Below are 72089 nucleotides of genomic sequence, written 5' to 3'. Positions count from 1 at the left end.
ACCAGACATTGTGTTTATTGTCTGTCTCTGTGCTCGGTTTCAATCGGATCCAAAGGAGTCTCATCTATCTGCAGTCAAGAAGATCTTCAAGTACTTGAGAGGAACCAAAAGTCTGGGACTATGGTATGAAAGATTTAGTGACTTCACTCTCACTGGATATTCAAATGCAGACTTTGCCGGATGTAGAGTTGATAGGAAAAGCACTAGTGGGACTTGTCAATTCTTGGGCAAATCACTTCTCTCATGGTTTAGTAAGAAACAAAATTCAGTAGCTCTATCCACAACAGAAGCAGAATATTTGGCAACTGAGGCTTGCTGTGCACAAGTCCTATGGACGAAAAGCACATTGATGGACTATGGAATTAAATTGGAAAATATTCCTATCCAATGTGACAACACTAGTGCTATAAATTTGACAAAGAACCCCATACAATACTCTAGAAGCAAACATATTGAGATTATGCACCACTTCATTAGAGATCACTCACAAAAAGGGGACATTTGCTTAAAGTACATCAACACTGAGGAACAATTGGCTGACATCTTTACAAAACCCCTTAGTGATGATAGAATATGTTATATCAGAAGTGCCTTGAACATTTGGAGTGCAGATCAAGTCAAAGAAATTGCCAGATAAATATTTTGAGCCTTTCACCTACTTATCTATATAGTATATATATATATATATATATATATATATATATATCATCCTTGGTTGGTAGTATCTGCATGAATTAGATGTCGAACCTTAATCTTAAAAAATCACTCAATTGGTACTCTTAGCCTTCTTAGTTCTATAAGATGGAGAGGTACTTTCACCTTAATTAAAATACCTAACAATTTGACATTGTGCCAGCATTTCGATCATGAACAGGTATATGTGCATTACTTGGCTATATATTTTATACCATAAATATTGATTTAGGGGAAGTGCCTAACTCAATCATCATTTACTCTTGCTTATCATTTTAGTTTCACACTCATACCCTATCTCATTCTATGTTTTTTTTTTTTTTAAAAGAGGATTTTTGAGGCTAAATTCACTACCATTTGCTACACATCTTATTTGCCTCATTCAACAGCTTAAGGAGGAGTTTTATAGCTAATCAACATGAATCACTTCTCGGATATATCCTTGTTCATGTATGCGCTTAAAACTTGATTAATTCGCCTTTTTGTCGATGACAAAAGGAGGAGAATTTTAAAAATTGATTATCTATTTAAGTTCCATATGCACTATATGCTTTTAGTTGTTATCTTTTATCGTTGTGCATATATGTTGAGGGGGAGTTCATGCATTCACTTGCCTATTATGTCACTCCACACACACGTCATAATCAATTTGTTTGTCATCATAAAAAAGGGGGAGATTGTAAGCCCAAGGGTCTACTCTCCTATCTTGTTTTGATGATTCTAAACTAAATTGATTATGTTTTTTGAATACTAATCAACTTGCCTTTAAGTGTAGTGATAATGAAATCCAAGTAGAGACTTGGTTTGGCAACCTAGAGGGGGGGTGAATAGGATATTTATAAAGCTTTTGTCTTTTGAAAACTTTTACTAATTTCACCCTAGTTTTATCCCTTGGTTAATTAAGTTGAATCAATTAAACTTAACCAATTTTCACAAATGTATATAAGCTTAAAAACCCTTGTTTAAACAACCAACTTAATTAGGAGATTTAGTAGGCTAATTAGTAATGTAAAGATATTCACGTTGGATGGCAATGCTAACTCACTCAATTCTAAATAATAAGACAAGCACAAATAAGAGTGAGAGAGAGAGAGTGAGAAATCGAGAAATACCAAAGCAAGCGACATAAGGATTTATAGTGGTTCTGCCAACAGCCTACTCCACTCTACTCAAGGTCGCACTTGAGGATTTCCACTATTAAGACCTCCACGACGCCCGGCTCCAAGGCTTTTACACTCCAAGGGAATTAAATGAGGATGCCCTTCCACCTTTACAATGACTCTCTTTCTCCACCGAGTTCTAAGCGCTTCACCCAAGAGAATTAAAAACAACGAATGCCCTTGCCACCGATTGAATAAAGAAGAAGAAGGATTAGCCTCTTACTAGGCTTGATTACAAGTTGTCACTCCAAGGATGCTCTCAAAGATAAACAAGTTTAAACCTAACCAATCTCAAGTGGATTTTTCCAAAGTCAAGGCACAATGAAGGATTGGTGAGAGATTAACCCAAAAATGATTCACAAATGGATTTCTAGGGTTTATTAGAGTTGGACAATGTTCCTCTAGTGTTTTGGACCATTTGAATGGGTATATATGAAGTCCCAACTCCATGTTACCATTTGGGGGGAAAAACAGAACTGGGTCAAATAGTCAACTAGCCGTTGGACCACAACGGCTATATTTTTTTGAACAAAAACATTTATCGGAGTTCCGAGAATTCAAACAGAGCTTTTAATTTTAGAACCTGGATCATTTCTCGGAGCTCCGAGAATGTTCTCAGAGTTCCGAGCTCGGATCTCCGAGAATAATTCTCAGAGTTCCGAGCTCGGAGCTCCGAGAATAATTCTCGGAGTTCTGAGATTGGATTTCCAGCAAACAATGTACCATTTGAAAAATTCATATCTCCTTCGTTTCTCATCGGATTTCGATGTTCTTATACTCTACGGATATGAGAAAAATGAGAGCTATCTGTTAAAATATTTTCAAAAATTATTGAAAATGTTTTAAATAAATTTTGATAGGATTTAGTTGCTGGTCCAGGTTCTTGCTTCGGAACTCTGTTTTGTTCATTCTTGTGCTGAATGCCATATGGGTCCCAACATGTTGGTACACCACCATGGCTATTCAGTTATCCATTTAAGTCCTTAACGGGTGTGTTAGTCTCTTTGAAAAGAATATTTTTAGGGATTTTAAGATGTGCCTTGATAAGAGAAAACACAAGAGAGATAGGTGATACAATCTACCCTTTTTACCACTCTCTTGAATGAACTCTTGAAGTAGCGATTGCTTGATATTCTCTTTGAGTGCATGGCTTGCTTTGGGATCTTCAAGGTTGTGCTTCTTTGCTTGACACCTTCCAAGGATGATGCCACCATTTGGTTCAAGCTCATTTGCAAGTTGTTGATCCACAAACTTTGGCCTTCATTGATCTTCCTTTGTTTGTTCAATGCTTTGAGATGGTTAATGATGAGCTTCTCCTTGGTACCTCCAAGGTGTGATTGGTCCAAGTATGTTCCAAGCTCCTTTTCCATTGTGTTTGGTTCATCTTCAAGCATAGGCCAACAAGGTGTATGCTGGTATGATTTGACTTGTGTAGGACCTGTCTAAAGCACAACACTCAAGCCAAATGATCAGTCCATAAATGACTAATCAATTTATGTTTTTTAATCATCAAAACAAGGTGATTGAATGAGCCCATGGGGAACCCTTGGGCTTACAATCTCCCCATTTTTTATGATGACAAACTAAATTGATTAGAAAGGTGGGAGGAGCCTTTTATGAGGATTAGATAGACAAGTTAACCATTACTATTCCCCCTCAACATATGCATGAGTTATATAACAAGTTATAAAATAAGAATGCATATGATAATGGATCTAATCAATTATACAAATTCTCCCCCTTTTGGCATTAGCAAAAAAAGAAGGATTAAGCATTTAAGCACAATTACATAAAGCATCAAGATATACAATGAGAATATGATGCTCCCCCTAACAACTTATCATGAGTTACTAATTAAAATCAAAGTATAATCCAAAGTATATTGGCATGATAAGAGCATATCAACATATGAAACGAATCGACTAAGATAAATCAAGCCTATGTTAGAAAAACAAAGAGACATTCTAATTTTAGTACAAATTCTTAGGGTATATTTTAGTTTATATATAAATCCAATATAATTCTACCTTATGACCCGTAATATAATAATAGATTAGCAAGTTAAATCTTATATTTTACTTATCATGAAAGAAAACAAGCAAGTTTAAAGTTTAGCATGATAAGCCCCCCCCGCCCCCCCTTTTTTTTTAAATCTAATGATATGCAATTTTTAGCATAATTAGTGAGGAAATGTTTGAATGGATAGTGTTAGCATCTTACAATGATCCATATAAACATAAAGATAGCAACAATTAGCTCTCCCCCTTAGTATTTGTCATTGGCCTTAGATAAACCTAAGATTTAAGGCATGACATGACATAATAGGCCAAAGATATGACAATGGAATACTTGGCCACCAAAATTTATTCTTAGAATAGATGATATCATATTTGATCATCCAAGATAAGTCACAAGCCTAGAAGGATATGACTCTAAGACCTAGGTTATGGGCTTCTTGTCTTCAACTCTAAAACACATAAAAGCACAAGACAAGCCCGAACAACCCATGTGGAGCAATCATACTCCAAATGAGTGTACTTATCATATGTGAGGTGATAACCACATTAGAAATCATATGATAAATAACTAAGGACAAATTTACCTTTAAGCTCCCCCTTTGAAAATGAATCATGCAATGCATGAATCCAAAGGGATGTCCTTGCATAGACTCCAAAGGTTTTTGGATATATTTTCCAAAAGATACCAAGTTAAACTCAACCCTTGGGCTACAATGACACTTACTTTCTAAGTATTGGTTTATCATGATAAAATGATAGCCATAGTCTAGCTCATCATGATAAAGAAGCATAGCACAAAAGATTTTCAATTTTTGGCTCATGCTCCCCCTAAATATGATATAATAATTTTTTAAATTCACGCTTTACTTCCCTAAGTATGTAACATACATAACTGCTAGGGAGATCACATATAAATGTATACCTATTCATGTTTGAGATGTTGGCACAAGGCCAATTTGTTAGATATTTTAATTAAGGTGAATGTACCATCTCCCTCTTAGAATCTAAGAAGGCTAAGGGCACCAATTGAGTGACTTTTAAGATTAAGGTTTAACATCTCATATGTGTAAATATAATCAAACAAGGGGTGATAACTATAGAATATGTATATACCAATTTGAGTTCAATTCTATAGGACTAAGACATAGTGAGAATGGTCAATAAAATACCATGTCTTAGAGAGACATCCATGATTCATGAGGTGAGAGTGTATACCTTATGAGAAAGATATGATCATCAAGGTTTCCATTGATAATCTACCATGTTTGGACACAAAGGGCATGACACATAATGTGCATAGTCCAAACATTACATATACATCCACAACCACATGTAAAATGACAATGCATTAGGCACAAAGTGCATAAGCCCATTGTGTGGGAGGCACATGTTCCCATCATAATCTAATGTATACAAGCACCTTAGTGAATTTTAATTTTACTCAAGTGAGTAAATGCCCAAATATGATTCTAGATTTCTATGATATTTTTATTTCAAGTCATACATTGAATCTAGATTCATGATTTAACTTTCCTATATAATATATATCTTATATGAACTTAAGGAAAGATCCAAGGATTTTATAATATATATGTATCAAATGATGCAAACTACATTGGACACATGTATTCCATTTATGAACTTTCATGACTACTTGAACAAAATACATATAACATATCTATACATATTAAGGTTCATCTTAGTCATGAGATTATCCAATTAAAGCTCTTTGGAAATACACTAATTTTTAACCCATCTATGATTCTTATTAGATTTGATGAAAATCATTAAGCATGTAATAGAATGGGTTTTGATAGGACAACTAGGTGCAAAGTAATAAACATATTTGTTCACCTAAGGCACAAAAAGATGTCTAAGAAGGGATTTGAGTTGTCTTCTTAGACATGACATTTAATACCTTAGTTTTGCTAGAAATGATATATTAGAACAATTCAAGTACAGAATTATCTAGCAAGTGCCGTATTTGTCCAAAATAGAGTTTAAAGAATGATACTTTGGCATTTTCTCAAATTTTTGTAAGTATTATTTGATTGCCAAAAATTTTCATTTAAGTTCAAGTCTTTAAACTTATGGGTTTCTTCTCTTTTTGGTTTTGCTAGAGAGATGTGATAGATCGTTCAACTTAGCTTCTACCAACTACCAAAATAATATTCAAATATGATGATATACTTGTGAGTACAATTTGAACACAAGGGCACAAAGGTGTGGTTGAATATCCTGTAAGCACAATTTATGGTTTTCACATTAATGTTCTCTAGAGTGGCTTTCTTTTGTGGATGATCATTAAGTGCAAGAAGATCTAAATCATAATGTATGCACTTAGAGAGATGTTTCTAATTATGATATTCAATTAAGCTCAATATATCAAAGTCTCATATTAACTACATTTAAGCATCTAGACTTTGAATTACAAGAAGATATATAGATACATGTTATTCAAACAGAGATAGGCATATAGTATCTATACACTCATTTTTTTTTTTTTTTTGAAAAGATTTTCAAATTAAGCACATTGGATATTGGTACAAAAAGGTTAACCAACTATAAGCATATTGTATCAAAAATTCATTTTCAAATAATATTTCATTTTAAGCTCATTACCCCTAAATTTACTAATCATATGATGTGATTCAAGTAGGGGATTTTGGAACCCAAACCATGTTGGTTCCAAGCAAGTTTGTTCTAGTTGATGTATCTTTTCTAACCCAAACAAACATACTACTTTTTACAAATCTAAACATACATTTAGATTTGTAATGTCCAAATCTACCACAAAAATCACAAGGAGTTGATTTTCCTCTCTTAGTGAAGCAATGATATCACTTAGATCAATAAAATCTTTTTTAAAAATTTGATTTTCTTCACTAAGATGTGCATGATCTATTTCTAGTGACCTAAACTCCTTGTGAATACTAGCTAAATTGCTTTTCAAGTTTGAATTCTTAGCTAGTTGATCCTCAAGTTTCTTATGAAATTCTTGGACATTTTCAACAAGTTCTTCAAATGTGAATTTGGCATTATCCAGTGGGTCTTCATTAGATAATCTCATTAAGCACATGTTTTGATTTTGAAGATTTTCAATAGAGTCCAAAACATTTTTAACATTTTTACAAGAGGATACCTTCTCATAAATGTGTGGTGGTAATGCACAACATGTTGCAATTAGGGCTTTTGTGTTTAGTAAAGATAATTTTTTATAATATTCATTTAATCTTTTAGATTTAGCATTTAAAATAAATTCATTTTCAATTATCTTTACCATATCTTTATCTAGACCTTTTAAGTATGTCTTCATACGGATCAACCACGATCCATAATCCGAACCATCCAAAATAGGTAGTCTAGATCCCATCTTTTAAGTTGCCAAAAAAGTTGATCTTTTAACTTTTAACCGGTTAGGGTCTTAATCAAGAGCCCAAGCTCTGATACCAATTGAAATCTAAGTAGAGACTTAGTTTGGCAAACCTAGAGGGGGGTGAATAGGATATTTATAAAGCTTTTGCCTTTTGAAAACTTTTACTTATTTCACCCTACTTTTATCCATTGGTTAATTAAGTTGAATCAGTTAAACTTAACCAATTTTCACTAATGTATATAAGCTTAAAAATCCTTATTTAAACAACCAACTTAATTAGGAGATTTAGTAAGCTAATAAGTAATGTAAAGATATTCACGTTGGATGGCAATGCTAACTCACTCCATTCTAAATAATAAGACAAGCACAAATAAGAGAGTGGGAGAGAGAGAGTGAGAAATTGAAAAATACCAAAGCAAGCGACATAAGGATTTATACTGGTTCGGCCAACGGCCTACTCCACTCTACTCAAGGTCGCACTTGAGAATTTCCACTATTGAGACCTCCACGACGCCCGGCTCCAAGGCTTTTACACTTCAAGGGAATTAAATGAGGATGCCCTTCCACCTTTACAATGACTTTCCTTCTCCGCCGAGTTCTAAGCGCTTCACCCAAGGGAATTAAAAATAACGAATGCCCTTGCCACCGATTGAATAAAGAAGAAGAAGTATTAGCCTCTTACTAGGCTTGATTATAAGTTTTCGCTCCAAGGATGCTCTCAAAGATAAACAAGTTTAAACCTAACCAATCTCAAGTGGATTTTTCCAAAGTCAAGGCACAATGAAGGATTGGTGAGAGATTAACCCAAAAATGATTCACAAATGGATTTCTAGGGTTTATTAGAGTTGGACAATGTTCCTCTAGTGTTTTGGACCCTTTAAATGGGTATATATGAAGTCCCAACTCCATGTGACCGTTTGGGGGGCAAAACAGTCAAAACTGGGTCAAATAGTCAACTAGCCGTTGGACCACAACGGCTATATTTTTTTGAACAAAAATATTTTTCGAAGTTCCGAGAAATTTCTCGGAGTTCCTAGAATTCAAACAGAGCTTTTAATTTTTGAACCTGGATCATTTCTCGGAGCTCCGAGAATAATTCTCTGAGTTCCGAGACTGAATTTCCAGCAAACAATGTCCCATTTGAAAAATTCATATCTCCTTCGTTTTTCATCGGATTTCGATGTTCTTATACTCTACGTATATGAGAAAAATGAGAGCTATCTGTTTTAAAAATATTTGAAAATGTTTTAAACAAGTTTTGATAGGATGTAGTTGCTGGTCTAGGTTGTTGCTTCGGAACTCTGTTTTGTTCATTCTTATGCTGAATGCCATATGGGTCCCAACATGTTGGTACACCACCATGGCCATTCACTTATCCATTTAAGTCCTTAACGGGTGTGTTAGTCTCTTTGAAAAGAATATTTTTAAGAATTTTAAGATGTGCCTTGATAAGAGAAAACACAAGAGAAATAGGTGATATAATCTACCCTTTTTACCACTCTATTGAATGAACTCTTAACGTAGCGATTACTTGATCTTCTCTTTGAGTGCATGGCTTGCTTTGGGATCTTCAAGGTTGAGCTTCTTTGCTTGACACCTTCCAAGGATGATGCCACCGTTCGGTTCAAGCTCCTTTGCAAGTTGTTGATCCACAAGCTTTGGCCTTCATTGATCTTCCTTTGTTTGTTCAATGCTTTAAGATGGTTAATGATGAGCTTCTCCTTGGTACCTCCAAGGTGTTATTGGTCCAAGTATGTTCCAAGCTCCTTTTCCGTTGTGTTTAGTTCATCTTCAAGCATAGGCCAACAAGGTGTGTGCTGGTATGATTTGACTTGTGTAGGACCTGTCTAAAGCACAACACTCAAGGCAAATGATCAGTCCATAAATGACTAATCAATTTGCGTTTGTTAATCATCAAAACAAGGTGATTGAATGAACCCATGGGGAACCCTTGGGCTTACAGATAAGATAGGTTGATCACAGAAGGAACCATCACATTACTTGGTCGTACTTGAAGATGTACCACACAAGAGTCAAAGGAGCTAGAGACCACATGGGACAACTTACCTTGGAAGAACAATCAATGTGGAGCTCACCTCAACAGACTCAAGCAAAGCAAGCACAGAATAGAAGATCTATGAAGACCAAGACTAAAGAGGAGCATAATTATACTTAGACTTGTTGTACATCCTCTCTCTTTGGATTTCTAAGTCAAGGCAAACTTTTCAAAATCTATTTTTTCAAAAAGACTAACACTCCTCGTATTACACTTAAATGGTTAAGTGAATGTTTGTGAAGTTGACCAACTTTTTTGGACCTTCATAAAATTCCATTTATCTTATTAAAATTGAGTTCCAAAAGCTCAAAATTAATCAGCAACAAAAACAGGAAAAGGCTGTTGTTTTAGGCTTCTCGGAACTCTGAGAAATCTTCCGGAGCTCCGAGAAACATTTTAGGAAGTTTTTTAAAAGTTCTGTTTGATTTCTCGGAACTCCGAGAAAATGTTTCGGAACTCCGAGAAACAATCCAGAAAGCCTTCTGGTAGTTTTCTTGGAACTCCGAGAGTTTTTCTTGGAACTCTGAGAATTTCTCAGAGCTCTGAGAACGTCGCGACATAAAAAAATAGTCGTTTTATTTCAAACGGCTAGTTACTTTTTGGGGTCTTTTTGATACATCCACCCCCAAATACACATTCAAGAGGTTCACCTACCTTTGTTGAATGATTGAAAAACAACCTTAAGCATTCAAAGCATTTGAAAACCCTTTTGGCTTAAGCTTTTATTTTCTTCTCCACCAACTTGCCTTGCACTTGCAAATCATTAGAGTTTGGATTTAGGGCTTTTATTTGCAATCCTCTTGTGGAGAATATTCAAGGAGCAATCATTGTGCATCAAGCCTTCAAGAGAGGCCAAGCAATCTTCTTTCCATTCATTGTAAAGGTGGCTAGGGCATCCTATTCTTAATACCCTATGGAGTAGTGCTTAGAACTCGGCGAAGAAGGAGAGTCGGTGTAAAGGTGGCAAGGGCATCCTTATTTAATACCCTTGAGAGTGTAATCGCTTCAGAGCCAAACATCGTGGAGGTCTCAAATAGTGGAAATCCTTGAGGACGATCTCAAGAAGAGTAGAGTAGGGCTTTGCCCGAACCACTATACATAGGTGTGTTTCTTCTCTAATTCTTGCACTCTTATTTTTGTTTTTGGTTTAGTATTTCCTTTTACTTTGATATTATTTGAATTAACCAAAACACTAAGCAAGAGAAGAAAAAATGAATTAGGTTAAAACTTTGATTTTAAAATGGGATAAATTTTTTATAAAACCAATTCACCCCCCTCTTGGTTCCATAGACCTTAATTTCATTATCGTATTCAGACGGGTTTACCCTGGAGAGCAAATGCGTCGGCACAGGTTAGCCCAAATTAGATGGGTTGATTGTAATTTGGAAGGGGCTACCGTGTTCAGACGGGTTCACCCTGCGGAGCTAACGCGTCGGAATGGGTTAGCACAGATTATATACCGTGTTCGAACAGGTTGACTCTGATTTGGTAGGCCTATCGTGTTCAGACGGGTTCACCATGTGGAGCTAACGCGTCAGAATGTGTTAGCTCAAATTAGATTCCGTGTTCGGACATGTTGACTCTAATTTAGAAAGGGCTATCGTATTCAGACGGGTTTACCTTGGAGAGGTATGTCCTCGGAACGGGTTAGCTTAGATTAGATACCGTGTTCGGACGGGTTGACCCTGATTTAGAAAGGGCTATTGTGTTCAGATGGGTTTGCCTAGCTAACGCGTCAAAACAGCTTAGATCAGCTTAGATATCATGTTCGGATGGGTTGATTCTGATTTGGAAGGGGCTACCGTGTTCAGACAGGTTCACCCTGGGGAGCTAGCGCGTCGGAAAGAGTTAGCACAGATTAGATACCGTGTTCGGACGTGTTGACTCTGATTTGGGAGGGCTACCCTGTTCAGACGGGTTCACCCTGTGGGCTAACGTGTCAAAACGGGTTAGCTCATATAAGATATCGTGTTCAGACAGGTTGACTCTGATTTGGAAGGGCTATCGTGTTCAGACGGGTTTAACCTGGAGAGCTAACGCGTCAGAATGGGTTTGCTCGGATTTGATACCAAGTTCGGATGGGTTGACTCTGATTTGGAAGGGCAACCATGTTCAGACGGGTTCACCCTGGAGAGCTAACTCGTCGGAATGGGTTAGCTCTGATTTGATATCATGTTTGGACGGGTTCACTCTGATTTGGAAGGGCTACCGTGTTCAGATGGGTTGACCCTGGGGTCGCGTCGGAACTGGTTATCTCAGATTAGATACCGTGTTCGAACGGGTTGACTCTAATTTGGGAGGGCTACTGTGTTCAGACGGGTTCACCCTGGGAAGCTAACGTGTCAGAACGGGTTAGCTTAGATTAGATACCGTGTTCGGACAGGTTGACTCTAATTTGGAAGGGCTACCGTGTTCCGACGGGTTCACCCTGGAGAGCTAACACGTCGGAACCGGTTAGCTCAGATTAGATACCGTGTTTGGATGGGTTGACAATAATTTGGAAGGGCCACTGTGTTCAAACGGGTACACTCTGGAGAGCTAACGCGTCAGAACAGGTTAGCTCAGATTAGATACCGTGTTCGGACGGGTTCACCCTGGAGGGCTAATGCGTCGGAATGGGTTAGCTCGAATTTGATACAGTGTTCGGACGGGTTCACTCTGATTTGGGAGGGCTACTGTGTTCAGATGGGTTCACCCTAGAGAGCTAACGCCTCAGAACAGGTTTGTTCGGATTTGAATCTGTGTTCGGACGGGTTCACTCTGATTTTGGAATGTTACCGTGTTCAGACGGGTTCACCCTGGGGAGCTAACGCGTCGAAACGGGTTAGAACAGATTAGATACCGTGTTCGGACGGGTTGACTTTGATTTGGAAGGGCTACCGTGTTCGGACGGGTTGACTCCTGGGGAGCTAACATGTCGGAATGGGTTAGCTCAGATTAGATACCTTGTTCAGACGGGTTGACTCTGATTTGGAAGGGTTACCGTCTTCAGACGGGTTAACCGTGGAGAGATAATGCGTCGGAACGGATTAGGTCATATTAGATACCATGTTCGGACCGGTTCACTCTGATTTAGAATGATTACCGTGTTCAGATGGGTTCACCCTGCGGAGCTAACGCGCCGGAACTGGTTGGCCCAGATTATATACCGTGTTCAGACGGGTTCACTCTGATTTGGAGGGGCTACCATGTTCAAACGGGTTCACCCTGGGGAGCTAACCCGTAGGAACGGGTAAGCTCAAATTAGATACCATGTTCGGACGGGTTGACTCTGATTTGGAAGGGCTATCGTGTTCAGACGGGTTCACCCTAGAGAGCTAACGCGTCGGAATGGGTTAGCTCATATTAGTTACCGTGTTGGGACGGGTTTGAGTGTGATTTTGAAGGGCTACCATGTTCAGACGGGTTCACCCTAGGTAGCTATCACGTCGGAATGGGTTAGCTCAGGTTAGATACCGTGTTCGGACGGGTTCACTCTAATTTGGAACGTCTACCGTGTTTAGATGGGTTCACTCTAATTTGGAAGGTCTACTGTGTTCAGACGGGTTCACCCTGGAGAGCTAACGCGTCAGAACAAGTTAGCTTAGATTAGATACCGTGTTTCGGACAGGATGACTGTAAGCCCAATGGTTTCCATCTTGGCATTCCTATCTTATTTTGATGATTCCAATACACAAGTGATTTATGATCTCTAATGTGTTTGATTGGCTAAGTTGTAGATCACATTGGTGCTAAGACAAGATTGCTTGGATTGAGGCCAAAGAAGCTCGCATTGAACCGCTTATGAAGGCCAAAGACATCGGAGATCCAAGACAAATGAAGACTTGAAGAATCCATTGAAGATCAAAGTCATATTAGAATGTATAAGATTCAATCTTAGTTTTAGATCTTAAGAGGCATAAATTAGTTAATCTCACACACCCCTAAAATGTATAAGTGATTGTCCTTGTGGTCTTCCAACACTTTGGAACCCTCATAACAATCTCAAGTTGGTGAAATGGAAGCCCAGAAACAAGAGTTGAAAATCTGCTGCTGATAGGCTTCTCGGAACTCCGAGAGAATTCTCAGAGCTCCGAGCTCGGAACTCCGAGAGATTCCTCGGAGCTCCGAGAAATGGTCCAGTAGAAATTTTATAACTTCTGTTTGTATTCCCGGAACTCCGAGAACACTATAACGGTCTAATTTATAGCCGTTGGGAATTTTTGCAGGAATTACCACTATGCCCTTGAACGGTCATATTTTTGTTTTCCTATATATATGGGCATTCTAAACTTCAAGACGATCAATCCTAACACTCTAAAAACTTACTTGAAGATTCTAAGAGTGATTCAAACTTGTTTATGCCTCTCATCCTCTAAGATTCGGATTTGGATCAATAGGCTCAATTTGTACATCTTCCACAAAGTTGTAAACCCTTGTGAGGGATTTTTTGTTTCCTTCTTTCTTATTCAAGAACTTGTATTGGGCGAGTGTTCGGAGAAGCGTAGCCCACTCTCCGTGGTGAAGATCGCCACCAAGGTTAAAGGCGGTTGGAATTGTAATCGGCATTGATCTTCACCGAAGTTAAGAAGATCACACAGTGAAGCCATCAACGGGTTTTTGTTGGTGGAGTGGAGTAGGCCTCGCGTTTTGAGGACCGAACCACTTTAAATCTCGGGTGCACTCTCTCTTGAACTCTAGCTCTTTATTTGCATTGCACCTCTTGATTTAACTTGTGTGCTTGAATTTCATTGTTGATCTCTTAATTTCCAAATTAGGTTTGAGTTTTTCAAAAGGTTAAAACTTGCTAGCAACCTAATAATTTTCACTCCTCATTGTTGCCATTTCGGGACCACCCTTGTAATTTCACTTGGTATCAAAGCCTTAGCTCTTAAAAGATTTTCTTTTCTTAAAATCTTTAGTAATTTTTTTTTTAAATTATAACAAGGGAAAGATCATAAGATCTTTGGCAACTTTCTATTTGTGAAATGACAAACATAAATGGAACCGGACTTCCGGAGGGCCATTCCACAACCAGACCTCCTTTCTTTGATGGGTCCAACTATGGACATTGGAAGACAAGGATGCGCATCTATCTTCTTTCGATAGATGTGGAGCTTTGGCACATTGTTGAAAATGGATACATGTTGCCTTCCAAACCATTTGAAGAATGGAATGTTGTAGAGAAAAGGCATGTAAATCTAAATTACAAAGCAATAAACTCTTTGTTTTGCGCCTTATCTACGGAGGAGTTTAATAGAGTAGCTCTTTTTTATTCCGCCAAGGTTATTTGGGATACACTTGCCGTTACCCATGAGGGAACATCACAAGTTAAGGATTCCAAAATAAACTTGTTAAAGAGCAAATATGAAATGTTTAGAATGGGTCAAAATGAAAGTATTTCCGAAATGTATACCCGATTTTCTAAAATTTCTAATGAATTAGCAAATCTTGGTAAATCTTATCCTACTAATGAGCTTCTGAGTAAATTGCTTAGGTCACTTCCTCCTTATTGGAACCCAAAAGTCACTACCATCCAAGAATCAAAAGATCTCAAGACTCTAACTATGGAGGAGCTTGTAGGATCTCTCATCACCCATGAGATGCTCCTCACTAGCCGACAAGAGGAGAAGAAGCCGAAAGAGAAAGAAAGAGAAAGTCGTTCTCTAGCTCTAAAGGCCTCCAAGACGGACTCATCATCAAGTGATGCGGATAGCGATGAGGAAAAAGCTTTAAGGAAATTTAAAAGCTTATGGAGAAAGAAGCATAAAAAGGATTAAAAGAAGAAGAAAGAAGAAAGTGAAGTTGAGGGAGCTATAAGATGTTACAATTGCAAGAAAACCGGACACAAAAGACCGGAATGCCCTCTTCTCAACTCATCCTCATCAAAATACAAGGGTAAGAAGAAGGATTGGAAGAAGCATAAGGCTCTTGCCGCCGGATGGGATGCTACTAGCACCTCAGGAAAGAGCTCAAGTGAAGGGGAAGAAAATAAAAATGACCTTTGCCTCATGGCACTCTCCCATGAAGTTGAGGTAAATTCTAACCCCTCTTGTTATTCATCAAATAGTGATAGTGAAAAAATATCTTATGATGAATTGTGCTCAACCTTGTATTCTCAAATTTCAAAAAATAAAGTTCTTAAAAAATCTATTTCTAAATTAGAAAATGAACTTAATGTTTTGAAAAATGAATCATCTTCTTCCATATCAAAATCTCAAGCTCAAATTGAAAATTTTAAACTTGAGATTAAAACCCTTAAGGGTTGTTTGGATGAGAAATCTTGCCAACTTCAATATGTGGCAAGCTCTTCCAGAACTTATGAAGATGAAACTAATGATTTTTTAAATCAATTAACCCATCTTCATAATGAAAATGAAAGGTTGAGATTATGTCTCCATGGATTCCTAAATGGTGACAAAATTATTGACATAATCTTAAAGAAGGCTAGTCATAGACCTAATCATGCATTTTATGATAGGACTAGCTTATCCAACCCTCATGTTAGATGCCATTATTGTGGAATAAATGGTCATTACCAATTCCAATGTGCATCTAAGATTAAGGATTGTGGTGGAACCAAGAAATCTTGGATTCCCAAAGCCCCCATATGATCATCTTCATATGTGCTTAGATTAGGGGCTTTTGCTTAATTTTGAATATCTTTTTATGGTTAATTTAATACCCCCTCTTGTAATGAATTTGTTTTCCAAATAGGGGGAGTTCTAGGTTTGTCTTTTTCCTTGAAAAATGGGGAGTTTTAAATTGCATATTTCATCCCTTTGTTTCTCTTTTACCCCAATCTTTTTGATTGATGCCAAAGCGGGAGAGAATTCTAGTGTAAGGAAATAAATGTGCTTTTTATTGAAAAATCCCTTCTGCTTGTCATCATAAAAAAGGGGGCCCACTGGTTTCCATCTTGGCATTCCCATCTTATTTTGATGATTCCAATACACAAGTGATTTATGATCTCTAATGTGTTTGATTGTCTAAGTTGTAGATCACATTGGTGCTAAGACAAGATTGCTTGGATTGAGGCCAAAGAAGCCCGCATTGAACCGCTTATGAAGGCCAAAGACATCGGACATCCAAGACAAATGAAGACTTGAAGAATCCATTGAAGATCAAAGTCATATTAGAATGTATAAGATCTAATCTTAGTTTTAGATCTTAAGAGGCATAAATTAGTTAATCTCACACACCCCTAAAATGTATAAGTGATTGTCCTTGTGGTGTTCCACCACTTTGGAACCCTCATAACAATCCCAAGTTGATGAAATATTGGAAGCCCAGAAACAAGAGTTGAAAATCTGCTGCTGATAGGCTTCTCGGAACTCCGAGAGAATTCTCGAAAGTCCGAGAGAATTCTCGGAGGTCCAGCTCGGAACTCCGAGAGATTCCTCGGAGCTCCGAGAAATGGTCCAGTAGAAATTTTATAACTTCTGTTTGTATTCCCGGAACTCCGAGATTTTTTCTCGGAACTCCGAGAACACTATAACGGTCTGATTTATAGCCGTTGGGAATTTTCCCAGGAATTACCATTATGCCCTTGAACGGTCATATTTTGGTTTTCCTATATATATGGGCATTCTAAACTTCAAGACGATCAATCCTAACACTCTAAAAACTTACTTGAAGATTCTAAGAGTGATTCAAACTTGTTTATGCCTCTCATCCTCTAAGATTAGGATTTGGATCAATAGGCTCAATTTGTACCTCTTCCACAAAGTTGTAAACCCTTGTGAGGGATTTTTTGTTTCCTTCTTTCTTATTCAAGAACTTGTATTGGGCGAGTGTTCGGAGAAGCGTAGCCCACTCTCCGTGGTGAAGATCGCCACCAAGTTTAAAGGCGGTTGGAATTGTAATCGGCATTGATCTTCGCCGAAGTTAAGAAGATCACATAGTGAAGCCATCAACGGGTTTTTGTTGGTGGAGTGGAGTAGGCCTCGCATTTTGATGACCGAACCACTTTAAATCTCGGGTGCACTCTCTCTTGAACTCTAGCTCTTTATTTGCATTGCACCTCTTGATTTAACTTGTGTGCTTGAATTTCATTGTTGATCTCTTAATTTCCAAATTAGGTTTGAGTTTTTCAAAAGGTTAAACTTACTAGCAACCTAATAATTTTCACTCCTCATTGTTCCCATTTCGGGACCACCCTTGTAATTTCAATGACTTTGATTTTCTAGGGAGTCATGCTGGAGATGATGGGTCGGGGGACTTTATACTGGTTTTGAATGCTTGATTTGGTCACAAACTCTATTGTGGATGTGGGTGCAAATTCTGCTAAGGATTTCGGTTCAGATTCCGCTGGGGATTTGGGTTCGAATTCCGCTGGGGATTTTCTCGTAGACCCTTCTGAAGATTTTTTGTGTTTCGTAGTTCCGAGATCATATGTCCTCTGTTGAGGGCCGGGTACGAAAAATTCTCTGGAGTCAAGAGGCACATAATTCGCTAGGAAAATGAAATGCGCAACTCTTTGGGGATCCGAATATTTCTTGGAGGGAAAGTCGATATTTTATCGATGAATTGGAGAATCGACTCTGAAGGGGATGTAAACATCCACCGATAGTGTCAAAATTGGTCGTGTTTGACCGAGTTTTGATGAATCCGTTGACAGACGGATTGTACTAGCATGAATTTGGGTCTACGGGAGATTGAAAGGTCTCCGTTCACCTTGGCCCTGCTAGGGATTACTCGTCTGGTTGGGGAAGAGGACCAAAGGCACACGTTCTCTATGGGGAGTTTAAACGTATGCGAATTGCTGGTGAGGAGGACATGAGGATGATATGAACAAAACTAGCATTTGCCGGGGAAAAGGGATTCTCCAATTGCTTAGAATGGCGTTTGGATTGATGATCGAGTGAGTCCAACTATGCTGGTGAATCGATGTTCTGTCTAACAGATGTAGGGTTTTGATTCTACTGGGGAGAGAGATTGCTCTAATGGAGAGTTTTTGGTTGGCAAAGGATTGCCTTGCAAATTTTCCAATAGTGAGTAAGCATTGGTATGCTCAGCTGGGGAGATAACTGGGCAAAGGATTTGACGCAACGGGAGACTCTTGTTGGAGTGATTGGACTCTGCAGGGATGATATAAGATATATTGGATTGTTTCCAAGGATCTCGTAATCATGCTTCTAGGAGATTTTGATAGGGGTTTGATGCCTCAAGAATGTCCTATACGGACTCTGCAAAGAAGGATGTGCAAATCCTTGATTTTTCAAGAGAAGGGAAAACCTGATTCTGCTGGGGATACTCCGAATAAATGCATTTGAAAATCCTGGGGACTGCCCAGAGAGTTGATTTGATTCACTGTTGGAAGATTAGCAAAATTCGCGAGAGAATTGCTTTCAAAACGGGCGAGAAATGGTGAAAATGGGCAAAATGGGGGAATATTCCCCAAAATTGGGAAAATATTCCCCCAATTCGCCCTTAGCAAAATTCGGGAGGGTCATACAGGTATATATATCCGTATGACCTTTATTTCATTCATTTCTTCTTCGCTTGAGTTGTTTTCTCTGAGGTTTTTGAGTTTTCTTCGCGTTCTTCGCGCGCTTCCTGAGTTTTCTTCAGTTTTTCACATATATGGTGCGTCGGCCTCATATTCGAGGGAGAGATATAGGGCAGGAGTCCTCTGGGGATGAGGAGCAGGCTCACGTTCCATGGTACCGAGGTACACTTTTGAGAGGCACAACTACTCATATCTCGCGATTATATCGCAGCGGAGAGGTATGTCCTTTGAATTATGCTTTTTCATGATTCCTAGATCTTAAGAATGTATTTAGCTTTGATGTTTGCTCTCCTTTCAGTAGTATAACTCTTTCAGTTGTCTCTCGTGATTTTTTTACAGGCCCTTCCTATTATGGTTACGAGAGTATCAGGTAGATATACTAGGACTAGATGGGATGACCTGCATCCTCGGGCTCGAGCGTATATCGTGGGGATAGGTCTGGATAGATTCGTCCATACTGATTCAGAGGGGGTGGGTGCAGGCTTTGTACTGGTGCTCCCTGAGCGGGGGTGGGACACGACCCACACTTTTCACTTTCTGATCGGGGAAGTTATGATGACTCTTGTGGCCTTTTCCACACTGACAAGACTTAGGATGGGAGGGATTCCCATTCTGCCAACTGATGTTACAGAGGCAGAGGTTAGAGAGCTCCTGGGAGTGCCAGAGCAGGATCTGCAGGATGAGCCCGGTAAGCCTCCACATGCTTCCTTGTCGAGGTTACAGATGAGCCGATTAGATCACTGGCAGGCGAGGCCAGAGGTGCAGGAGGACGACTACTACCACCAGCTGGCAAGGAGCTTTGTTATGCCCCTTCTGGGGTGCACCTTGTTCAGCAACACAGGGAACACGGTCCGGAGAGAGTTTCTGAGCATTGTCCGCAACATTGACAGGCTTCCGGACTATGACTGGGGAGGAGCGGCTTACGCTTATCTGATCAAAGAGATGGACACTATCTCGAGACGGGTCGCACTCGTTGTGTGGCCTCTGGTACATATGGGCGGTACGCTTCTTTCCCTTCTCTCTTTAATTTTGAAGTTGTTCCGGTTGCTCCTTTTAATTCATAGTTTGTGATATGAATTGTTTAAGCAACTACATTTGACTTTTGACTTTGATGACTCTGAATAGGCATGGGCCTACGAGTGCTTTGACCTTCTTGCCCCTTTACCAAGGGAGCCGGCGAGAGTTTTCTTTCTAGTGTAGATGTGTTTGATGGTTGGACAGACGGGATCTCATCCCCTATACTCGGTGGAGCAGGTTCGTCGAGTGATAGACCGGATTCAGCTAGATGTCGTGAGTACTTCAAATTGCTTTCATTTTCAGCACTGCACCTTCTTTTTGTTTTGAATTGTATCCATGCATGTGACACATGGTCTGTGCCTCGACAGGTCCGATGGAGACCTTTGGATGATCATGAGGAGATCACGAGAGACGAGTACGCGCATGCCAGGAGCGTTGCTCGGACGACAGTGGCTTTCCTCTGCCACTTGGGGCCAGCTGTCTACTTGCCAGGAAGGATAGCCAGACAGTCGCTTGGGCATGAGAGTTAGGGGATTCCCCCTGATCTGCTTGGGAGCTTGAGGGTTCTAGATTGGTTACCTGCAGCCCAGCTAGAGATCCAGCGGAAACAGGGATTCGACGTCCCAGAATACCGCTTCCGATCCAGAGATTACAGAGCATGGGCCTTTGTAGAGCTGATGGGTCCTCTGACCTTAGGAGAGGTATTCTTCTATACCTTCCTTTTTGTTTTTGCTTTCGATACTTGCCTTTTGAAATTTGATTGAATCATCCTATTTTCTAAAGGAGGGTGAGGAAGATGCCGCCCCTGAGGCTCCTATATTTGTAGGGGAGCCTTATGATGAGGGCAGGGCTACTCAGGAGGATATCAGAGCCACGGGCGTCAAGGTCAGAGGTGGTCCGGTGATTAGAGAGCCTGCACCTGCTGCGCCAGTGTCAGCGAGCAGGGCGGAGAGAGAGGGGCCTGTTACCCGCAGCAGGGGAAAGGAGCCAGTGGAGGCGTCTTCTTCGAGGTCTACTTCTCCAGAGAGGCCAGCTCCTCCTCCACCGATTGTGCCAAGAGTACCTGCTCGAGGTTTTAGCAGACGAGTTCGTCATCCGACCTTGTTAGGAGCTGGTCCTTCTTCACTTCCTGAGTACTATCCGATGCCAAGGTTGGTCGATACCGTCCTGTGATAGGAGAAGAGAGTTTGAGTTGGTTTGGCCACCAGGGGCTATAGGATATCCCATTCCAAAGACCTTCGCCAGGGTAAGTGAATTGGATTATGCATTTATTTCAGAGTTTGAAATTTGCTTGCATATTTGATTGGATTTTTCCTTGAGATTGCAGATTCCTCATCATCAGGCGAAAGACCTGCATTTAGTGGGTGCTTGAGGAGTCTAGCTGGTGAGCAGATTGGCGTCAGCGAGCAGATAGAGGCGGCTCGATGTGAGGACAGACGGCTCATCCTTGCGCTCCTGCAAGAGAATGAGACCTTGAGACAGAGGCTGGAGGCATACGAGGGTCAGCCAGCCAGACAAGTATAAGAGTTTGTCTTTGTCTCTGATTTTTGAAATTATGCACATATGTCTTGATATATTTTTGAGATCCTGACGTACTTGTGGGTTCAGGAGGAGGATGTGTACAGGCCGACGATGCCTATACTAGATGGTCATGATAGCACTGATGAAAGAGACGATGAGTCTGACGAGGACTACGTCGCAGAGGCGGAGGACCCAGAGGCTGATGATACTTCCCTACCTGACAGAAGATGGGGAAAGAGACCTGAGACAGAGCACCCCTTCGGCAAATAGGGTGAGGATCAGAGTAGGTCCTGGAGGCATGTTTGCTCATCATCCTACCAACCAAAGGCTGGTCCTAGTGATAGAGCAGCCGCAGCTACTGCAGCAGAGTCAGGTTCGACCCGAGATTTGCTCGATATTGGGATGGGGTATAGCTCACTAGACCACTTGTTGGGTGATATCTCTATTCTCCTCCCAGGGGAGTCTTCAGTTTCTCAGCCGAGGGCAGATGCTTCGTCCACCCCAGGGATAGTTCTGGATCTTCCAGATCAGGGTCCTAGAGATCCTCCACCATCCAAGCAATGATTTTATGTTTCTCTCTTTTAGGTTCCCTCAGTTGGGGATGACATGTATTTCTTTTTTGTATTGATCAGACATATATATGGATCCGTTTTGTTTTGTTTTCTTTAATCTACAATTGTTTGTGTTGTTGTATTGAAAATAAAGAGTATTTTTGTATAAATAGACATCTGTTCCAGATGGGTATTTATACAAAAATGCCCCTAGTATAGTTCTTTAAACAACTTGGATTTTGAGAATTTGCATTAGTTGCGAAGGCTAACTTGATTTTGAGCATTTTGCATTATTAGCGAAGGCTAGTAATGCAAAATGCCCCTTGCATGGTTTATTAATGATTTGATCATGCATTTTGTATTATTAATCATATTTCTATGATTAATAATACAAAATGCCCCTAGTGTATTCATTCCAAGGAACAAATGTAGCAATTTCATTGCAAATAAAAATAGAAATACATTCTGAGTGTCCCTGACTGTGAAGTTATATTTTTCTGTGCATAGAGCACCTGGCTGGATCTTGAGATCTGTACATGAAGCACTGAGCTGGATCTTAACCTTCTGAGACTGTGTACACGGAGTACTGAGTTGGATCTTGACCTTCTGAGATAATAGAATTCACTGTGTCTTCCTTCCCTGCATGATTACCTTTGCTGGTTTAATGACTTAGATGAGGAATATGAGCTTTTCTTTTCTGAATTCCCAGGTTGGGAGGAAAGGAGGGAGACTCGATTTTATTGAAACAAATGCTTTTGATTTATTTAGGTAAGTCGAAACCCTAGATAGATGATTTTGAATGTTCTTACGCATAGGCAGTGTTCCCTGCTTCTGGGTTTTAATCATGGTCCAAAGACCCTTTAGATTGTTTGAAGTATTAACTCATCTTGTTTTGGACCAAAGAATCCCTTGTTTGGTCTTTCCAAAGGCATGCCCTGTCGACAATTAAATTGTCCTTTGCAAATTTTAAACTTAACGGACCGTTTATACCTTAACTTTTGCTAGAAACATGGTTCCTGTTGTGTTTCTACAGGCATGATTACCCTAATTTTTGCCTAAGCCGCCCTTTCGGGTTTTCGAATTAGCGGATCTTCAGATCTTCTTATTCTGGACATTGAGAAGACTTGTGGGGATCCTGAAAAGATTTGTTGGTTTCACCAACGGCGACCAAGCCTGAAAGGATCAGATTGCCTACGTACCCCAAGGAAAGGTTGGGATCACGTATGCATAGTTAATGGCTTTTCTGTGGGAAAAAGGGATCAAAGGGGTAATATGAAGGGTTTTGTTGGCTTCGCCAAAGTGGGTGACCGAACCTGGGTTTGTCAGGCTGCCTATGTACCCCAAGAAAAGGTTGGGATCAGGTCTGCGTAGTTCGTGCTTTTCTGTTGAGGAGCAAGGGTGAAAGGGTGAGTCATTTGGGCTTTGGTTGGCAGAAAAAGGCCTTTTGTATTTCAAGAGTAATATCTTTTTAATTGATCGAGGTTGGTGGGTTCAAGAATTCTATTCGCATTTTGGTCAAGAGATCTGACGGCTTTTCCAGAAAAGATTTCATCAACGATGTAGGGGCCAGACCAGTTTGGTCTAAACTTTCCCCGTGGATCGAAGACAGAAGCTCGACATTCTCTAAGCACCATATCCCCTTCTCTAAGTTCTTGAATACGAATTTTCTTGTTTAAATCTCTTTCTATTCTGTGCTGATAGCCTTGTACATGGTACACTGCTTTCAACCTTTTCTCATCCATCATACACAACTCTTGATGACGAATGCAGGCCCATTCAGATTCTGATGAACTACTTTCCATCAGGATTCTGAGTGACGGGATTTTTAACTCGATAGGTAGGACAGCATCCATGTCATACGTGAGTGAGTAAGGAGTGGCTCCTGTGGATGTACGGACAGACGTTCTGTATGCCCAAAGTGCTAACGGGACTTTGCTTGACCAGTCTTTATAAGATCGAGTCATTTTCCAAAGAATAGTCTTGATATTCTTGTTGGCTGCTCCGACAACACCATTAGTTTGAGGCCAGTAAGGAAATGACTTATGGTGCTTGATTCTAAATTCTTCGCACACTGATGTTACTTCTTTCTTGAAATGCGATCCATTGTCCGATATCAGCTGGTGAGGGACTCCATACCTACAGATGATGTTGGCCCTGATGAACTTAGAGACTGATGGTGATGATATTGAAGCGTACGATTGTGCTTCTATCCACTTAGTGAAGTAATCGATCGTGACAAGTATGTATTCGTGCCCATTGGATGACTTAGGAGAGATCTTGCTAATGATGTCAATAACCCAAACAGAGAAAGGCTACGGAGATGTAAGCGAGTTAAGCTCTAATGGTGGTACATGTATCAGGTTAGCATGGATCTGACATAAGTGACATGTTTTGACAAACGACAAGCAATCTGCTTCAAGGATAGTCTAGAAGTAACCAAGGCAAAGATCTTCCGTGGTAACATCTTGTTGTTCATATGAGGACCACAGACACCGAAGTGAACATCTTCTAAGATTTCTGCGGCTCTATCTTCATTAATACAAAGGAGTTGGACTCCGTCAAATGATCTGCGGTAGAGATCTCCTCCACAAATGACATATCAGGATGCCAGTTTCTGTAATGCTCTTTTCTCCTTTAAAGAGGCCTCTGGGGTGTGTCCCCTGCCGGAGATAAGATTTCTGATATCGAAATATAATGGTTTCCCATCTGGACATCTGGCCTCTATCTGAACCACGTGTACTTGGGCTGGGACAACATGTCGCTTTATTGCCAAAGAACAGACCTTAACCCTGACTGGAATGTCAACCATGGATGCGAGAGTGGCCAAAGCATCTGCGAATCTATTTCTCAATCTAAAGATGTAGGTGAAACTGATGTTGTGGAAACTCTTCATTAGACTAGTAAGATAAGTGTGGTACAGAATCAACCTATCTTCTTTTGTGAGCCATTTTCCGTTTGTTTGACAAATGATTAACAGAGAATCTCCGTACACATCGAGGTCTTGTACTTCCAATGACAAGGCTGCTTCTAGACCGGCTATGCAAGCTTCATACTCAGCCACATTGTTTGTATAGTCGAACTCTAATTTGATAAAGATTAGTATATGATCGTGCTGAAGTGAGACAAGGACGATACCAATCCCTTTGCCTTCTGAATTTGATGCTCCATCAAAGTACATGGTCCATGTAGTGAGGCTGGGTACATCTCTGATTGACATGATTTCTTCATCTGGAAACTCACGGTTCAGTTCTGTATCTTCAGTGGGTGCATCAGCTAACTGTTCTACAATGATTCTGCCTTTGACAGACTTTTGGGTGACATATGTGATGTCGAACTCTGACAACAACAACAACCAATGAGCGGTTCTGCCAACCAGGGCTGGTTTCTTGAAGAGATATGAGGAAGATCCTCTGTGGTAGCAGATAGTGTCTAAGCCTTTGGGTGGCCCATACTAATGCTAGACAGGTTTTCTCCAATTGAGTGTAATTCAGTTCATATTCCAACATCTTCTTGCTGAGATAATAAACTGGCGTTTCCTTTCTTATTTCTAGATCTTCTTGAGCCAACATACATCTGAGGGACGTGTCCGTGGTTGAAAGATACAGAAGGAATGGTCATCCGGTGACTGCTGGTCATAGAACCGGTGGTTATGACAGACATTCTTTGATTTTCTCAAAGGCTTGCTGACATTCGGGATTTCACTGCTTGGATGCATTTTTCTTCAGAAGCTTGAAGATCGGTTGACATGTACTGGTGAGTTGAGTGATGAAACGACTCAAGTACTGAAATTTTCCTAAGAATCCTCTAACTTCTTTTTCTGTCTGCGGAGATGGCATCTCCTAAATGGCTTTGACTTTAGAGGGGTCCACCTCGATTCCTCTGTGGCTGACAAGGAAACCCAGTAGTTTTCCAGAAGTAACTCCAAAAACACACTTGTTTGGGTTAAGCCGGAGCTTGTATTTTGCAATTCTCTTGAAGAATTTTCTCAGGGCGCGGACATGATCTACTCAATCCTTGGCTTGGACAATCATGTCGTCAACGTTTACCTCTACTCCTTGTGGATCAGGTCATGTAAGAGGGTAGTTGCAGCCCTGTGATAAGTTGCACCAGCATTCTTGAGACCGAAAGTCATCACTCTGTAGCAGTAGGGTCCCCATTGTGTAGTAAATGTTGTCTTGGTCTTGTCTTCTGGAGCCATCTTTATCTGGTTGTATCCTGAGAAACCATCCATGAAGGAGAGCAAGGCATGACCTGTCGTGTTATCAATAAGGATGTCGATGTGAGGCAAAGGAAAGTCATCCTTTGGACTGGCCTTGTTTAGATCTCTGAAATCGATACAGCAGCACAGTCATCCATCCTTCTTAGCTACAGGAATGATGTTCGCTAACCACTCAGGATATGTGACAACCTTTAGAAATCCTTCTTTCGATTGGTTTGTCACGTCGTCCTTGATTTTGAGAAGCCATTCCGGCCTCATCTTTCTGAGCTTCTCCTTCTTCAGCTTAGGTTATGGATAGATAGGGATATGATGCTGGACAATGTCCTCACTTAATCATCGCATGTCATTGTATGACCAGGCAAAGACTTCTTTGAATTCATTTAACAATTTGATTAATTCTGCTAATTCTTCAGGGGATAAGGTTTTGCCAATCTTAATCTCCTGAAGCAGGGATCCAGTGCCTATGTTAATAGTTTCAAACTCATCTTCTAATGGTTTTGCTCGACGTTGCTTCCTTCGTTTGATTAAGTTTTTAATCTCGAGGGGAGTTTCATCTGTATCCTCATCTGAGGAGGTTTGTTCGATGTTATTTAAAGCATTAGTTTCAATATCATCAAGAGACAAAGGCGAGTAAAGAGAAAGTTGTTTGATTGATTCATAAGATGTATTCGAAGAACTGACTGACGCGCCTTCTGTTGGCTTGCCGTGGGGATCTGACAGGATGGCATGAACTTCTAAGTCTTCGTCACCTCGAACTGTGATAACTCTGCTACCTTTCATGAACTTGAGCTTTTGATAAAAGACGAGGGTACAGCTCCCACTTTGTGAAGTCAGGGTCGTGCTAACAACAAATTGAAGGAGGACTTGATGTCGAGTACTTGGAATTTGACATCAAAGGTTTCACCATCCATGAATATGATAGTGGATAGGGTTTCGACTACATCTTGTTGGGAGTTGTCGAAGGCCATGATGCCCTGATCAGACGGAGTGAAGTCGCTGGGACTGAAACCAATAGTTGTGGACGTGCTCAGCGAACAGATGTTCATGGCTGAACCATTGTCCACGAGTACGGCAAGTATCTTCTTATGATTACATAATATAGTAACAAGGAGAGGCTTGGAGTGATTCTTTCCATCAAGGGTTAGATCTGACTGCTGCAACCAAATTTGTAAGTTGCTCGGGTGTAGTGTCTCTCGAAACATGGGAAGTCTACAAACTTTTGAGAACTTCTCTATGTTTAAGGGAAACCATCAGTAGTTCCCAAAGCGAGGTATCTGCCTGAGTCTTGCTGATTTGCCTGATGATGTTCAGATCTTCCTGATTGACTTTCGTGTATCGACCTTTTGTTTGACAGCGTCGATCTGCTAGTCTGACCTGAGTTCCAGAGGTTTGTAGTTTCTACCGCCCCTCGTGAGATGTCCAACCTCTAAGGTTTTAGGCCCATTGATTCCGAGATCTGCTAATGACAGGATGTGGGACCCGATCCCGCGAGAGGGGTGGGGCGCGAGCCGCCACGCTCTCTCTTGGTCTCTCGTACCCACGCGATTGGTGTGTGCTCTTTTATTATTGATTTTAATTCGTCTTTTATGTGAACTTAGGATCACTACGGTAATCTGAATTCCACACAAAAGAGAGTGACAGAGTCGCCACCTAGATGTGGGATCTAGGACCCATAATTAACCAGAAATCTAGACTCGCTACCTGGTTACAAGAATGGAAGGTATGAGGAGTTATCCACCACATGCACCATTCCTGCCCGATAATCGGTCTTCAATTCCAAAAGTTAACTCTTTTGAATTTCTTTTAACTGGCTCATTTAACTCTATGTTAGTGTGCTAACTATGTGACATGCATCCTATGATCTAATTTCAATGTAGATCCTAAATGTGTATCTTGATTTCTTAATTTGTTTGAATTCAATCTAAGTGGATGTTCTCCTAAAATTCTAATTTCATGGAAAGTCCTAAGTGATTTAATTAAGAATTTACAAGAAAATTAATATACAAAACCCCACAATTTGTTGTGGAGCCGACTCGTGGTTGGTATGCCATCAAGCATCCAAGCTGCCTACGTACCCAAGCCACACTGGGATCAGAGTCGACGTAGTTCGGTGCACCTGAACTAAGCTACTTATGCCTAACTCATCTAGGACACCGATCTAGACTGGATTGACTGTTTCAACAGTTTTAAGAGAAATTATTTAATTCAAGTTGAAGATTTTATTATCGTAGGACTTCATCTAAGATGCTATATGGTCCTATCTAAGTGCAAGACATCCCTTTGACTAATGCAGGTGAACCTACATCCTAGGTAACTAGGCTTGTCCTATGAGAAAAGTGAGGTGACTAGTGTAACTAGATCTATGGCACGGTTGCTATCTATAGCAAACGCCCGTGATGAGGCTGGACTCCTAACTTTAGGACTCCCTAAAACCTAGGACACGACATGACGCAAATGTTCGTAAATAGGGCTCTAATGGTTCTTACGATGGAAACCGCAATCCAACGGTTCTGAAAGACATGATGTAAATTGATTCAATTTACTGAAGTTAATGATTTTCAGATTTCAAGGATTTTCGGTTCCTAAACATCTAAGGAATACCAAAGTCTCTATGGTTCGCAAGTTTCGAACTCGAATCACAACCATGTAAGGGAATCATGTTCTCAACCCTTGTATAATTTAGCACGTAAATTATAGTATCTTATTGCCTGGCATATTTCTCAGGATTTTCGTGGACAGTGGATCTCGGAGCCAATATCATACTATAATTTACGCACTCCAATTATGCTGGATCGATTGCAATTAGTATACGATTATGGTTACAATCTCGGCAGTTAAATTGTCACAGCATAGCCAATTTACAAAGGCAATCTATGAACCCTAAGGTTTCTGTTTCAAAAAGTTAGGGATTGAATTTATGATGAAAATTTAAGGTTTTTTGGAGATTTTTACTGACTTTTGTATTGGTTTGCTATTAAATTGTGATTTAATATCAATAAGACCAGATTGTTAGGAATACACAGTAACCCTAAGCAATCGAAATCCAAATCAGTTAAAACTTTTCCAGTAACAAGATATGGATAATTCTAACTTATTGGAAAAATTTCTTGAACTATCATTAAGATTTGATATGAATTTCGGATTTTCCAAAATTTAAATCAGATTATAGATTAACACATCAACTTGTAGCATCTCAATTGCAAATTAATCCAAAATTTCACAGAATAAAGATAATCATTAGATTAGACTACTCTATGACTTTCACGAATGTTTATTACGATTTGATTCCAATTGAAATTCACACAAAAATCGGATGAAACCAAAGAATTACTTAAAAAGCAAACCTAATAGTATCCTAAAATCAAATAAAAATATCCAGTAGATATATAATAGATTAAAAAAATTTCTATCAAAATTTCAAAACTTAAAAATTAAATCTCCTCCATAAAATTGATTTTTAAATAGAAAAGGGGAATTTGTTTCCTAGAAATTGAAACCCATTTATAAAAAAAAATTACAAAACCATATTAAAACCTTGCAAAACCAATTTAAAATTTTTATCTAACATTCCAGTAACCTAAGTTACTGGTTTCTAAAGAAAATTTTCAAAAATTTACTAATTTAATACGAAAAAGAATTACAGCACGTAAAACGAAAAAGCATTTAGAAAACCAATAAAAAAACCTTTTTTCGAAAAAAAAATCTCATGAAAATTCAATTTATTATTGAAAATTAATTCTGGAGATTTTCATTAATTTTTAAAATATTTTGATATTTATTAAAAATTGCCGAAATTTAAAATAATTTAAAACCTGATAAAAAACTTCAAAAAAATCCGAAATTTTTTGGGTATTCTGGAAATCAAAACATTAGTTTGGAAATAAGATTTTATAAATTTTGGACATGGTTTGATATACTTTTCGATTCGTTCATCAAGAAATAACCCCTTTCGGGGTTATTGTTTGAAAATTATAATGAAAATTAAAACGGCCAAAAAAAGTTATTTTGTAGAAATCCCAAAAAAAAATCAGTTTTTAAAGAAACCCACGTTTTCTAACACTTGCTTTGATAATCCGATTTAAATCCATATTGAATAAAAAAACGAAAGAAAACCATTATTAAATGGAGGAAATTTAATTTTTGGGTAAAATTTTGGATTTTGAAAACTCATAATCTATATTATAACATACTGGAATTTCAAGAAAAAATTCATTGATTTTATCTATCAAAAGTAAAACCCTAGCATGCTTTTCTACTTTTGATATTACAAAGATAAAGATCCTACCGTTGATCGCGCTCCTTGTCTCTAGGGTGCGTAGATCTGAGCTATACGCTTTGTCGCACCCTTTTATATGATGAAGAAAACCCAAAGAACACTCCAATAATTCTTGATTGCGTGATGCTTTGGAGAAGAAGAAGGAATTCAAGAATTACTTTTGTGAAGAACACTTGAGAGAGAGATCACACTTCAAGAGAAAATAGATTTTTTTCTTTTTTCTTCTTGGGAGGAGAGAGAAAAAATGAATTTTGATCTTTTTCCAATCCTTTTTAGGATTGTTTGCTTTGATTTTTATACAAAAAAGCTAGGGTTAAGAGAGAAATAGTAGTTCCCAATGTGAGAGCTCTCATTTTTGGCTTCTTTCCAATTTTCCTCTCTTGCTTGCTTTCTTTCTTTTTTCCAAATTGGATTTGATTACAATCTTAATTTATTGTCAATCAAGACATGCTATTCTTTATTCCACATTGCTTCTTTAGAAGAAAACCTTTTTTAAGCAATCATTCATCTTTTCCTTCTTTCCTTCTTTTCTTTATTTTATTCTTTTTATTTTTCTTTTAACAAATATGATGTCACCATTGTGACATCATCAAGGTTGGATGCTCAATTCATGTGGGTCAGCCATGTGGGGCGCCCACCATGGTGGTCGACCCATATGGGTGAACCCACATGAGCTCCATCTTTACGGGCTTTAGCCCAATGGGCCATTTCACACGGGTTTCGGGTTTTTCCGTAAAAATTCAATAAAATCTTTCTAAATTCAACATTCTATATATGGACCCAACCCATTTGACATTTATGGTGCATCCCTCACACATGATAGAACCATCTTTTTTGGGAAAATAATTTTTAGGACCAAAATGCCTCTATTTGACAATTACACATCCAAATGCGACCAAAATACCCTCAGATTGGTTCACCCCTAAAGGGAAAAATTAAAAAAGGAAAGTCTTTGTGGTCAAACTTCAAAAATAGAAACTTTTAAAATTGAGTCCTTTCGATGAGCAATATTAAACAGAATCATTTGGTATCCCCTGAAAATACCCAAAATGCCCTCAACACTTAGAATTTCCAAATTAAGCGAAACTCCTGAGAAATTCTAAATTTAGCAGGTTTTCCAAAATTCAGGAAATCATTCATAATCTCTCAGACATATTTCGGGGATCAAAAGAAATACACAGGAAAAGACCAAATTACCTCGAGGTGCTAGAATTTGGCGAGACTAGGGAAAATCCTGAGAAATTCTAAAAATAGCAGATTTTCGAGAATTTATGAACGGACTCAAGATTTCTTAGACACAACTTAGGGACCAAATATGATATGTTTGGAAATGTCTAAAATACCCCCGAAGTGCAAGACTAAGAGAAAATCTTGAGAGATCTACATTTAGCAGGTTTTCCAAAACTTAAGCTCTTGCAATTGTTGGAGGATAAGAGCCAAGGTATCAGCAGTGGTATTGGACCGGGTATTTCTCGAGCTTTCAGCCACAGGAGCTGATGGAGGAAGTGGTGCAGAATCTGGATCAACAACAGAAGGTTGTGGAGAGCCAGGCCTCATTTGTAATAATGAATTGATCAGGACCTGAAAATATTAGACATGGCTATGACAGTTCCTGGAATGGAAACAAGGAATATAAAGTATACGCTTGACATTTAAGGCGCGCTCTCTTCTTGACGATTGAAAGATGGTTATGGGTTAAACAAGCAATTGAAATGACATAATGAATCCCATAATGACTGAGACACGATGATGGCGACACGAATGCACTAGGGGATGCCCCTAGTTTAAGGGTCATGGGAATAGACTCTGAGAGGCTTATCGAAATAATCTTGTAAAAGGTTACCCCTAGAGTGAGAAGAGACCAATGATATAAACAAGATTTGATCATCTGGACCAGGTATGATCAGATCATGAGATTGCATAATCGAAAGATTGTGAGATTTTGTTCCTGCCAGTTAGGGGATGGTATGACGATACGATCGAATCGTATGACAGAAGAATGAAAGACACACGATCAAAAGATTAGATGAGATTGCATAGGATTGCTTTCAATGGGTAGATCAGGAATGACTAATCCTATGAGATCTTTGGAAATGATGGGATTTATATCCTAACCCCAAAGGGAAAGTTTTTAATCTTCGTACATTTTAACAGTGTTACCTGAATGCATCAAAGCCTAATCCTAATCTAGCGGAGTGGAGAGAGGATCTCGACTCATGACTTTGTTTGTGTACTTAAGGACCGATCGTAGCCATTGGAAGATGGACTACGGCCTAATCTAGACACAAAAGGGTAGGATATCCTAAGCTAGGCTCACACACGTGATGCACGTGTGTTCGTATACTACATGCATGTGTTGGTTAATCTAGGGGTAAGGCCAAGAGTTCCCTTAGCGCGAATCCGTGCTCAATATACTGTACCAGTGTCCGTCGTATTAGTACGTGAACAAGAGATCCGTTTACGCACCATAAAGGTGCTAGGCTAAGGGTGGAATGCTTCTCTAGCACAGAGGCACCAGGTGATGAAATCCCAGTCAACTATGCTAGATAACACTCCGGGTTCCTAAAATAGGATGTGTGTGCATGTGAGATGCAAGGGTTTAGATGCAAGTGATGTAAGTGTGTGCAATAAGTTTGTGCAATCTATGATGCCTTCAGGTTTTGTTAGATTAAGTTTGAGAATGATGTGATGAGAAGATAAAACATACAAACTAATCTAACAAGTATATAAGATATAGAGTTTTCATGAGCCAGTTAAATTAAATTCAAATGAGTTATCCTTTGAAGTTTTAATGAAGTTAGGTGGTCCCCAGCAGAGTCGCCAAACTGTGGGACCCGATCCCGCGAGAGGGGTGGGGCGCGAGCCGCCACGCTCTCTCTCGGTCTCTCGTACCCACGCGATTGGCGTGTGCTCTTTTATTATTGATTTTAATTCGTCTTTTATGTGAACTTGGGATCACTAAGGTAATCTGAATTCCACACAAAAGAGAGTGACAGATTCGCCACCTAGATGTGGGATCTAGGACCCATAATTAACCAGAAATCTAGACTCGGTACCTGGTTACAAGAATGGAAGGTATGAGGAGTTATCCACCACATGCACCATTTCTGCCCAATAATCGGTCTTTAATTCCAAAAGTTAACTCTTTTGAATTTCTTTTAACTGGCTCATTTAACTCTATGTTAGTGTGCTAACTATGTGACATGCATCCTATGATCTAATTTCAATGTAGATCCTAAATGTGTATCTTGATTTCTTAATTTGTTTGAATTCAATCTAAGTGAATGTTCTCCTAAAATTCTAATTTCATGGAAAGTCCTAAGTGATTTAATTAAGAATTTACAAGAAAATTAATATACAAAACCCCACAATTTGTTGTGGAGCCGACTCGCGGTTGGTATGCCATCAAGCATCCAAGCTGCCTACGTACCCAAGCCTCACTGGGATCAGAGTCGACGTAGTTCGGTGCACCTGAACTAAGCTACTTATGCCTAACTTATCTAGGACACCGATCTAGACTGGATTGACTGTTTCAACAGTTTTAAGAGAAATTATTTAATTCAAGTTGAAGATTTTATTATCCTAGGACTTCATCTAAGATGCTATATGGTCCTATCTAAGTGCAAGACATCCCTTTGACTAATCCAGCTGAACCTACATCCTAGGTACCTAGGCTTGTCCTATGAGAAAAGTGAGGTGACAAGTGTAACTAGATCTATGGCACGGTTGCTATCGATAGCAAACGCCCGTGCTGAGGCTGGACTCCTAACTCTAGGACTCCCTAAAACCTAGGACACGACATGACGCAAATGTTCCTAAATAGGGCTCTAATGGTTCTTACGATGGAAACCGCAATCCAACGGTTCTGAAAGACATGATGTAAATTGATTCAATTTACTGAAGTTAATGATTTTCAGATTTCAAGGATTTTCGGTTTCTAAACATCTAAGGAATACCAAAGGCTCTATGGTTCGCAAGTTTCGACCTCGAATCACAACCATGGAAGGGAATCATATTCTCAACCCTTGTACAATTTAGCAAGTAAATTATAGTATCTTATTGCCTGGCATATTTCTCAGGATTTTCGTGGACAGTGGACCTCGGAGCCAATATCATACTATAATTTACGCACTCCAATTATCCTGGATCGATTGCAATTAGTATACGATTATGGTTACGATCTCGGCAGTTAAATTGTCACAGCATAGCAAATTTACAAAGGCAATCTATGAACCCTAAGGTTTCTGTTTCAAAAAGTTAGGGATTAAATTTATGATGAAAAGTTAAGATTTTTTGGAGATTTTTACTGACTTTTGTATTGGTTTGCTATTAAATTGTGATTTAATATCATTAAGACCAGATTGTTAGGAATACACAGTAACCCTAAGCAATCAAACTCCAAATCAGTTAAAACTTTTCCAGTAACAAGATATGAATAATTGTAGCTTACTGGAAAAATTTCATGAACTATCATTAAGATTTGATATGAATTTTGGATTTTCTAAAATTAAAATCAGATTATAGATTAATACACCAACTTGTAGCATATCAATTGAAAATTAATCAAAAATTTCACAGAATAAAGATAATTATGAGATTAGACTACTGTATTACTTTCACGAACGTTTATTACGATTTGATGCCAATTGAAATTCACACAAAAATTGGATGAAACCAAAGAATTACTTAAAAAGCAAACCTAATAGTATCCTAAAATCAAATAAAAAATTCCAGTAGATATATAATAGATTATAAAATTTTCTATCAAAATTTAAAAACTTAAAAATTAAATCTCCTCCATAAAATCGATTTTTAAATAGAAAAGAGGAATTTGTTTCCTAGAAATTGAAACCCATTTATTAAAATAAATTACAAAACCATATTAAAACTTTGTAAAACCAATTTAAAATTTTTATCTAACATTCCAGTAACCTAAGTTACTGGTTTGTAAAGAAAATGTTCAAAAATTTACTAATTTAATACGAAAAAGAATTACGGCACGTAAAACGAAAAAGCGATTAGAAAACAAATAAAAAAACCTTTTTTCGAAAAACAAATATCATGAAAAATTCAATTTATTATTGAAAATTAGTTCTGGAGAGTTTCATTAATTTTTAAAATATTTTGATATATATTAAAAATGGCCAAAATTTAAAATAATTTAAAACCGGATTAAAAAAATTCAAAAAAATCTGAAATTTTTTGGGTATTCTGGAAATCAAAACATTAGTTTGGAAATAATATTTTATAAATTTTGGACATGGTTTGATATACTTTTTGATTCGTTCATCAAGAAATAACCCCTTTCGGGGTTATTGTTTGAAAATTAGAATGAAAATTAAAACGGCCAAACCGTGATTGAAAATTAAGTTTCCAGTAGTATTTTATTTTGTACAAATCCCAAAAAAATATCAGTTTTTAAAGAAACCCACGTTTTCTAACACTTGCTTTGATAATCCGATTTAAATCCATATTGAATAAAAAAACGAAAGAAAATCATTATTAAATGGAGGAAATTTAATTTTTGGGTAAAATTTTGGATTTTGAAAACTCATAATCTATATTATAACATTCTGGAATTTCAAGAAAAAATTCATTGATTTGATCTATCAAAAGTAAAACCCTAGCATGCTTTTCTACTTTTGATATTACAAAGATAAAGATCCTACCGTTGATCGTGCTCCTTGTCTCTAGGGTGCGTAGATCCGAGGTATACGCTTTGTCGCACCCTTTTATATGATGAAGAAGACCCAAAGAACACTCCAATAATTCTTGATTGTGTGATGCCTTGGAGAAGAAGAAGGAATTCAAGAATTCCTTTTGTGAATAACACTTGAGAGAGAGATCACACTTCAAGACAAAAGAGATTTTTTTCTTTTTTCTTCTTGGGAGGAGAGAGAAAAAAACGAATTTTGATCTTTTTCCAATCCTTTTTAGGATTGTTTGCTTTGATTTTTATACAAAAAAGCTAGGGTTAAGAGAGAAATAGTAGTTCCCAATGTGAGAGCTCTCATTTTTAGCTTGTTTCCAATTTTCCCCTCTTGCTTGCTTTCTTTCTTGTTTCCAAATTGGATTTGATTCCAATCTTAATTTATTGTCAATCAAGACATGCTATTCTTTATTCCACATTGCTTTTTTGGAAGAAAACCTTTTTTCCTTCTTTCCTTATTTTCTTTTTTTCTATTCTTTTTATTTTTCTTTTAACAAATATGATGTCACCATTGTGACATCATCAAGGTTGGATGCTCAATTCATGTGACTTAGCCATATGGGGCGCCCCATGGTGGTTGACCCATATGGGTGAACCCACATGAGCTCCATCTTTACGGGCTTTAGCCCAATGGGCCATTTCACACGGGTTTCGGGTTTTTCCGTAAAAATTCAATAAAATCTTTCTAAATTCAACATTCTATATATGGACCCAACCCATTTGACATTTATGGTGCATCCCTCACACATGATCGAACCAGCTTTTTTAGGAAAATAATTTTTAGGACCAAAATGCCCATATTTGACAATTACACATCCAAATGCGACTAAAATACCCTCAGATTGGTTCATCCCTAAAGGGAAAAATTAAAAATGGAAAGTCTTTGTGGTCAAACTTCAAAAATAGAAACTTTTAAAATTTGGTCCTTTCGGTGAGCAATATTAAACAGAATCATTTGGTATCCCTTGAAAATACCCAAAATGCCCTCAACACTTAGAATTTCCAAATTAAGCGAAACTCCTGAGAAATTCTAAATTTAACAGGTTTTTCAAAATTCAGGAAATCATTCATAATCTCTCAGACATATTTCGGGGATCAAAAGAAATACACAGGAAAAGACCAAATTACCTCGAGGTGCTAGAATTTGGCGAGACTAGGGAAAACCCTGAGAAATTCTAAAAATAGCAGATTTTCGAGAATTTATGAACGGACTCAAGATTTCTTAGACACAACTTAGGGACCAAATATGATATGTTTGGAAATGTCTAAAATACCCCCGAAGTGCAAGACTAAGAGAAAATCTTGAGAGATCTAAATTTAGCAGGTTTCCCAAAACTTACGAAATTACTCATAATCCATCAGCCGTACCCTCGAGATGGTTCTGGACATATTAGAAATGAATGAAATATCTATAAGATGATGAAAATGTGGAAGCCCCATGAGTTTCTAAAAATAGCAGCTTTTTCAAAAATTTGTAAAATCACTCAAGATTTTTCAAATATAACTCGGGGGTCAAACGAGACACATCGGGAATGACCAAAATACCCCAGCAGTGCAAAATAGGCAAAAATGAGGGAAACCCTGAAAATTCTAAAAATAGCAGGTTTTTTCATTTGCTTGCAAACTTGAACTTTCATCTTTCAAATGCCAAAGGAACCCTCTAGAGACCTTCAGGATTGCGAATCAACTTCAAAACTCTCATAATGAATTGAAATCTACCCTAAAATGCATGGATGCCTAATCTAATGCTGAATACGGATTCAAAACTCGATGATACTACCGAATCTTTTGCTTTTTAAAGCGTACTAAAATGGGGGTGTCTACACAGGACGAACGAAGTTTCATCTATTCCAGCTTCATCCTGGTCTAGAACATAGGGTTCTTCGTCGAGGTCTGCGCAAATGGCAAGAGGATATGATTCCTCTTCCCCGATTTTTCATATGTAATTGTTATTATCGATTCCCCGCAGATAGGGTTTGATAAACACATTTATGTGTGAATCCTAGTGTAGTAAAACATGCATATTTTTATCATTTAAAGTGGTGCTACTAATATTTTGTGTGTTTCTGGTGTTTCAGGGTTATTTATGGATTTTCCTAATAAATGGAGCTAAAGAGATAAAATTCCAAAGAAAAATTCACGTGTGAAGACAACCACGGAATAACTACCATTTGTGGAATCATCAAATGGGAGGTTGGGATCATTTTATAAAGACGATTAGGAGTGCAATCAAGTTACATCAAGGCCCACAAAATGGACGGTTAGATTATTCTATAAAGTGGGTGCGAACTTGGATTTTTGGAAATGGTGGGATCCACTTGATAAGAGCCCACGTTTTTACACCCTTGTTTTATTACCAGGGACACCTAGTGTAAATGTACACTGGCGATGGGTGTCTTTAGTAATAAAAGGGGTGTAAATATTGCTTCTTTTTATTCATGGTGGGACCCATTCTCCCATGCAACAACAACATCAGCCCACGTTTGTGTTCTATTTTCTAATATATTATATTATAAGTGGTACCCAATTGAAAAAAAAAACACTAAGAGCAGCCCACGTATTCATCGGATTTATATGCATGCAATCCATTCATCCAGACAACACTAGCATAGCAGCCATGATTTTATGCAAAATAGAAAGTTTCCAAAGCCATCGACCACTTGCTAATTTGAATGCACCGACCACTCATCAAAGAAAATCATATATGCAAGCTTGTTTATACAACATGCAATCCTTCACGTTTTTGGTTGGAAAGTTTCTATATTGTATAAAAAGTGGGACCCACTAGAGTTATACAAAAACCATGCAAACTTTGATTTCCAAAAGCAGCCAACGGTTTTGGATTAAAAATGGTAATTGCTATGTGATTCATATATTATATAATATACCTATGGGACCCACATGCAATTACAAAACATATGCAAATCTTTACATTTCTATTTCACCTACTTGCACTTGCTCTCACTATTTCTAAATATTGCAACCCATGGGATAATCCGAACCGTTGAGATAAGCATGACATCATGGCTGATTTCAAAATAGGCAAAGCCGTAGCCATGTTGGGAATTTTTGAACCAAAATAGAGATTGTCTTATGAAAAGTGGGACCCACTTGATATTTTCTCATTCCTTTTGTCATTATATGCATGATTGTTTTATACATATGTGGCTACTAATTTGTTTTACTTGATTCCACTATAATATAGGTGGGACCCACAATGAAGGAGAGAAAGTTGCCAAAATTCCCAACCATTCTCCCACGTAAAAAATAAGGGAAGAGGCAAAAAGTCAACAGAAACTTACCCAAAGCAAGTGCCAAGTTGCTAAAATTCTGATAAAAGAAAGAAGAAGCTTGCCATTACAAATAAATGGTGGAAGTTGCAGAATTATCAATTACAGGTGTGATTGCCAAAAATACAAAAGAGATGCCAAGGTTGTGTCTTTTCTTGGGGATAAAAATAGAAGGGGAAGAAAGCTACATAGGGGAAAAAAGAAGACATTCTTTTCACTCTATTTTTTTCTCTTTTTCTCTCCACTACTCTCAAGCTCTCTCCCTTAGGTTTTCTTGTTCTTTCTTTTTCTTTTTCTTTTTCTTTTCAACTCTCAATCCAAGGCATCATCATCCACCATTCAAACTCAAGGTGACATTAAAGCTTGAAGGAGGAAGATGCAACCAAAGTTGGAGGAGAAAAAGACTAAGTTCTATTTAATTTTTGTTATTTATTTTAAGTTCAATTTGATGTAATTTTGTTTCAATTCAAGTTAGTGAAGAAGTAATTAGTTTTTGTTTAATTTTCTTTCAAGTTCTATATGGCAATTCTTCTCCTATCTATCTCGTTTATTTTTGTTTTTCTTCCCTTCTTCATGAGTAACTAAATCCTATTTACTTAGGGTTTAGTTGAAACCATGGGGAAGGAGAAATAATTATAATTAAATCAATCTACTCAATTGAAAAATTGTGTAGGAGTTTGTGTTTGGAAAATCCCAATCATTCATGCCATTGGCTTTTCCCTTTCGTATGAATAATTGTTGATTAACAAATATAAAGTTCTATATAATCAATGTAAATTGGAGAGTGGATTTGATTAATTACTTATAAGGAATGACATCCCTTTGATCTTATTCTTTATTGACCAATTAATCGAATTTTCAACCCAATTCAAGAGTTATTTTAATTAATCAATTTTATCCAAACCCATGGTGGATTCTAACCCTAAGTAATCTTTTATATTGAATTAAGTTTTTTTACACTATTCCAAATTACTTTTGCAATTTTTCAATTTACTTAAGCCCTTAAAATTTAGTTTTCTAATTAAATTAGATAAGTAGTTAATAGAGATCATTAAAATTTGGTACACTTTGCCTAAATTAGGATTTTAAATAAAAAAGATCTTAGTTAAATTTGATTCTTAGATTGAATAGAATATACGCTTATATATAGTGTTGACTCCGAGGTCTAAGTCCACGGAAATCCTGAGTCCATTCCAGGCAACATTATATCATAGCTAGTATTCTAATCGGTAAAAGAATAGGATTGACAACTAGATTTCTCTTCCTTGAGTTCGACCCGTATTTACACGATCCGTGCACTTGCGGTTATTTAATATCTCTAACAAGTTTTTGGCGCCGCTGCCGGGGAAGAGAGTTGCATTAGAATCTTAATTATTCAAAGTGTTAGATTAGTAGTTATTTTTAGTTTAGCTATATTTTTTTTTTATTTGTTTCTTGGCTATCCATCTCTCTTACTTGGTTTTCCTGTGTTTATGAGTGAAGGTTGGGTGCGGAACTCGGCCAATCGACTGGAAAGAGCAAACCGGTTAGAGACGGCGGAAGACATCGCACCAAATCCAAATCAAGTAGTCATGGCGAAAGAACAAGAGACACCCAAGAGTTTGCGCGATCGCTTCTATCCGGCCCGAACCGCGCAACCTTCATGCATACGTCTGCCTGCTGTGCAGGGAAATAATTTTGAACTCAAATCCCAATTCATCACCATGTTACCTCATTTTCATGGGCTACCTTCTGAGGATGCCTATCTATTTCTTAGGGAGTTTGAGGAAGTGTGTGTCCTCATTAAAATGCAGCAACTCTCAGATGATGCGGTAAAGCTTAGATTTATTACTTTTTCACTCAAGGATGGGGCTAAGAAATGGCTCTATGGTCTTCCCACCAATTCTATCACTACTTGGGAAGAATTCACTGTTGCCTTTCTTAAAAAGTTCTTTCCTATGCATAAAACGAATAAACTAAGGAATGACATTCTTCAGTTTAGGCAAAAACCCCATGAGTCTTTTTCCAAGTTCATGGAGAGGTTTAAGGATCTTCTCCAAGAGTGCCCTCACCACGGACTTGACACTTGGCATTTATGCCAAATTATTTATGAGGGTATTGACTATCAAACCAAGCAGTTGTTAGAATCTATGTGCCCAACAGGATTTACATCATATACGGATGAAAATGATGCTTGGAACTTTTTAATTGAATTAGCTGAAAAGACTCGTGAGTGGGAATCAACTCAAGAGAGTGAAAGAGCCATTGGTAAGGGTTTCATTGAGGGTACTGTAGCTAAAGAGGCTCACCTAGATATTCTTATCAAAAGGCTAGAAGCCATAGTGGTTAAGGGACCTTCTCAGGTCCATCAAATTGCACATAGTGTTCCTATGTGCAATTGGTGTCAAGCCACTGACCATGTCATGGAAGAGTGCCCAACTCTTGCTAAATTTGGTAATTCTAATGAAAATGCAAGTGCCATGTTTTTAAATAATCCATATAGTAGCACATATAATCCGGGATGGAGGAATCATCCCAACTTTTCTTGGAATCAAGGGAATTATCAAGGAGGGCCATCAAATTTCCAAGGTCAAGGCCAATTTGGCCAACCTAGGCCCACCTTCCCTTCTATGAATGTTCGACCACCCCTAACCACACCTCCACCTTTTCAAAACCCAATTTTAAATAATGTTTCAAATCAGCAACCACCGGGTTTTCCAAAACAAGGGGAGTCGGCACGCATAACTTCCTTAGAAAAGAGCATAGAACTTCTCACTAGCACTTTCATGACGAGCCAACACAATATGGAGAAACAAATCTCCCAACTTGCCATGGCCTTGCATGAAAGGGAAAAGGGGAAGATGCCAAGTCAACCAGTTCCTAATCCAAGGAATGTGGCCATAAATGGGAATCAACAACCACAGGTAAATCAGTTGAATGCCATGCAACCAAACTTGCCGCAGCAGGAGCCCTCCGATCACTGTAACGCTGTATTTGCTTTAAGGAGTGGCAGAGAATATCAAAGGGAGGAGGGCAGATCCGAACCTTCTAAAGATGCTCAAGAATCTCCAATTAAGGTAAGTAAAGAGTCATCCTCCATTGGTTCAGAAGAAGAGCCCGAACAGGTAAGTATAGAGCAGACAGTTTCTCCACCTGAAAAAGAGTATGTGCCTAAAGCTCCTTTTCCAAGGAGACTTGCTAATAATAAAAATGTGGTTGCTAAGGAGAAAATTTTAAATATGTTTAAACAAGTGCAAATTAATATTCCATTGTTAGATGCGATTTCCGAAGTCCCGACTTATGCCAAAGTTTTAAAAGACTTGTGCACACAAAAGCGCAAGTCTAATGTACCCAAGAAGGCATTCTTGGCTGCAAACATTAGTTCCATCTTGTCTCAACAGATGGTGGCTAAGTACAAGGACCCGGGATGTCCTACCATTGCATGCACTATTGGAAATACTCATATTAATCATGCTCTTTTAGATTTAGGGGCCAGTGTGAATTTATTACCTCTTTCTGTTTTTAAACAATTAGGATTAGGAGAACTCAAACCCACCACCGTCACTCTTCAGTTGGCGGATAGATCAATGAAGAAACCGAAAGGGATGGTTGAGGATGTCCTAGTTAAAGTAGGAGAGTTCTTATTTCCTGTAGATTTCATTGTGCTAGAAACTGAGCCCGTTGCTAATATCAAGGATCAAATTCCTATAATTCTTGGTAGGCCTTTCCTTGCTACGAGCAACGCCTTAATTGATTGTAGAAATGGTTTAATGAAATTAACTTTTGGGAATGCTTCCATGGACTTTAATGTTTTTAGATTAGGTAAGCAACCTAATTTACAAGAAGAAATTAATATGTTGCACTCCTCTCCTGAGACTAATTGTGAAAATATTTTGAATGCAGGATTTGAAGAAGCTCTGGATGAAGAAGGCTTGGAGAATGTAAGAGATATAGGGGACTCCTTTTCTGATGACCTTAGCATCCAACAAATAGAATTTGGAGCATCCCTATCTCCGTCCCTTCCCAAGCCTCCACCCAAAAAGGCCCCACAGTTAAATTTGCCGCCTTTGCATTCAAATTTAAGAAAAGCATATTTGGGTAAGACTTGCACATCTCCTGTGACAATCAAAATGGACTTAAACTCGACCCAAGAAGAAGAGTTAATTAATTTTTTAAAAGAAAATAAGGACTCTACTTGGAAGGACAAGTTTCATTTACTCAGATTGAAGTCCTTTGTTGAGTTACCAAGATCTAATTTAGAAGAGGTCATGGATCTTCGTGAGCCTCTTTATTCAAATCTCTCTTAAAAGAAAAAGGTACGCCCCTCTCTTCTCTTTATTGTCCTTGTTTCTATTTTTGCATGCATTGAGGACACTGCATGATTCAAGTATGGGGGGGTAGCTTTTAGAAACTTTCTTTTCTAATCTTTTCTATAGTTAAAGTTAGAAAATTTCCTTTCTTTTTATTTTTGGTAATTTTTCGCAAATTAGAAAGAACTTGGTATTCTTAGAAAGAAAGTTGTTCTCTTATTTTAAGAAATAAAGTTAGTGGATATTTTAATTTTGGAATTTAAAAAATTAGAAAGAATACTTTCCTTTCTTAGTTTTGTTTTCTTTTGGAATCTTTCTTTTTAAAAGGATTTGAATAAGAAATAGAAATAGAAACTTGCTTTTTATATGGTATAGATAAAAAGGAAAGAAAGGTTGAAACAAAGAAAGAAAGAATAATTTTTAGAAAGTTTGCTTCTTGATTATAGTTTTGATTTGTAGCCTTGTTGACTTGAGCTATTAAGTCTGAAGGGTTTTTATGCCTAGTTCCTTAAAGCCAACTGGTTTCAGAGCAACTGACCGAAAACTCCATACATGGGTCAATTAGAAAGCTTAATAAATCAAAGCATTGCACGTAATCAAAAGTAAAGCTTGAACTCATATGCATCAATGTCTATGACATATGCAAATCAAAGATTAGTCGGACACTGCTTAGTAGCCTGGGTGTCTGGTGCATGCCCTGCATGTCATTCACGCCAAAAGCAGTAGAGGATTACAAAAAAAATAAAAAAATAAAAAATGAGTTCTATTCTTAGAAACTATGGGAAAAGTTGAAAGTATGGTGGACCATATAAATTTGTAAGTTTTCTACGAAGTTTCAGAATCAAATTTCTTTTATGGTACGATTACATTAGAGGCAAGTTTAAGGGAGCAAAGTATGACAAATTCAAAAGAGGATTCCTTGATTAAAATATTTTTCTAATTTTTCCAACTTGGGATAGGATGCAAAGTTTAAGTATGGGGGTATTCTTGTTCTTCTATTTTGAGCAATTTATCAAAGAAAAAGGATTAAAATTATTTTTGGCTTTACTCTATAGTGGGATTTGAAAGAAAAGTTTATTTTTAGAATTTTGTGTGTTTATTCACTGCAAACACTCACGAGACACAACTCGTCCACTAGGGTAACCTAGAGGTTTAAAGGCTTGTTGCACCTGCTAAGTGCAATCGTGATTCCTACGAAAGTGAGTTAGGATTTTATTTTTATTTTTACTTTTAAGTTTTTAATTTATTTTCTTTTTGTTTGCTTGAGGACAAGCAAAGCTTAAGTATGGGGGAATCTGATAAACACATTTATGTGTGAATCCTAGTGTAGTAAAACATGCATATTTTTATCATTTAAAGTGGTGCTACTAATATTTTGTGTGTTTCTGGTGTTTCAGGGTTATTTATGGATTTTCCTAATAAATGGAGCTAAAGAGATAAAATTCCAAAGAAAAATTCACGTGTGAAGACAACCACGGAATAACTACCATTTGTGGAATCATCAAATGGGAGGTTGGGATCATTTTATAAAGACGATTAGGAGTGCAATCAAGTTACATCAAGGCCCACAAAATGGACGGTTAGATTATTCTATAAAGTGGGTGCGAACTTGGATTTTTGGAAATGGTGGGATCCACTTGATAAGAGCCCACGTTTTTACACCCTTGTTTTATTACCAGGGACACCTAGTGTAAATGTACACTGGCGATGGGTGTCTTTAGTAATAAAAGGGGTGTAAATATTGCTTCTTTTTATTCATGGTGGGACCCATTCTCCCATGCAACAACAACATCAGCCCACGTTTGTGTTCTATTTTCTAATATATTATATTATAAGTGGTACCCAATTGAAAAAAAAAACACTAAGAGCAGCCCACGTATTCATCGGATTTATATGCATGCAATCCATTCATCCAGACAACACTAGCATAGCAGCCATGATTTTATGCAAAATAGAAAGTTTCCAAAGCCATCGACCACTTGCTAATTTGAATGCACCGACCACTCATCAAAGAAAATCATATATGCAAGCTTGTTTATACAACATGCAATCCTTCACGTTTTTGGTTGGAAAGTTTCTATATTGTATAAAAAGTGGGACCCACTAGAGTTATACAAAAACCATGCAAACTTTGATTTCCAAAAGCAGCCAACGGTTTTGGATTAAAAATGGTAATTGCTATGTGATTCATATATTATATAATATACCTATGGGACCCACATGCAATTACAAAACATATGCAAATCTTTACATTTCTATTTCACCTACTTGCACTTGCTCTCACTATTTCTAAATATTGCAACCCATGGGATAATCCGAACCGTTGAGATAAGCATGACATCATGGCTGATTTCAAAATAGGCAAAGCCGTAGCCATGTTGGGAATTTTTGAACCAAAATAGAGATTGTCTTATGAAAAGTGGGACCCACTTGATATTTTCTCATTCCTTTTGTCATTATATGCATGATTGTTTTATACATATGTGGCTACTAATTTGTTTTACTTGATTCCACTATAATATAGGTGGGACCCACAATGAAGGAGAGAAAGTTGCCAAAATTCCCAACCATTCTCCCACGTAAAAAATAAGGGAAGAGGCAAAAAGTCAACAGAAACTTACCCAAAGCAAGTGCCAAGTTGCTAAAATTCTGATAAAAGAAAGAAGAAGCTTGCCATTACAAATAAATGGTGGAAGTTGCAGAATTATCAATTACAGGTGTGATTGCCAAAAATACAAAAGAGATGCCAAGGTTGTGTCTTTTCTTGGGGATAAAAATAGAAGGGGAAGAAAGCTACATAGGGGAAAAAAGAAGACATTCTTTTCACTCTATTTTTTTCTCTTTTTCTCTCCACTACTCTCAAGCTCTCTCCCTTAGGTTTTCTTGTTCTTTCTTTTTCTTTTTCTTTTTCTTTTCAACTCTCAATCCAAGGCATCATCATCCACCATTCAAACTCAAGGTGACATTAAAGCTTGAAGGAGGAAGATGCAACCAAAGTTGGAGGAGAAAAAGACTAAGTTCTATTTAATTTTTGTTATTTATTTTAAGTTCAATTTGATGTAATTTTGTTTCAATTCAAGTTAGTGAAGAAGTAATTAGTTTTTGTTTAATTTTCTTTCAAGTTCTATATGGCAATTCTTCTCCTATCTATCTCGTTTATTTTTGTTTTTCTTCCCTTCTTCATGAGTAACTAAATCCTATTTACTTAGGGTTTAGTTGAAACCATGGGGAAGGAGAAATAATTATAATTAAATCAATCTACTCAATTGAAAAATTGTGTAGGAGTTTGTGTTTGGAAAATCCCAATCATTCATGCCATTGGCTTTTCCCTTTCGTATGAATAATTGTTGATTAACAAATATAAAGTTCTATATAATCAATGTAAATTGGAGAGTGGATTTGATTAATTACTTATAAGGAATGACATCCCTTTGATCTTATTCTTTATTGACCAATTAATCGAATTTTCAACCCAATTCAAGAGTTATTTTAATTAATCAATTTTATCCAAACCCATGGTGGATTCTAACCCTAAGTAATCTTTTATATTGAATTAAGTTTTTTTACACTATTCCAAATTACTTTTGCAATTTTTCAATTTACTTAAGCCCTTAAAATTTAGTTTTCTAATTAAATTAGATAAGTAGTTAATAGAGATCATTAAAATTTGGTACACTTTGCCTAAATTAGGATTTTAAATCAAAAAGATCTTAGTTAAATTTGATTCTTAGATTGAATAGAATATACGCTTATATATAGTGTTGACTCCGAGGTCTAAGTCCACGGAAATCCTGAGTCCATTCCAGGCAACATTATATCATAGCTAGTATTCTAATCGGTAAAAGAATAGGATTGACAACTAGATTTCTCTTCCTTGAGTTCGACCCGTATTTACACGATCCGTGCACTTGCGGTTATTTAATATCTCTGAATACGGATTCAAAACTCGATGATACTACCGAATCTTTTGCTTTTTAAAGCGTACTAAAATGGGGGTGTCTACACAGGACGAACGAAGTTTCATCTATTCCAGCTTCATCCTGGTCTAGAACATAGGGTTCTTCGTCGAGGTCTGCGCAAATGGCAAGAGGATATGATTCCTCTTCCCCGATTTTTCATATGTAATTGTTATTATCGATTCCCCGCAGATAGGGTTCGATAGTGCAAATTAGGGACGAGAAATTGATTTGTAGAGATTTGACAAAGATGGCATTTGTAGTGGATGAGGATGGATTGTGGTTTGGGAGAGGGTTGGTATCGATATTTGGCCCAGACGGGAGAATGAATTGCTTCTTGTCTAGAAGGTCTTGGCTAGCATGTTTCAGAGCGAGACATCTATGAGTTTGGTGTCCTTTACCCTGATGGTACTCACAATATTCTCCTTTGTTCTAGCTTCTGGGCAGAGGATTAGGAGGCGGACGAGGTGCAAGTAGAAATATTTTCTTTGCCTGGAGAAGAAATTTCATGATGGTGGTGGGAGTAGCTGGTAAGGGAGTGAATTCCCTGAGTGTTCTATTTACAACAGGAGGTCCTGAAGGAGTCCTGCCTTGTTGCCAAACTACCGGAGGTTCAGAGGTTTTTGGAACAAATTTGGTCTCATTAACTTCTTTGGAGACTAGAGGCTTTTTGGGTTGAGTGTTTCTAGAGTCGGAGGAGGCTTTACTGAGCTTGCCATAAGCTAAAGAGTCCTCGATCTTATTGCCTGTATCTATGAAGTGTTTGAGGCTGGTGAAACTCTGAATGGCCATGGGACGTTGGAATGACAAGGTCAGGTTCTGCTGCATCATATCGATATGCTCTTCCTCAGTGGGTCGCTTGAGCTGAGCTGTCTTATGACAGCAACTCTTCACAAAGTCGGAGAAGGATTCCATGGGTTCCTATCTAGTGGTCTGAAGATCCCGGCGGGAGGTTTCAGTGCCATCTTCATAAGAGAATTGCTTGATGAACTCATTCACGATTCGTTCACAACCCATAGTTGGTAACTCAGGCAAACTCAGAAGCCATTTTTGTGCGACGCCTTTCAAAGACATTTGGAAGACGAGAGTGAGTTGTTCTGGGGACACCCAGTGATCGCAACATACTTTCAAACACTGCGAGATGATTCTGAGGAGAACTAGTCCTGTCATATTTGTTGATGTCAGGCCATTTGAAGCTGGCCGAGAGCTGTACATCGGGAAATAGCAAGACATCTCGAAAAGAGAGTCATGTTGATCCTTGAACTTTGATAAGTTTGAGGTCTTGACTGACCTTAGTGTGGACCCCGATCCGGAGGATGCGGCGAAGGAACGGGTCCCCCGTCGGTCCTCTTAGATCATCCACATGAAGGAGAGCTCAACAGGAACTCTCGAAACAGGTGCCACCCTCATAGCATAGCAGGGGTGGCGATAAATGAATGAGAAACCTCTTGATCCGGAGCCAAGGCTCGAAACCAAGACGTACCTAAATAACTCAGAGTCGCCGTCCAGGGAAGTCAGCCCTGGAACCCGAAAATAAATTCTCTGTGCAATGGATAACAAAAAATACATATGGGTCCGTGCCTGATTACGGATGAGGAAGGTCCGAAGAGCATCTAAATCCATCCGAGTGCGAGCACTTGGTCTCTTATGCCATTTATTATTAACTTTGAAAGAATTTTGGGCAAAAATCATGTGAAATGGGAACGAATATCTCCGAGAAAACATCTACCTAAACATGCATGACCCGGGGATAATAAGCACATACAAAATACAAAATAAATAAAAGAAGTGCCACCTAATCATAGCTAAGTTATGAGTGTCATGCCTAATGAGTGTCTAAGTTCTGGTGGACAAACGCATGCATACTACAGCTAAAGGTATGAGGTCTGCAGATATGATGAGAGAAGCAGTAAACCACTATAACTAAACAGATAAAGGAGATAAGCAAGTAAATAAATGCTACAGCTAAGCATGTGATAAGTAGTAAAAAGAGTAAGCACTCTATATCTAAACCTATAAGATTATGCACTTTGTGCTTAATGCCTTGCCATTACATGGGTGGTTGTGGATGTAGGATGTAGATGTTTGGACCTTGCACATCATTTGTCATGATTATCTTGTCCAAACATTGTGGACTATCTATGGATGCTTTGATATGCATCATATCTCTCTCATGAGGTTTCCTCCCACCTTCATGAGCCATGGATGTCTCTCTTAGACATTAGAACTTATAGTCCATCCTCTATGTCTAAGTTCTATAGAATTGAGTCTTATTGGTATTCATATATATATTCTATAGTTATCACCCTTTTTTTTGTGGCTGTAGACACCCCCATTTTGCTCCGCTCTAATCAACAAAGAAATTAATGTTTTGCTATCAGTCTTTTTCAGTGTTTTCTATTCCCGTGTCCACTCCCTATGTTTTCTCGATCTTTTCAATTATTTTTGCCGTGTTTCGCATTTTTCCGTCAAATGTCGAGAAGAGTTATTCAGAAAAATCCAAACCAGAGAGAATTTGGACTCATTTGGTGGGGTCGCATTGTGCATTTTTTTTATTAGCTTTGGACCGAGTAAGTTGGCCGCTAAAGAGCATTCGAGTCATCTATAAAGGTCATTATGGTTGTCAAAGGTTAAATTTTACAGAAAAAAATAAGTTTGTTCGACATGGAATGGGGCCTACATTATGATGATCTAAGATACTCAATTGATGGGCTATCAGTTGGATGGATTGGATCATCATAAGGTGATAATTTTTAGAGGAATAATCTATCTATGCCATGGCCGACCCATTGAACTGCTTGGATCATCCCATGAAAATGATTTAGGGATAAGATCGGATTACCCTATGGAACTGATTATGGAAATGATTTGGGTTCACATCTTATGGACAATACAGCTCATCCAATTAAGCGGTTCAGATTATCCTATGGGGTGGGCCCCACCGTCTTTAAATAATAATAATAGCGAGGCAAGATGTAGAATTCAGCCATACAACATGGGACCCACTTGGGATTGATGCCGAATCCAAGGAAATAAATTCCCATTAAATCTTGAGGGCATGAAAAGAAAGCATATACATTTTATAAGTTATTTTCGTATACCTTCTTCTTTGAGATAAACCACAAATAGAAACTTTATGTTAGGAGATTCTCGATATTTCTTTTTGGGGAGGAGGCAGCATAAGGAATAAAAGAAACAAAGGAGAGGAGGGGAATCTATTTTAAGGCAAGAGATATAGTTCGAAAAAAAGAAAAGAAAGAGCTCTGGCAACTTTTCCTCGGCAGAGAGCTGTTATAAGAAAAAAAATGGGGATCTCTCTGGAGAAAAAGGGGAGAGCTCGGTGGTAAGGAAAAAAAAGAAAAAAAGGGAGAACAAGTTCTTGCTCTGAGAAAAGAAAACGAGGAGCTAAAAGGAAAAAAAAAAGAAAAAAAAGCTGTGATTTCGGCCATCTCCATCAGACTCTGTTTTTCTGGTTTTACTTTCTTACTCAATTCTCCCGCATCTTCACCATCTTAAGCCCTCATTCCATCTCTTAGAAACAACCTTCTCACCCCGATCTCTCTCTCCCACGCACTCTCTGTTTTCTGGATGATCGAGCATTCTTTCTGAAAAACGAAAAAAATAGGGTATCGGTCCATTCTCCATAGCTCCTTTCAACCTTTATCTCCATAACCCCTTTTAACCTCTACCTCTACAGCCTTGTCATTCTTCCAAAGCTATCTCTCTCTTGTCCTTCACACTACAAAAAAAAGAAAAAAAAACGAACAGAGCATTGTATCTGTCTCTGTTATCGTAACGTCCCTCTCTATCTTTCTATTATCTCACAATCTCTTTACCTCTCTGTCATCCCTCTCTGCTCTCTCTGATCTTAATCTCCCCTCTCTCACGTTCACTCCATATCTGTTTCTCTATCACTCACTATCCAACTCTCGGTTTCTATCAGAAACAGAGCATATCCCTCTGTTATCTCTCTCATGCTCTCTATCCCTCTATTGTTTATCTCATGCTCTCTATATCTCTGTCTCTGTTTCTCTCGAACCCTCTCTCATTCCCTCAGTTTATATCTCTCAAACTCCCATTCTCACCCTCTCTCTCTCTCTGAAATACTCAAGAGGGGGGGTGAATTGAATTTAACTCAATATTAGGCCTTTTGAAAATTACCTATAAACCCTAATTGGAATTTTTCTTCACTTAATTAAATATTTGGTTAGTGCAAATATAATTGAAAGAACAAAGTGAAATGCCAAGCCAAACAATAATGGAAATGCAAGAGTGAGAAATGACACACCGATATATAGTGGTTCGGCCAACGGCCTACTCCACTCTACTCAAGGTCGCACTTGAGGGATTCCACTATTGGAGACCTCCACGATGCCCGGCTCCGAGGCGGTTACAATTCCAAGGGATATTAAACAAGGATGCCCTTACACCTTTACAAAGACTCTCCTTCTCCGCCGAGTTCTAAGCGGTTGCTCTCTAGGAAATTAAAAACGGAATGTCCTAGCCACCTATACAAGATATGAAGATTGAGTAGCTTGGCTTCTTCTTGAAAGCTTGATGCTCTTTGTAGATCCTTGATTGCTCTTCAATGATGGTTGCAAGTGAAAGCTCTAGAATCCCAACTCAAATAGATTTGCAAGTTGCAAGGCAAGTTTTGGGAAAAACAAAATCTCAAGCAATAATAGGTTGCAAGTTTTCTTTGATGCTCAAGAATGTTTTCAAATGATCAAGAGAGTGAGAAAAACTTCTCTACATATTGTATTTATAGCCTCTCCAAAGAATATGACCGTTTGGGGGTGGAAATATCAAAATACAAGAATTAATTCAAATCCCAACGGCTATATTCTGAGCTGTCGCAGGGTTCTCGGAGTTCGAGAATCATTCTCGGAGTTCCGAGAATTCTCGGAGTTCCGAGAAATATTCTCGGAGTTCCGAGACAACGGCCAGAAGAAATAAAATTTCTACTGGACCATTTCTCGGAGTTCCGAGAAATCTTCTCGGAGTTCCGAGAAAATGTCCAGACGCTACTGGACCTTTTCTCGGAGTTCCGAGGGAACTCTCGGAGTTCCGAGCTCGGAGCTCCGAGAAAAATTCTCGGAGTTCCGAGAAGCCTAAAAATCCGCAGTTTTTGATTTTTATTGCTTGTTTGATTTTTAGCTTTTGGAACTCAACTCCTATGGTTATTTTGGAATGTTTATGAGGGTCCCAACATGTTGGTCCACCACATAACCATTCACTAATCCATTTTAAGTTCTTAAGTGTTCTTTGAAAAACAAATTGAAAACACTTTGAAAACGTTTTGCCTTGACTTGAAAATCTAAAGAGAAAGGATGTACAATGATACCTATGCAATCTTCGATCCCTCTTTAGCTTTGGTCTTCAAATGATCTTCCATCTTTGGATGCTTGCTTGAGTGATGATGTGAGCTACACTTAGCTCCTTTGGCTCTTGTTTGGTACACCTTTAAGCATGACCAAGTTGAGTGTTGGTTTCTTCAACGATCAATCCTATCTTAAACACAACACTTCAAAGCAAATTGATTAGTATTCAAAAGCACAATCAATTATGTTTAGAATCATCAAAACAAGAGAGGAGAGTAGACCCTTGGGCTTACAATCTCCCCCTTTTTGATGATGACAAACAAAATTGATTATGAGGTGTGTGTGGAGTGACATAGTAGACAAGTGAATACTGGAACTCCCCCTCAATATATGCACACATATAAATGATACAAGTTATAAGCAAGTGGTGCATATAGTCAATTGAATAGATAATCAATTTCAAACTTCTCCCCCTTTTGTCATCGACAGAAAGGGTGTAAAAAAAAAATTTAGGAGTGGATAACTCCCCCTAAATCAATGCTTATGGTATAAAAATATATAACCAAGTAATGCACATATACCTGTTCATGATCGAGATGTTGACATATGTCAAGATGTTAGGTATTTTAATTAAAGTGAAGATACCTCTCCAACTTAGAAAAACTAAGAAGGCTAAGAATATCAATTGAGTGATTTTTAAGATTAAAAATTTGACATCTCATTCATGCAGATACTACCAAACAAAGATTATATATATAAATACTATATAGATAAGCTGGTTAAAGGCACAAAGTATTTATTTGGCAATTTCTTTGATTTGATCCGCACTCCATATGTTTAAGGCACTTAGGATATAGCAAATTCTATCATCACTAAGGGGTTTTGTAAAGATATCCGCTAATTGTTCTTCAGTGTTGATATATTTTAAGCAAATATCCCCTTTTTGTGAGTGATCTCTAATGAAGTGGTGCCTGATCTCAATATGTTTTGTTCTTGAGTGTTGTATGGGGTTCTTTGTTAAGCTTATAGCACTAGTGTTGTCACATTGGATGAGAATATTGTCCATTTTAATTGCATAGTCCATCAATGTGCTTTTCATCCATAGGACTTGAGCACAGCAAGCTCCAGCTGCCACATATTCTGCTTCTGTTGTGGACAGAGCTACTGAATTTTGCTTCTTGCTAAACCATGAAACAAGTGATTTACCCAAGAATTGGCAAGTCCCACTAGTGCTTTTCCTATCTACTCTACATCCAGCAAAGTCTGCATCTGAATATCCGATGAGAGTGAAGGAAGATGATCTTTCATACCACAGTCCTAGACTTTGGGTTCCTCTTAAGTACTTGAAGATCTTCTTAACTGCTGATAGGTGAGATTCTTTAGGATCCGATTGAAATCGAGCACAGAGACAGACAGTAAACATAATGTCTGGTCTGCTGGCTGTCAAATAGAGCAAACTACCTATCATACCCCTATACAATTTCTGATCCACAGATTTGCCAAATTCATCTTTTTCTAGCTTAGCAGTAGTACTCATGGGAATTCTTGATGTCTTACTGCTATCCATGCCATACTTCTTTAATAACTCCTTTGTATATTTTTCTTGATTTAAAAATATTCCATTTTTGTATTGTTTAATTTGGAGTCCTAAGAAGTAGGTTAACTCTCCCATCATGCTCATTTCAAATTCATTTTTCATTAAGGTTGCAAATTCATCACACAATTTTTGATTAGTTGAGCCACAGATGGTATCATCCACATAGATTTGGACAAGGAGGATATCATGATTTTCTCTTTTGATAAATAAGGTTTTATCCACCTTTCCCATCTCGAATCCCTTTTCAACTAAGAAAGTGCAAAGCCTCTCGTACCAAGCTCTAGGAGCTTGCTTTAATCCATATAAAGCTTTATCAAGCCTGAAGACATGATTTGGATGTTTGAAGTCTTCAAAACCTGGAGGTTGCTCAACATACACTTCCTCTTGGATATAGCCATTTAGGAAGGCACTTTTGACATCCATTTGATATAGTTTAAATCATTTATGAGATGCATATGCCAAAAGTATCCTAATAGCCTCCATACGGGCAACAGGAGCAAATGTCTCATCATAATCTATCCCTTCCTCCTGATTGTACCCTTGGGCTACAAGCCTAGCTTTATTCCTAGTGATAATTCCATTTTCATCCAATTTATTTCTATACACCCATCTCGTGCCAATGACTGGATGATCACTAGGTCTAGGCACTAGCCTCCACACTTTGTTCCTTTCGAATTGACTTAGCTCTTCTTGCATAGCCATCAACCAATATTCATCATTTTCAGCTTCCTTGATGGATTTTGGTTCTAATTCGGATAGGAACGCCAAATTGTTACTCACACTACGATAGTATGATCTAGTTCTTACTGGCAATGTGGCATCACCTAAAATTTGGGATTCAGGATGATCTACCAATGTTCTCCTATCCCTAGGCAATGAGTCATCATTTTCATTTTCTACTTCCTCACTAGGTAATATATGACTTGTTGATGCATGAGGAGGAGCACTCAATTTTGGAAAAAGATGTTCAATGGGTTCATCCTCATCATGTGGCATTTCTTGTGGTGTTGGCTCTCTTTCATCAAATGTCACATGCATGGATTCTTCTACTACTAGGGTTCTCCTATTAAATACTCTATATGCCTTGCTATGAGAAGAATACCCTAAGAATATTCCATCATCCGATTTCCTATCAAATTTGTGTAGATTATCTTTGATGTTTAAAATAAAGCATTTACATCCAAACACTCTAAAATAGCTTATATTTGGTTTCAAGTTTTTCCAAAGCTCATAAGGTGTTTTCTTATAAATTGGCCTTAAATATACCCTGTTTATAATATAGCAAGCGGTGCTAACCGCTTCCGCCCAAAAATATCTAGGGAGATCATTTTCATGCAACATAGTTCTAGCCATTTCTTGGAGAGTTCGATTCTTTCTTTCTACTACTCCATTTTGTTGAGGTGTTCTAGGTGCGGAAAAATTATGTTTTATGCCATGTTCATTACAATAAGTGTCAAAATGTACATTTTCAAATTCAGTTCCATGATCACTTCTAATGTAAGAGATGGCAACACCTTTTTCATTTTGTATTTGATTGCACAATGTAAGGAAGTTTTCATAAGTTTCATCTTTGTGTGCTAGAAATATGACCCATGTGAATCGTGAGTAATCATCCACAACTACAAACACGTACCTCTTTCCACCTAGGCTACTAGTCTTCATTGGTCCAAAAAGATCCATATGAAGTAGCTCCAAGGGGTAGGAAGTTGAAATCATATTTTTAGGTGCAAATGAGCTTTTCAATTGTTTTCCTAATTGAGAAGTTCTACAAATGTGATCCTTGATGAATTTGAACTTTGGCAATCCTCTAACACTTTCTTTTGAGGAGAGGGTCGAAATGAGATCCATTCCGGCATGACCCAACCTCCTATGCCATAGCCAAGAATCTTCACTAATGGCATTAAGACAAGTTACATTTTGGAGTCTAAGATCATCTAATCCAATTGTGTAAATGTTATTATCTCTAGAACCTATGAATTTGACTACTCCATCTATCTTATTTTTAACAATGCATTTATCGGGATTGAAGACAACTTCAAAACCATTATCACATAATTGACTAATGCTAATAAGATTATGGGACAAGCCATCAACAAATAGTACATCATGTATGGGAGAGGTAGAGTTACCTATGGTGCCTTCACCTTTGACTTTTCCTTTCTTATCATCTCCAAAGGTAACGTCTCCACCATCCTTGAGCGATAGGGATGCGAATTGAGTAAGGTCTCCAGTCATATGTCTAGAGCATCCACTATCAAGGTACCATGTGTTCTTCTTGTTATGGCTTTTAAGGCATACCTACATATGAATAGGCAAGTGAGATCCCTTAGGTACCCAAATCTTCCTAATCTTGCTATGTTCATTTATTTTCACATTAGAGTTCAACTTAATCTTATCTTGTTTAACATGTAAGCAAGCAACCTTGTAATGACCTTCTAGACCACAATAAAAGCAAATTTTGGTATCTCTAGAAGAAACCTTTTCAAGTTTAGTTTTATAGTTGGATATTGTGGTGTTCCATTTATGTCCAAGTCCACTTTTGTCACTTGACATTCTTTGAAGATTAACAAGTCTATCCAATTTTAATGAACTATTTTCAAATTTTTTAAAGAGTTTCTTTAGTTCATCATACTCAAAACCATTTTCATGCTTTAGATTGTTGTTTTCATTTGAGAGTTCTTGTCGGTTTTTATTTAAGATTTTGATAGAAGCATTTAACTCATGAATTTCTACTTTGTATTTTTCATTCTTATCATCTAAAAATTCATGATCATTTTTTAACCAACCAAATTCTTTTGTCATGTTAGCAAGAGAATTTTCAAGTGATGCAATTTTATCAAATTGAATTTCAAGTTCATCATTTGCATTTTGTAGGGAATCAAGAACTTCTTTTAAAACAATAACATCATTTAAAGTGTTTACCTCATTGTTGTCGTTTGTTGAGGCCATGAAGCATACGTTCTTTGCTATCAAGCAATCTTCGCCATCATTTTGTTCGCCTTCGCTATCAATTTCCTCATCCCATGTGGCGGTCATTTCTTTCTTGCCTTCTCTTCTCTTGAAGCGGTTGTTTGAAGTGGGTTCATTGTTGAGTGGACAATCCGGGCGAATGTGTCCAAGCTTCTTGCAACCGTAACATCGTGGTTGAGTGGATCCATCACCGAGTTCTTCTTTCTTCTTGAATGGAGGGTTTGTCCTTCTATTTCTCATCCCTCCCATGTTCCTTTGCAAGAATTTGATCCTTCTTGTTAGGAGGGCAACTTCATCTTCCATGTCTTCTTTTGCATCTTCGTTTTCACCTACATTACAAGCAAAAGCAATTCCTTTTCCTTTTTCGATTTTAGTTTCGATTTCAGGTGCTTTTGTTTTGAAAATCATTTCATGGGTGATCAAGGACCCTATTAGTTCATCTAGGTTCAATGTGTTCATGTCCTTGGCTTCGGTGATTGCGGAGGTTTTGGATTCCCAAGACAAAGGTAAGGACCTAAGGATTTTAGTCACTAAATCTCTATTGGAAAATTATTTTCCAAGACCCCTTAATCCATTTACAAGATTGGTGAATCTAGTGTACATGTCGGCAATTGTTTCATCGGATGTCATTTGAAAGAGTTCGTATTGCCGAAAAAGGTGGTTCATTTTAGATTCTTTTACTTGATTCGTTCCCTCATGGGTGACTTCTAAAGTGTCCCAAATTTCCTTAGCCGAATTCAAATTTGATACTCTATTGAATTCTCCGGGAGATAGAGCACAAATAAGAGAATTCATGGCTTTGGCATTATAATTCGAAGCTTGTTGTTCGGCTTCGGTCCAATCATTTAAATTTCTTGTGGGTAAGATGTATTCATTATTAATTGCTCTCCACATTTGATAGTCTTGGGTTAAAAAGATTTTCATTTTGGTTTTCCAAAAACCATAGTTTGATCCATCAAAATAGGGTGGCCTAGTGTTTGAATAACCTTCATGGTGTTGAGGGTAGTTTGCCATTTTTAGAATCTTTACTCTAGACCGGTTAGGGTTTTGTAAAAAAAAATTAGAGACGAGGCTCTGATACCAATTGAAATACTCAAGAGGGGGGGTGAATTGAATTTAACTCAATATTAGGCCTTTTGAAAATTACCTATAAACCCTAATTGGAATTTTTCTTCACTTAATTAAATATTTGGTTAGTGCAAATATAATTGAAAGAACAAAGTGAAATGCCAAGCCAAACAATAATGGAAATGCAAGAGTGAGAAATGACACACCGATATATAGTGGTTCGGCCAACGGCCTACTCCACTCTACTCAAGGTCGCACTTGAGGGATTCCACTATTGGAGACCTCCACGATGCCCGGCTCCGAGGCGGTTACAATTCCAAGGGATATTAAACAAGGATGCCCTTACACCTTTACAAAGACTCTCCTTCTCCGCCGAGTTCTAAGCGGTTGCTCTCTAGGAAATTAAAAACAGAATGTCCTAGCCACCTATACAAGATATGAAGATTGAGTAGCTTGGCTTCTTCTTGAAAGCTTGATGCTCTTTGTAGATCCTTGATTGCTCTTCAATGATGGTTGCAAGTGAAAGCTCTAGAATCCCAACTCAAATAGATTTGCAAGTTGCAAGGCAAGTTTTGGGAAAAACAAAATCTCAAGCAATAATAGGTTGCAAGTTTTCTTTGATGCTCAAGAATGTTTTCAAATGATCAAGAGAGTGAGAAAAACTTCTCTACATATTGTATTTATAGCCTCTCCAAAGAATATGACCGTTTGGGGGTGGAAATATCAAAATACAAGAATTAATTCAAATCCCAACGGCTATATTCTGAGCTGTCGCAGGGTTCTCGGAGTTCGAGAATCATTCTCGGAGTTCCGAGAATTCTCGGAGTTCCGAGAAATATTCTCGGAGTTCCGAGACAACGGCCAGAAGAAATAAAATTTCTACTGGACCATTTCTCGGAGTTCCGAGAAATCTTCTCGGAGTTCCGAGGGAACTCTCGGAGTTCCGAGCTCGGAGCTCCGAGAAAAATTCTCGGAGTTCCGAGAAGCCTAAAAATCCGCAGTTTTTTATTTTTATTGCTTGTTTGATTTTTAGCTTTTGGAACTCAACTCCTATGGTTATTTTGGAATGTTTATGAGGGTCCCAACATGTTGGTCCACCACATAACCATTCACTAATCCATTTTAAGTTCTTAAGTGTTCTTTGAAAAACAAATTGAAAACACTTTGAAAACGTTTTGCCTTAACTTGAAAATCTAAAGAGAAAGGATGTACAATGATACCTATGCAATCTTCGATCCCTCTTTAGCTTTGGTCTTCAAATGATCTTCCATCTTTGGATGCTTGCTTGAGTGATGATGTGAGCTACACTTAGCTCATTTGGCTCTTGTTTGGTACACCTTTAAGCATGACCAAGTTGAGTGTTGGTTTCTTCAACGATCAATCCTATCTTAAACACAACACTTCAAAGCAAATTGATTAGTATTCAAAAACACAATCAATTATGTTTAGAATCATCAAAACAAGATAGGAGAGTAGACCCTTGGGCTTACACTCTCTCTCTCTCTCTCTCTCTCTCTCTCTCTCACCATCCAGGGTGAGGAAAACAAAGAAGAAGAAAAAACAAAGAAATAAAGAGGAAGAAAGGGAATCAAATCAAGCGTCGGTGGGATTTTTCAGATTATCAAGCTCTCGAATTCGGCGAGAATCTCCATCACAGGTTAGTACACTATTCTCAGATTTTTTCCGGATGATTTCGTATTTTTTTTATATTTTTGCATGATTTTTTAAGCATTTAAATGAATTTAATTTAATATTAAATGTGTGGGCTCAAAATCATGATCTGCATGAGTGTTTCAATTCCGATTCGTCCCGAAATTTAATGCACTGATCTATCTAAATAGAGTAAAGTAACCATCGGATCGGATCGGACATTGGATCAAAGGTTTTCAAAAATTTGAGTGAAGAGTGGAATTTTATTTAAAATAATGGCTGAGAAATTACGAAATTCGAAAAAATAGCCATCTCAGGATGATCTATTTTTTGGAATTTTAAAATTTTCTTGTGTTCATAATATCAAAACAAGATTAAATGACGTTTTCCGGAGTCGTAATTTTCTCGAAAATCGTGTTTTAAAAATAGAAAACTCTTCAAAAATATCTTTTTGACGAAGAAAACTAAATTATATACTAAACGGATTTGCAAATTAATGAAATTTTGTGGGAATATAATATGATATTGGTAAGTTCTACCATGAAGTTTTGAGAATTTTTGGAATTGGTTTGGTATATTATTTTATGCTTTCTTTGAAAATTATCAGATTTTGGGAGAATTTTTACAGACATCAGATCACAGATAAAATTCCCAAAATTTTTACAGTAGTCTTATATTCCATGTTTATAGTTGCTGTAAAATGTTGAACTGATTTAGATCTTGTTTCATATGGGATGTAGTGTTAATTCATAATCTGTTCTAAAAATTAAAAAATCTGAAACTGATAGTAAATAGTTTCCAAAATTCATGACACTCTCACAGCATGCTAAATTTACTTATATCTTCCCACTGTAAAAATTTCATTGAATTTAGATTTTATTTCTAGTAGTTTCTGTCTTATTTTTGCAATCTGGTCTTATTGTTGTTAAATCAAAATTAAATATGAGCTTAATGTAAAAATCTGCAAAATTCATCCAGTAAGCTACATGCATTCGCATCTTACTGTTGTAGAAATTTCGATTCATTTCGAATTCGTTTGCAACAATTTCACTTGTAAAATCATTCACATGTTTAAAATTGATAAATTCCATTGAAAATTTGAAATTAATAAAAAATCATTATCAAAATTTCTAAAGAACCTTACATTTTTGTCACATATTCACTCCTTAATCCATTGAAACAAAAATCTTAGGATCTTTAGATTTCCCTGGAAAAATGGCCAGTGCATCCATAATCGTATCCCTATTGCACTCGATCTTTGACAATTTGAATATTTAAGCTATAGCATGTTGTTGGATCCGAGGTTACTGTCCACGGAAATCCTGAGATATGCTAGGCAATAAGATGCTATTACCTAAGTATTAAATTGCGCAAGGAAAGAGCGCACGATTCCCTTCCTTAGATGCCATTCGAGGCCGAAATTGGTGAACCCTAGAATCATTGGTATTCCTTAAATGTCCAGAAACCGAAAATCCTTGAAATCTAAAATTAATTACCCTCAAGAACTTGAGTCGATGTGTCTCGTGTCTTTCGGAACCATTGGATTATGGTTTCCGTCGTAAGAACCATTAGAGCCCAATTTAGGAACACTGGTGTCAGGTCGTGTCCTAGGTTTTAGGGAGTCTTAAGTTTTAGGGAGTCCTAGAGTTAGGAGTCCACCCTCATCACGTACATTTGCTATAGATACCAACCGTGCCATAGGTCTAGTTACACTAGTCACCCAATCTTTCTCTAGGACAAGCCTGGTGAACTAGGATGTAGGCTAACGTGCATTAGTCTAAGGAACAACTTGTATTTAGATAAGAATCATATAGCATCTTAGATGAAATTCTAGAATAATAAAATCCTCAACTTGAATTAAATAACTTCTCCTAAAACTGTTGAAACAGTCAATCCCGTCTAGGTCGGTGTCTTAGTTGAGTTAGGCATGAGTAGCTTAGCTTAGGTGCACCGAACTACGTCGACTCTTATCCCAGTAAGGCTTGGGTACGTAGGCAGCTTGGATGTCTGATGGCATACCAACCGCGAGTCGGCTCCACAACAAATTGTGGTGTTTTTGTATATTAATTTTCTTGTAAATGCTTAATTAAATCACTTAGGATTTTCCATGAAATTAGATTTTAGGATGTATGTCACTTAGTTCGCACATTAACAGAGAGTTGAATGAGCCATTTAAAATAAATTAAAAAGAGTTAGCTTTTGGAATCGAAGACCGATTATCGGGCAGGAATGGTGCATGTGGTGGATGACTCCCCATACCTTCCATTCTTGTAACCAGGTAACGAGTCTAGATTTCTGGTTAATTATGGGTCCTAGATCCCACATCTAGGTGGCGACTCTGTCAGTCTCTTTTGTGTGGAATTCGGATTGCCTTAGTAATCCCAAGTTCACATAAAAGACGAATTAAAATCAATACTAAAAGAGCACACGCCAATCGTGTGGGTACGAGAGACCAAGAGAGAGCGCGGCGGCTCGCTCCCCACCCCTCTCGCGGGATCGGGTCCCACAGTTTAGCGACTCTGCTGGGGATCACCTAACTTCATTAAAACTTCAAAGGATAACTCATTTGAATTTAATTTAACTGGCTCATAAAAACTCTATCTCTTATATGCTTATTAGATTAGTTTGTTTACTTTATTTTCTCATCACATCATACCCAAACTTAATCTAACAAAACCTGAAGGCATCATAGATTGCGCGAACTTATTGCACACACTTACATCACTCGCATCTAAACCCTTGCATCTCACATGCACACACGTCCTATTTTAGGAACCCGGAGTGTTATCTAGTATGGTTGACTGGGATTTCATCACCTGGTGCCTCTGTGCTAGAGAAGCATTCCACCCTTAGCCTAGCACCTTATGTTGCGTAAACGGATCTCTTGTTCACGTACTGATACGACGGACACTAGTACAATATATCGAACATGGATTCGCGCTAAGGGAACTCTTGGCCTTACCCCTAGATTAACCCACACATGCATGTAGTATACGAACGCATGTGCATCACGTGTGTGAGCCTAGTTTAGGATATCCTACCTATTTGTGTCTAGATTAGGCCGTGGTCCATCTTCCAATGGGTACGATCGGTCGCCAGGTACACAAACAAAGTCATGAGTCGAGATCCTCTCTCCACTCCGCTAGATTAGGATTAGGGTTTGATGCCTTCAGGTAACACTGTTAAAATGTGCGAAGATTAAAAACTTTCCCTTTGGGGTTAGGATATAAATCCCATCATTTCCAAGGATCTCATAGGATTAGTCGTTCATGATCTATCCGTTGAAAGCAATCTTACGCTATCTCATCTCATCTCTTGATCGTACGCCTTTCAATCTTCTATCATGTGATTCGATTGTGTATTCATACTTTCTTTTACTGGCAGGAACTTATCCCAATCTCGTGTTCATGTAATCCTGATCATTCTTGTATCATTTCTCTTGGCTTACAGGCACCATGTCTACTCGTGCAATTCTTGATTGGATCCGTGGTACATTAAGAGAATCCCATATCTATGCCATAAGTGAGCAAGAGAAAAATCTTTTCGGCTACGTGGGCTCGATTGGGGATTACTTTATGCCGCATCAGAATGTTGGAATCCCGATCATCATGTCTTCCGTTTTGGCAACCAAGAAATGTGTCCCATCTTTGAAGAATGGTGTGCCTTATTGGAATATCCTGTGGATGGCCCTCTAGTGAAGCCATCCTGTGTTTCAGATTATCGTCCTTTGTTCCTTCGCTTAATGAATAATCCAGATGAATCCATGAACTCTTTCATGAAAGGCCAAGAGGTGTCCATGCATCAACTGATTGACATTTATCCTCCTATTGGACACATTGGTGCTGTCGATATTCAAAAAGCCCGACGTCGCGCTTTGAGATTCTGCTCCTTCGCCAGGTTCCTCACTGTCCAGCCTTCTCGCTTTGCGTCAGCTGTTCTTTTGGATCTCGTGGATCAAATGGATCGGGGCGCCAATCCAATTCCTACTATGCTTGCAGAAACCTTCAATGGATTGGATGATATGGCTCGTCTTAGTGCCGGCTCCGGTCCGAGCTCTTATGTTCGCTCCTTCGTTGGTTCTTCTCAGGATGTCCTGCATTACTTCAGGTGTGGTTATGCCACAAGCTAAAAATTGCAGCTCCTGTGCATTTCGATCATACATTATACACCTTCAACGAATGGCGTCATGATGTTTCCTTCGATCATAAGAGCGATTGGGTTGAATGGTTAAATTCTCGCCAAGAAGATCAGATTTATTGGCAAATCCCTAGAATCCAAGAAGCCGTCTTCAACACTGGAGAAACTAACTACGTTCGCCTTCTTGGTCTCAAAAAGACTTCCTTCTATGTTCTTGCCAGGATTCAGCGTCAGTATGGAATGGAGCAATCCATTGTGCCTCCCCTTCGTCATTTCTACCCGCCTGAGGATCTCAAGCCCAAGATTGTCAAAGCCGTTTCATCTACTTGGGATGTCAAAATCATCAAACCTTTAAAAGAGTTAGCTGAGGAAGATTGTCGTCCAAAGAAGAAGTCTAAAAAGAACGCTTAGTTCCATGTTTAATTTTATCCGTTTATCTTTGAAAGAATGAACCCTGTACTCAAGCTTTAATGATTGATCAATAAAGTTCATCTTCCTCTCTCATTATCTTGGTCTATGCGTGCATCATTGTCTACTTCTTTCTGATTTTAAAATATGTCTTTCAAATATTTCAGGACAGTAAACACCATAGCTAACCCCATCACTCCTTGGGTTCGGATCTCTTCACGATTGGAGAGAAATTTTGTCTCTCCACCACCCTCTCTGAGAACCCCAGCATCTCCTTCTTTCTCATCCTCACCAATGGCAGACAACCAAGATGGTCTTCCACCCGCTGTTATTACCGATACTCTTACCTTGATTCTCCAACAGCTTCAAGAACTCAAAGAAGAGAACCGAGTTATCAAGGCTCAGCTTTCTGAGAAGTTGGGACCGTCGTTGTCCAAGGATAAAGGGCCTATGCACCAAGCAGCTACTTCAGCAGCACCTGCTCAGCTAGTGTTCATCACTATCCCTGATAAAGCCGAAGAAGATTTGGAAAAAGAGCAGTATAGCGAGGATTGCAGTAGGCCTTCTCAGTCCATGGTTGATAAGACTGTTATGGAGAAATTAGAAAGTCTTACCAGGAAAGTTCATGACATCCAGTTTCAAGACCAGGGTGGTTTTAATCCAAGTGACCTTACACTGTTTTCCGAAATCCGCCTTCCTGCTAATTTTCAAATGCCAGATTTCGACAAATATGATGGTGTGAGTTGTCCAATCACACATTTGCAAATGTTCACCATCATGTGTCAGCCTCAAGGCTTATCTCCTGAGCAAATGGCTCAATTGTTCCCAGTTTCCCTAACCAAGGTTGCTAGGAGATGGTTCATGGTCTTGGACAAGACTCGTTACAGGACATGGAAGGATATCGGCGAGCAATTCATCAGGCAGTTCAAATATGATGATGGGACAGAAATCACCAGAAAGGATTTAGAGAGAACAAAGCAAGACTCGAGGGAATCCTTTCTGATTTTTGTGAAAAGATGGAGGAGAATAGCAGCTCAGATGATGGAGCGCCCGTCTGAGGAGGAGCAGGTTCAAATAATCATGAAAAATATTTCCCCCCAACTCCAGTATCACATGTCATTACAATATTATCCAGACTTCAAGCACTTCATTGTGGTAGGCACCCAGATAGAGGAGGCTATGGCTCAAGGTGTATTTAACCGTAGCAACCCAAACCCCAGAGATTTCAAAAAATCCCCGCCAGCCCAAGTCAGTAGTATCTCTCGTTCCAATGCTCAGCCCTCTAAATCCCAAGAACCTTTAGTGATGGACTATGCTCAACCCGCGACCGCACCTCGGCAACAAACCCGGGTAGAATTTGCCCCTCTTCCCATTCCATCTTCAGAGGTGCTTAAGCAGTGTCTTGCTTCAGGTCGCATAACCCTACCTGCCATCCGGCCTCCCCCCAATCCTCTACCTGCAAATTGGCGAGCTAACCTACACTGTGAGTACCACAGAGGTCCTTGTCATCTTACTGACAACTGCATTGCCTTGAAATATAGAATCCAGAAACTCATTGATGAGAAAGTCATTGCATTCCAGCCAAGACCCAATGTCACTCAAAACCCGCTACCTGGTCATGCAAATCCTCCTGCTGCCGTTAATGCCATAATCATAAGAGATCCTGAGTTTGACCCTCTCACCCTCATATGTGCTTTAGAACCCGTTTCTGAACCCCAAATCATCTTCTGTGATGAATCATAGCCAAGATAGTCAGTACCTCCCTTGGTAATCACCTACGAGCCACAAGTCCCTCAAATTATCACTTATGATGAGCCTGAATTGGATGAAGTCAGACATGTGACAAGGGGCGGAAGAATTTTCAAACCTGCTGAATTGAGAGTCGAGAATCCAGGGGCATTGGCTCGAGGAGAGGAGCCACAATATGTGAAAGACCCAGATGATGAGGTTGTGCAGCAGTTGAAGAAAACTCAGGCTGTTATATCTGTTTGGGGATTGTTGATAGCATCAAAGAAACACAGAGAGGCTGTGTTAAAAGAATTGAATACAACACATGTATCCTCAGAGATATCTTCGGAGCAACTGGCTGAATTTGTTGCTCTAACCCAGGCCACCAGGGCCATTAGTTTCTCAGATCAGGAGCTGCCTCCTCAAGGTCGGAATCATGCTAGAGCCCTTCATGTCACTATTGTCTGTGGAGGCAAGAAAGTACCATCTCTGTTGGTAGATAACAGATCCGCCTTGAATGTGTGCCCATTGAGAACTGCCATTACCTTGGGTTTCGGTCCCACTGATTTTGCCGAATCAACCCTTGGTATCCTCGCATATGACAACACCCACAGAAATGTGGTCGGAGTCCTTACCACCAAGATTGTTGTAGGCGGTCAAGAATTTGAGGTTGAGTTTCAAGTTATTGATATCAAGACCTCGTTCAATATGCTTCTAGGACGTCCTTGGTTGCATAAGGAAGGTGATGTTGCTTCAACCCTTCACCAAAAGCTGAAGTTCATCAAAGATGGGAAGTTGTTCACTGTCAGAGGTGACGAAGAGTCAGAAATAGGGCAGATAACAGGAGAAACCTTGATCCTTCCAGTTGCAAAAGCAGATGACTACAACTTGAATGGTTTCGCATTCGACGTTGCTGCTATTTCTTATGAGGATGCCTCTCGGGAGGAGTTGTGTTTGCCGTTTGCCATCAGTCCTGTGGTGGCCAAGATGATGAGAAAAATGAACTACTTCCCTGGTATGAATTTGGGCCGTGATCCAAGCAAGGCATCTCACTGGCGCCCAATCAAAGCAAACCATGGAATTTTTTGTCTTGGATATGTACCTACTGAGGAGGAGGAAGAAGCCATGGAAGAATTGTTGAAATTGAAGGAAGAAATCCATCGCACAGGAAGGGTACTCCCAATGGCTCCATATTCCTTATCGATGAATGGTCATTTTATCAAAGAAGGTGAGACTTCTACATACTATGGGTTTTCTAAACCATGGTATGACTCAGTGACAGGGATCATGATACCCGGTTTTGAAATATTCAGTGGCCTTGCTCTCCCAGAAACAGAACCACCGATATATTATGTTGAGAAAGCTGTTGAGGACTGGTTAGTCTACCTTGAGCCAGATGTGCTGGGATCTTTGTTTGAAGAAAATGTGCTTGATGTTGATTACTATTCTGAAGAACAAGAAGAGACAGACTGTGAAGATGTGCTAATAGCAGTTATTCAGAACAATGATGCCTTTACTGAACCTCAGAGTTAGATTGCACCTGCAACAGAAAATCTTTCAAACTGGAGTTCTGATGTTTTTCCATCTTATTTTATTGCTAAGTCAAGTCTAGTCAAGTCGATTGAATCAGTGTCAGTGCCTAGTCCAGGCGAGTCATTTTCTGAGTTTATTTACTATGTGAATCCTGAGCCTGTTCAGGATGAGTCCAATGATAATGATGTAATTTCTTTCAATTCAATGAAATCTGATTCTCAGTATGTCTCTGTTTTGCTTCTAACTTTAATAATGATAACACTCCCTCCTCAGACGAGGAAGAAGGGATCGACGAAACTCCCCTTGAATTACAGCATATGCTCAAACAAGAGGAGGAGCGCCGAGCCCAGCCTCTTAAAGATGAAATCAAAATTAAACATCGGAACAGAAGATTTAATACAGGAAATACGAATTGGAAATACTCTATCCTCTGAAGAGCGCGATGAATTAATAAACCTACTTAAGGAATATAAGAAAGTTTTTGCCTAGTCCTACAAAGATATGCCCGGGTTGAGCGAAGACATTGTTCAGCACAAGCTACCTTTGTTGCCAGAGAGTAAACCTAAAAAGCAGAAGCTAAGAAGAATGAAGCCCGAGTGGGTCTTGAAAGTAGAAGAAGAGGTTACTAAGCAGTTGAATGCTGGATTTCTACAAGTGGTGGAATATCCAGAATGGCTCGCAAATATAGTACCTGTACCGAAGAAAGATGGAAAGGTGAGAATGTCTGTAGATTTTAGGGATTTGAACAAGGCAAGTCCAAAAGATGATTTCCCTCTACCACATATCGATATCCTGGTAGACAATACGGCCGGGCATGAATTACTATCTTTCATGGATGGTTTCTCGGGCTACAATCAAATTAAGATGGCACCCGAGGACATGGCTAAGACCTCGTTCATTACACAATGGGGAACATATTGCTATCGGGTAATGCCATTTGGTCTTAAGAATGCTGGTGCGACATACCAAAGAGCAGCTACAGCTTTACTCCATGACATGATACATAGAGAAGTCGAAGTTTATGTTGATGATATGATTGTAAAGGCAAAGGAAAGGAGAGATCACATCCCGAACCTCAAGAAATTCTTTGAAAGAATACTCAAATACCAGCTTCGCCTGAATCCTAGCAAGTGTGTATTCGGGGTTACCTCTGGTAAGTTGCTTGGATTTATGGTGAGTCAAAGGGGCATAGAGGTAGATCCTCAGAAGATTAAGGCTATCCAGGAGATGCCGCCGCCTAAAACCGAGAAGGAAATTCGGGGATTCCTAGGAAGGATACAGTTCCTAAGGCGATTCATCGCTCATCTGACATCAACTTGTGAACCTATCTTTAAGCTCTTAAACAAAAACTCTTCCAAAGAATGGACGAAGGAATGTCAGCAGGCCTTTGAGAAGATAAAACAAAGTTTGGCTGAACCACCGATAGTAGCACCAGTAATACCGGGGCATCCTTTGCTGCTTTACTTGTCAGTAACAGAAACCACAATGGGTTGTAAGTTAGCACAGCAAGATCTAGAGACCAAGCATGAAATGGCTGTGTATTATCTCAGTAAGAAAATCTTGGAGTATGAACAGAAATACACTGTCCTAGAAAAAACCTGCTTAGCTCTGTTTGGGCTACTCAGCGACTCAGGCATTACCTTTTATCACATAAGGTCTTGCTCCTGTCAAGGATGGATCCTCTGAAATATCTCTTTGAAAAACCAGCCTTGACAGGCAGGACTGCCAGATGGTTATTGTTGTTGTCTGAGTTTGACATCACCCATGTAACCCAAAAATCAGTAAAGGGCCGAGTCATTGCTGAGCAATTGGCAGAAGCACCCCGAGAAGAAAATCAGCCTTTCAAACCAATGTTCCCAGATGAAGAGATCATGATGGTAGAAGATGAATATCCAGAAACTGGTTGGACCCTCTATTTTGATGGAACAGCAAATCAAACAGGACAAGGAGTAGGGGCATTGCTGGTGTCACCTCGAAATGAGCATGTTCCCCTTGCCGTTAAGTTACAATTCAATTGCACCAACAATATGGCAGAGTATGAAGCATGCATTATTGGGCTTGAGGCTGCATTGGCCTTAGGCATAGAGAATCTTGACGTATATGGAGATTCGAAGCTAATCATTTGCCAAACTCAAGGAGAGTGTTGAACCAAAGAAGAAAAGTTGTTGCCATATCATGAATACTTGGATATCCTCGCTAAGCAATTCCAGTGCGTCACTTTCAGTTATTTGCCAAGGTTGAAGAATAGATTTGCTGATGCTTTAGCGACATTAGCCTCTATGATTGACATACCTCACAACATGAAGATGAAGCCCATCACGGTTCAAGAGCAATGGGCTCCTGCATATGTTGCTACTATAGAGATAGCTGCAAGATGTCCCGATGGTAAACCATGGTATACGGACATAAAGAACTACATCTTAGGCCAGGGGCATCCCAATGAGGCGTCGAGTAAAGAAATAAGGACTTTGCAGAGATTGGCAGCTAATTTTGTCATTTGTGGAGGAAAGTTGTATCGACGGTCTTTCGACAGAATTCAACTCTTATGTGTCACTGAAGATCAGGCAGAAGAAATTCTCGCAGATATTCATGAAGGGGTGTGTGGGCCTCATGTGAATGGGAAGATGTTGGCAAGGAAGATCCTATGTCTGGGGTACTATTGGCCGACATTGGAAGCAGATTGTCACACATTTGTGAAGAAATGCTATAAATGTCAAATACATGCGAATCTCATCCATGTACCACCCACCGAATTGCATTCTCTTACCTCTCCTTGGCCGTTTTCGGTATGGGGAATTGACATCATTGGCAAGATTTCTCCAAGGTCATCTAATGATCACGAGTACATACTCGTTGCAATTGACTACTTCACCAAGTGGGTCGAGGCCGCTTCTTACGCAAAGCTTACATCCGCACCAATATCATATGCAGATTTGGAATTCCTCATGAACTTAACTCAGATAACGGATCTCATTTCAAGAAAGAAGTAATCACTCTTTGCGAAGAGTTCAAGATTAAGCATCATAAATCCTCACCTTATCTGCCGCAAACAAATGGAGCGATAGAAGCTGCAAACAAGAATGTCAAGACTATCATTAGTAAAATGTCAGAAACTTATAAGGATTGGTCGAACAAGTTACCGTACGCTTTGTGGGCTTACAGAACATCAATTAGAGCTTCAACTTGAGCAACCCCTTACTCTCTTGTTTATGGGATGGAAGCAGTGCTACCTGTTGAGATCCGTGTACCTTCGCTTCGAGTATTGACTGAGGCTAAGTTGCCAGAAAATGAATGGGCAGATGCCAGATATAAAGAGCTGAACATGCTAGATGAAAAGAGGTTAAAGGCACTTTACCATGTGCAAGGTTACCAGCGCAGAATAGCCCGGGCTTTTAATAAAATGGTTAAGGTCAGAGATTTAGAAGAAGGCAATCTTGTTCTGAAAGAGAATCGTGCACCAGTATTTGACCCAAGAGGCAAATTCAAACCAAATTGGTCAGGACCATACATTGTGGACCAAATCTTACCCGGAAAAGCCGTCAAGCTCCGTAATTTAAATGGAGAAATATTACCGGAACCAACAAATCTTGATCAACTCAAGAGGTTCTATGCTTGAACACCGGAAGGCCGTCTTTTGGCCGAATAAATCCCAAATTCATAACCCAAAATTAAAAAAATATATATATAACCTTTTGCGAACCCTTTTGAGCCTAAATAAAATTTTCCTTCAAAACCCAATATACTAGGGGCATTCGCCCTGAACTACGCGTGACCTGATCCCTACACTGGGGTACGTAGGCAGCTCGTTCAAACCGAGTTCGGTTGTTTCAAAAGAAAAATCAATAATTCCAAAAAGAAGTAAAAAAAAAAACAAAAACAAAAAAAAAAAAAAAATTTGAAATACCTTCGAATTAGGGGCATTCGCCGTGAACTACTCATGACCTGATTCCTACACTGGGATACGTAGGCAACCTGTTCACAGGTTCGGTCGAAACTCTTGCAAAACCTTAAGCCATTCTTTGAAAAGCCCTACCTCACCTATAAAGTCCTTTTGG

The 72089-nt window shown here is 38.6% G+C and overlaps 2 protein-coding genes across 2 annotated transcripts; one reads left to right on the top strand and one right to left on the bottom strand.

Annotated features, from left to right (window-relative positions):
• Nucleotides 1–23333: 23333 nt before the first annotated feature.
• On the bottom strand, nt 23334–26881 carry LOC143880733 (uncharacterized). The gene is made up of 4 exons (XM_077383705.1): nt 26487–26881; nt 25990–26207; nt 24491–25218; nt 23334–24194 (listed from the first exon to the last, which is right to left on the bottom strand). Exons 1-4 carry the CDS (start codon nt 26879–26881, stop codon nt 23334–23336), a joined length of 2202 nt encoding a protein of 733 aa, XP_077239820.1.
• A 14067-nt stretch (nt 26882–40948) lies between these two features.
• LOC143880732 (uncharacterized) lies at nt 40949–45098 on the top strand. The gene is made up of 5 exons (XM_077383704.1): nt 40949–41719; nt 42281–42481; nt 42758–43178; nt 43260–43454; nt 45064–45098. The coding sequence occupies exons 1-5, from the start codon at nt 40949–40951 to the stop codon at nt 45096–45098; spliced, it is 1623 nt and encodes a 540-aa protein (XP_077239819.1).
• The last annotated feature ends 26991 nt before the right edge of the window (nt 45099–72089 follow it).

The sequence above is a fragment of the Tasmannia lanceolata genome, unplaced genomic scaffold, assembly GCF_043159265.1.
Source record: "Tasmannia lanceolata isolate RefF3 unplaced genomic scaffold, GAP_Taslan_0.1 ptg000007l, whole genome shotgun sequence".
Lineage (NCBI taxonomy): Eukaryota > Viridiplantae > Streptophyta > Magnoliopsida > Canellales > Winteraceae > Tasmannia > Tasmannia lanceolata.
The sequence above is the reverse complement of the archived record's forward strand: the minus strand, read 5'-3'. Positions and strand labels throughout refer to the sequence as shown.

Bases quoted from the DNA above. Each gene is read 5' to 3' on its own strand.
- LOC143880732 (XM_077383704.1), top strand. From the start codon at position 40,949: ATGGCGAAAGAACAAGAGACACCCAAGAGTTTGCGCGATCGCTTCTAT. The intron at 42,482-42,757 runs GTAAGTATAGAG...TTGTCTCAACAG, and splicing joins CAGAAGAAGAGCCCGAACAG to ATGGTGGCTAAGTACAAGGA. The intron at 43,179-43,259 runs GTAAGCAACCTA...TTTTGAATGCAG, and splicing joins CTTTAATGTTTTTAGATTAG to GATTTGAAGAAGCTCTGGAT.
- LOC143880733 (XM_077383705.1), bottom strand. From the start codon at position 26,881: ATGAAAGGTAGCAGAGTTATCACAGTTCGAGGTGACGAAGACTTAGAA. The intron at 26,208-26,486 runs GTTAAATGAATT...TATCGATTTCAG, and splicing joins TTAGCAGAATTAATCAAATT to AGATCTAAACAAGGCCAGTC. The intron at 25,219-25,989 runs GTGCAACTTATC...TGTTGTTGTCAG, and splicing joins TTTCGGTCTCAAGAATGCTG to AGTTCGACATCACATATGTC.